The 70,817-nt window shown below is 50.8% G+C and overlaps 2 protein-coding genes and 1 pseudogene across 3 annotated transcripts in view; 1 reads left to right on the top strand and 2 right to left on the bottom strand.

Annotated features, from left to right (window-relative positions):
- LOC120388831 (zinc finger protein 768-like) overlaps nt 1-460 on the top strand; it is a 10,636-nt gene extending 10,176 nt beyond the window's left edge. The window contains exon 2 of the mRNA XM_039510925.1: nt 1-460. This exon is cut by the window's left edge and continues 1,437 nt beyond it. Within this exon, the coding sequence (XP_039366859.1) occupies nt 1-460 (460 nt within the window).
- Nucleotides 461-37,016: 36,556 nt separating this feature from the next.
- On the bottom strand, nt 37,017-44,412 carry LOC120388128 (DELTA-actitoxin-Aeq1c-like). 2 transcript variants are annotated; one of them, XM_039509748.1, is made up of 3 exons: nt 43,717-44,412; nt 41,744-41,914; nt 37,017-39,234 (listed from the first exon to the last, which is right to left on the bottom strand). In XM_039509748.1, the coding sequence occupies exons 2-3, from the start codon at nt 41,842-41,844 to the stop codon at nt 38,787-38,789; spliced, it is 549 nt and encodes a 182-aa protein (XP_039365682.1). In that variant the 5' UTR covers nt 41,845-41,914; nt 43,717-44,412; the 3' UTR covers nt 37,017-38,786. The 2 variants fall into 2 exon arrangements, with proteins under 2 accessions (XP_039365682.1, XP_039365683.1); XM_039509749.1 differs by having other exon boundaries at nt 43,984-44,412.
- A 12,227-nt stretch (nt 44,413-56,639) lies between these two features.
- On the bottom strand, nt 56,640-66,907 carry LOC120388829 (annotated as a pseudogene).
- Between the last annotated feature and the right edge of the window lie 3,910 nt (nt 66,908-70,817).

Below are 70,817 nucleotides of genomic sequence, written 5' to 3'. Positions count from 1 at the left end.
CAGCCTCAAGGTGCACGAGCGGGTTCACACCGGTGACCGGCCCTTTGTCTGCCCCATCTGCGGCAAGGGCTTCAAGCAGTCCAACGCCCTCTCCTCGCATGAGCGGGTGCACACTGGTGAGCGCCCCTTCGTCTGCAAGACCTGCGGCAAGGCCTTCAAGCAGTCGTCCTACTTGGTGATCCACGAGCGCTCGCACACGGGCGAGCGGCCCTACAAGTGCGAGGTGTGCCAGAAGGCCTTCGCCCGGCCCTCGCTGCTGCTGCAGCACCACCGGGTGCACAGTGAGGAGCGCCCCTACAAGTGCAGCTTCTGTGACAAGTTCTTCAAGGACCTGGCTTACCTGACAGTGCATGAGAAGGTGCACACGGGCGAGACCCCCTACAAGTGCAGTGTCTGCGACAAGGGCTTTGCCCACCCCTCCAACCTGCTGCAGCACCAGCGTGTGCACCGCGATGGCTGACCCAGTTCCTGCTCCAGCATGCCCCGCCGGGGAGTGCGGCCCATGCTGCATGCAGTTCCCAGTGGGTGCCACTCTGGCTGGGCCCTCATGAGAGAGAGCTGCCAGCAGGCACTGAGCCGGCCAGGGGGCCCATGGAGGCTACGTCTCCCAACGTGCACTGCAGTCCCTCATGCATCAGGGTGAAGCAGTGCATGCTGGGAGGAGCAATCCAGCCAGGCCACACCCCCTCACTACAAGGGGTGATGAAAGCTCCTATGTGCACATTGGGTATGGGCTATAGGTCTGCGGAGGGCTTGGTTGCCCTGGCCTGAGTCGCTGCTTGGCTCCAGGACCCCGTGGCCCTTCTCTGGGCACTCCTGGAGCTCAGGGAAAGAGAGGAAGGGTTGGCTCCTCAGCGAGGGGTTTGCTCTGTGCCTGTCATGGGGGCTGGGCTGCGGGGAGAGAAATCAGGTCCGGAGAGCAGGGAAACCCCCCTGAGCACTACCCATCTGCTCAGCAGGGCAGTGCTAGATCCAGCTGGGGGGAGCTCCCCCTCCCCACAAGGAGCTGCAGTTTGGTGAACGCTGAGCAGGGGGCTCCTCTGTGCTTCCTGGCTAGAAAGGGGTTTGTGAGCCCCACCTTTGTGCCATCGCCCCATGGCAGCCTCCTGACAGGGTCAACACACAGACTGTGCACAGCCAGGGTGGCCCCTTGGGGATGCTCCATCAGCATTCCTGTGACCCAGGGTTCCTCTCCTGGGATAGCATAGTCCCTGCCAGGGGGTCGTGAGCTGGCAATTCCCCGTGTAGCTGGAAGGGGCTCTCTGGTCTCCTGGGTGAGCCCCAGGGGGGATGGGAAAGCAGGTTCCTTCTTGACCAGCAACAGGGCACCCAGCTGCCTCCAGCTGAGCTGAGCTTGTGTTCGCTCCCCCACTGCAATGGGGGCTGGGGAGTCAAGCCTCCATCCACCCAGTTGCGGGAACTGAACCCACAGAACGAGGGCTGGGCCGCAGCCCCTATATCTGGCACCCCCAGCCCGTGGGCACTGGGATGTGCACGTGACCGAGTCGCCCTCGTCACTCCACAGACAGAAGGGGAGGTAACGGGATCAGCTCAAACCTTTTTGCCCCCTCTTGGTGTCGCAATAAGAAAACAACTTACACTAGATCCAGATCGGGTTCTCTGAGCCTGCGCTGTGTGCGCATGTGCCAGAATGGCGTACAATGTGAATTACAGCCCAGAGCCACTTCGCTGCTAGCTGGTGCCAGGCGCACCCCCATGTGCTGTCTGCTCTGCTGGGCTGGGGGGATCCCTTGGGGATTGGAGAATCGGCGCAGGGGAGTTCTCAGCTCTGAGTGGGGGTCGGGTCTGACACTTCTCCATGCTTGGGTTAAATAGGTGTCAACAGAAAGTCTGGATAACACCCCCCCCCCCCCCCACTGCCAGGAACAGTGGGACAGGCAGCCTGCGTTTCCCTATCTCAGTAAAAAAGGGAAGCAGGGTGGGGGGTGCAGGGCAGCAGGGGCTCCTGTAAACATCATCCAGAAGCACCAGCACACAAAGCGAGGGGTGCACCCCAATTTCCTGTTTGAGACACAAGAAGCTACAAGGGGGATTGAATGAGGCCCCCATTGCCGGGCTGTTTCCTGGCCCCTCTGCCCTGGGAAGGCAGGGGTTAAAGATGCCTGCTGTGCCAGACTGCAGAGATGTGCAGCCAGTGGGAGGTTAGGGGGCCCTGCTAGCCGAGCTGAGAGAGTGGCACCTGGGTGACCCACACGAGAGCTGAAAGGTGGCTGGCGCGATGCCGTACGTGCCCAGCACTGCACTGCCTTTTATTATGGAGTGCTCGGGCCGCCCATGGACAGTACCTTGCCCCAGGGAGGGCTTGCCTGCCGTAGCACCAGGCCCTGGAAGTGTCACCCTGCTGGAGCTCCGGTAATAGGTGTTCCCGTCTGCACTGAGTTACACCAGGTATCGTGTCAGTCACCTTGGCCCCTCCAGGTCCTGTCCTGGCAGGACCCAATTTGCTAGTGAGGAAGAGGTTCAGTTGCAGCCATTGGGTGCTGCTGGCCCTTGAGTGTGGACCCAGAGCCAGCGGGCCTGGCTGTGTGTGGAGTAGGTGGCAGGAGGTGTCCCCACCACCGCCGTTGCTTGTGCAGGTGTGCTTGCTGCACTCACACGTTCATGTGCCGGTTTACCCACTGTGTGGGATGCTGCCAGGAGCCATGTGGGGCGTGAGAGGATAAATGCCTACTACTGCTACAGCTAAGGGACTGCCTCCTTCAGTTCCAGCTGTAGATGTCTGGGGGTTGGTAGAGCAGGGCCTGGCTTCAAATCCTGCTAGTGCTGAGGGAATGTAGATGGGGCTGTGGGATCCTTGCCCTGTTCTCAGGGATGAAATAGAAATATGGAGATATACCTATCTCATAGAGCTGGAAGGGACCCCGAAAGGTCATTGAGTCCAGCCCTTGCCTTCACTAGTAGGACCAAGTGCTGATTTTGCCCCAGATCCCTAAGTGGCCCCCTCAAGGATTGAATTCACAACCCTGAGTTTAGCAGGCCAATGCTCAAACCACTGAGCTTAGGAGATGTGGAGCCAGTTCCTCAAATGGCCAGTCCTCCTGCAGGGACAGCATGGACCGGCCCCCTTTCCTGCACCCATTTAACTGATGCCTACAGGGTGCTGGGAGGGGAGTCCCCTGGTTAATGCCCTAGCAGCCTTGTCCCATGTGGGGCTGTGAGAGCTGATAAATCTGCCTCTCCAGGCCTGAGGAGACCCTCAGGGAACCCAACTCAGGCCCTTTCCTGTCCTTAGCTCCCCCAGAGCACACAGTGTCCCCCCCACTCCGCATGCAGCTGAGGAGGCAGGTGCCCTTTATCTGCTCCCTCCCCCCCCCGCCGCAGTACCCCTTTCTCTGCTCAGGTGGGGTGTGTTCCTGTAGCGAAGGCTGCTCAGAGAGACCCCCCAGTGGAGAAAGTGCAAGGATGTGTGAGATGGGACCAGCGGAGCCATGTGTGCAGTAGCGGAAGGGTTTACAGCCTCCCACCCCAGGGGAGCAGGGTGTGGGGTGAGCCAGGTTCTCCTGGGGCTGCTGATTGCACCCCTCAGCCAGCAGTTCTCTCCATGGCTGTGTTTTGGGGCTCAGTGGGGGGAGGGTTACTGCTAGCGTGGGAAGAGCCTGGAGGGCAGTCCAGAGCAGTCACCTCCCTAATTCAAAGGGCTGTAGCTGAGGTGAAGGCGCTCTGACATGCAGCTCCTGCATGGCGGGGGGGGGGGGGGGAGTCCTGCTTCCGGTGCTGTGCCTGTGAGGAGATGGCTGCTTGCTCTGCCTGCCCCCCCACAGCAGCAGGGAACCTCGCCGCCCATGAGTCATGCCATGCAGCAGGGAGCTCGGCAGAGCAGACACAGTATCACGTTCGTTACAGTGGTACCTAGGGCTCTGTCGTGCTGGGCACTATGGACTAAGAGGGAGGCCGGGTGTGCCCTGCCAGCCTGCTGCAAGGTACCCTGCGAGAGCCAGTTGCTGGGCTGAGGGGCAGCGAGCAGAGGCAGGTGCAGCGGCCTGGTGGGGTTCCCCACCAAGGGGCACTGTCCCCATGGGGTTGGTGCCACTTAATGGGCAGCCGAGGGGTGGATGAATGCTAGGAAGTACAGGTCAGTGAGCTGGGCCCACCTAGAACCTGCTGCTGGGAGGAATAACTTACCCTGTTGCTGGCGACGGGATGTTCTGTTGCACGCACACCCCTCCAGCCTCTGTGGGGTGCATAGGGGACGTGACCTGGCAGGGGAAGTGGCAGCACTGGGCTCTGCCCCTGGGAGCGGCAGGTAGAGCAGTTCACCCACACGGTGCCCAGGGGGTTCACCTGACAGCTGCAGCCTGTCGCTGGGTGCTGCGTCCATGTGCTGTGGTGGTCGTGCCCTGCACTGTTTTAGGCAGTGAGGTATGGCCCGGTGGGGTGGCAGGGTGTGGCCCATGGTCTGAGGGCACTGTGTTCGCTCTGTAGCGGGCATGTTTGGTTCAGCCTGCGCCACACCCAGTGCCTATAGATTCCAAACGCTAACCCTCCCCTGCAGGGGCCTGGCCTGGCTGCTGGGTGCCCAGGCCTTGGGGCTGCCCATCCACAGCTGACATCTGCAGGGCCTGGCTGGGGACACTATCCCAGCATGCCGGGGGGGCACACCCTCCCTCAGGAAGGTGGGGGCAGGGCGGCCTCTGGGCACAGATAATTATTTAAGTGGTCAAGGGACATTTCAAGCTCCTGGGCAGGTCCTGCATCGCCTGCAGCCAGGAAGGAGCGTGGGGTGGAGGGGATGGGCTCAGCCAGCCTTGGGGAGATCCAGGTGTCTCCTCACTACACCGCGGGGCCTGCCTGCTTCTCGGGGCCCGGGGCAACTGCCGGGCAGCATCTCTGGGCTCCGGCTGCTGCTAAGCTCCGTTCTGGTTCCTGTGGACTGACGGCTCTGCCTGCCCATCAGTGGGGGGAGGCTGGGGAAGAACCTTTCCCAGAAAAGGTCACACTGGGGGCCAGCAACCCCCTGTACCCAGACTCACCCTGCGCCTGTGCTGGCCTGGAGGTGCCTGGCTCCACACTAAACTCCCCAGCACCGAAGCCATGGGACTCTGCGCGGACTCGCTGCCTCCCCCTTTTGTATTGCTACTGTAGGGAAGGGTGGGGGACCCCCACTCAGCTCCTCAACACTAATTACAGGACAGTTATTTAACTGTGTCTCTGTCTCATCTCTGCTCTGTGGGCTGGGCCTGATCACAACTTGCCAGTCGCTCCTGTTATCCCAGGGGGATCTACTGCCACCTGCCCCAGAGCCACCGCTTTGTAAATGTGGGCCCAGTTTGGTGCTTGTGGAGGACGGGGTAGGGCAGGGAAAGGGGGAGAACAGACGGGTGTTACCTAATCCACCTCCCGGAGCAATGCTGGTGTCCCAACTGACAACCCCTGCCTCCCTAGCCCTGAGGTGCCCATAACCTCCCAGCCCTGGGTCCATCCCTCCCAGGACCAGCTCCAGGCACCAGCCGAGCAAGCTCATGCTTGGGACAGCAGATTCTAAGGGGCGGCATTCTGTCCAATCCTAGGGTGGCACGGCCGCCCTTTTTTTCCCCCAGTTCACCGCTCCAGCCGCCCTGTAGGAGGCAGCGGCACGGAGGAGCGCCCTGCTGGGAGCTGGCTACACGCTCCGTCTGCCCCAGCTGGTGCCAGGTCTGCACCAAGCCTGGCAGCCTGTGTCCTTTCCTCCCCGCTGACCTTCAATTCACTTGCAGGCGAGAGTGGCGTGGAGCCCTCTTGCAGGCGGCACGGTGGGAGGGGCCGAGTGGCAAGCGCCCCGTAAGAAGGAAGCCCTGGCCGCCCCCCCTTCTCTCTCTCTCTCCTGCCCCACTAGCTGGGGCGCACACTCCACTGCTTAGGGCATGTCTGCCACGCAGGGAGTCTTGCTAGCCAGCATGGCCGGGGGAAGCAGCCACGAGCCACCAAGTAAATGGCACTGAAAGTTTGCACCCTGGCTCTGACCGCCCTGAACGTTTTGTTGTTGTTTGTTGCTTCTCTGCTCTGGCCGCCTCACACGTTTTGTTTGTTTGTTTGGGTTTTTTTTTTTTGCTTGGGGCGGCAAAAAAGCCAGAGTTGGCCCTGGTTCCTCCCCAGCGCTGCCAGTGACCCACAATCCTGACCCAGAGCCCTCCTCTCCCTCCTGCAGTGCTAGGCCACTCCTGAACAGCGGGGTGCTGTACAGTGGCTTTGTGACATGCACAAGTAGGCTCCAGCATAAAATGACAGAGGCAGTGCATCCGTTCGGTCATTGTGCCTGTCGGTGGCTGACCTTCCTTGTGTCACAGGTTTCCATGGGGTCAGCCACAGGCAGGGCCCCTTCTGGCCTGGCTGCTGCTTGGAATGGCAGCAGTTCTAACCCAAAAGATACTAATTGTTCCCAACCATGCATCTTCGCCGCCAATGGAGCTGCAGCTAACCACCATAGGCATGGGGGGGGGGGGGCACGGTGAGCCTAGGAGTCAGGTTGGAGCTCACCCTGGAACAGCCCTAACAGATAAACGTGGCCTACATCAGAATATTAGTGTTGGAAGGGACCTCAGGAGGTATCTAGTCCAACCCCCTGCTCAAAGCAAGACCAACCCCAACTAAATCATTCCAGCCAGGGCTTTGTCAAGCCTGACCTTAAAAACCTCTAAGGAAGGAGATTCCACCACCTCCCTAGGTAACCCATTCTAGTGCTTCACCACCCTTATAATGAAAAAGTTTTTCCTAATATCCAACCTAAACCTCCCCCACTGCAACTTGAGACCATTGCTCCTTGTTCTGTCATCTGCCACCACAGTCTAGATCCATCCTCTTTGGAACCCCCTTTCAGGTAGTTGAAAGCAGCTATCAAATCCCCCCTCATTCTTCTCTTCTGCAGACAGAATAATCCCAGTTCCCTCAGCCTCTCCTCGTAAGTCATGTGCTCCAGCCCCCTGATCAGTTTTGTTGCCCTCCACTGGACTCCTGGAATCATGCTGCCCCGGAGGCTTGTACCTGCTGTTTTGTGCCTCAAGTCAGAGCCCGTTTCTGCAGCTGGCTGCCCTTGGCCCCAGCACATTCACCGGGGTCCTGTGAGCTGGGGAATTGCTGCCATTATGTGGAGCAGGTCTCTGGCCTGGGCCAAACAGGAACTCAAACTAGATGATCACAGTGGCCCCTTCTGGCCTCGAACTGTACGAATTTCACTTCTCCCCTCCTAAATAATGCCATGGGGACCCTCAGCTGGTGACTCTCCTTAGCTCCATTGAGGGCAGGCAGCCCGATTCCTCACAGCCTTTGGGGTGTGCTGGGCGATCCTTCCCCATCTGTGAAATGCCAGCAAACCAGCATCCTGTGCTGACAGCAGGGGGCGCTCTGGGTTCAAATAACCAACATGCTACCGCAGCTCAGTCTGGCTCAGGGCCCTAGAAGCTGCTTTTCTCCCTGGCTCTCAGCGCAGACCCCAGACTGGCTGGTGCTGAGCTGCTTGGGGTAACTCACTTGGAGGGGTTTAGCACTGACTGAACAGCTCCTAGCTCTGGACCATTCTGGACCATTCCTAGGTATGGTCCCAGACCCTGTGCTGTGCCCCAGAGCTGCCCGTCCACTCGGGGTGATGCTCATTTCACTCCTTCTCTCTAAGACAGTATTTTTGCCACCAACTCAGACCCTCATCGGGGTTTCACACCAGCCCCTCTCCTGCTTACCCATGTACCATAGAAATAGCACGGGCTGCACCCTGCTCTGGCATGTTGCAGGCATGCTGGGTATTGCCGTTACCTCTCACACCTGAGCAGCCTTGCATGCCTGTGGGACTGTTTTGAATTTGGCCCTCTCCGGCGCTGGAGAAAGGCACAGACACCTGTGCCAGGGCTCATCTCCTGAAACCACAGGATGACAATTGGATGGCATTTTCCAGGCCTGTTTGGTTGGGGAGAAAGGCGTGGAAATGGGACCCGCCTGAGTGTGCAGAGAGTCTGTAACAATAGCTCCCAGAGGTGTTGCTCTATGACACTTGAAGTTCTGGTTGGGCCCCAGCAACACCACCCCAGCAGAGGGCCCTTTGTTTGCTGCTGCCTTGCTGTCCTGGCTTTGCTGGGCTGGCTCACAAAGCCCCCCACCCCTCCAGCCCCCAGAGCTCTCTGCTTAGGCAAGCAGGGGCTGAGTCATCCAGACAGGAGGTGTGGCAATTCCCTGATGAACCCAGGAGACAGTGGGGGGCCCCCAGCAATTGCCAAGCAATGAGTGGCAGGGCCATGTCCTAGGGGCAGGGCTGTGGGGTGTGCCTAGGGCTCCGCCGCCTCTGCTGGTGTCCTGTGACCTGGTGCGGATTTGTAGGTTTCATCCCTCCCGCCAATTCAGCCAAGAAGCCTGGAGGTTTGGAACCAGGCTGGGGGCTCTTGTGCACCAACAACCGCTGGGGAAGCTGGTCCCAGGATATTAGAGGCTTCACTCCCCCCTGCCCCGCACATGCCCTTATGGTGCCTCCTGCTGTTTGTGTCCCCCCAGCCAGAGCACCTGGCCTGCAGCTCCAAGTCTCCCGCACCCTCCCCTGCAGCAGCATAGCCAAGGACCCAGCCTGCTGAGCTGCATCCCCAGTAGGCGGCTGTGCATGTCAGGATCTCTTTCCTATCTGGATTGTTTCACTGCTCAAAAAGAGCAGGTCCAGGACTATCTCTCAGTGCCGGAGGATAGCCCCTGGAGGCTGGAACCTGCCCTGCTCCCTTCACTGCACAGCACAAACACAGTCTGACTAATGCCCACCACCCCTGTTCCATGCCTAACCCCACACCAACCTCTCACTCAGTGCTAGAAATGTACTGAGGGACTGAGCCGTTTAACCCAGGGCCGGCAGTTTGAGTTGTCTTCATTTAAAAAAAATAAAACCTGACTTTCTTTGTCAAAGAAAAGCACAGAAGTTAAGGGAAACAGACTGCAAAACATTTTAACGAGCACAATCATCATCATCAAAGGAATGCAGATGTGCAATCTCCCTTGATTTAGGCTTTTCACTTTTATTTCAACTTATTTTATTGACGTGGGAAAAACCCAGCCTAGGATCATAAGATTTTTTTTTTTGCAACATACAGACAAAATAGCCACTACTAAATACACACACCCTAGCAAATCTCTCTTCTTTTCCATTAATTTTTTGATTAATACTGAGCCTTATAACCTAACAAGCCCCTGCTCTAATTTGAGGAGTCTGTCAAACCACTGCACTACCATGAATTAAAACTTTTTTATCAGAATCATTTTCCCACCAAAAAAATTGAATTTGGTCAAAAATATTTCTGTAGGAAAATGTTCTTTTCAGACTATTATTTGGGATAAAAGCAGACTATATTTTGGACAGCTAAGGAGTGAGCATAACTGGTAGCAACTGGAAATTAAAAAAAATAGATTAAAATGCAACATAAGCAGATAAACAAACAGTGGGGGGAGGAGGATCTTCATTAAAAGTTGTAGGTGAAAAATGACCAAACTCAAACAGTTTGAAAATCTCAGAGTTTGTTCATGAGAAGTTCCCAAGCAGACAAAAAGCAGGGAACTTCTTAGGGGAAAAGCAGCCTGAATTCTGCAGCATGTCGAAAGGGATTCAAAAGGAGGGGGACATTTACTGCTCATTTGAAATGCATCATGGGGCAGTTCAATCATTTGTGGGGATTTTATTGCTTGGGTTTCTGAAATAAGCATTGTGGCTGGTTAGATGCTGGAGAGTAGGTGGGAGGGGAATCAATTTCTTCAATCAGTATCTTAAAGACAGCTTTGCTGTGGTTGGACATGGTGCCAGAAATTTTAAACTGCCCTAGCTTAACGACAAGAGCTGTTGTATTTCTGCCAAGTTTCTCGCTTACGTATGTTTCCGTTCGAGACCTGCAGTTGCGCATTTCTTTGTACTTTAACTTCAGGTCGTTTTCCCTGAAGTTCTTTTTGCCTTCAAAGATTTCCAGTCCGTACTCAAGTTCGTGCAGGTTGTTGTCCCAGGGGTTGGAGAACATGGCGATAAATGAGAACCTGTCTGACTCATAGGTGAAGACTCCTGCAACCCCCCAACTGCTGAAGTTCCTTTTCACAAACACACAGGTCCCCCTGCTCTGGGGGCCGATGGATGGTGGGACAGGACTGAAGGTGTGGCCGCTGTAACAGAAAACACTGTGGAGAGATGGGAAATTGACTTGTCGTGTTGCATCCTCAAAAGTGGGATTACTGTAATCACTAGCTGTTAGCAAAGCAGACATGACATTTGATTCCCCAGAATTAACAGAATAATTGTACTCCATGCATGGAGCAGGAAATTCCATCCCCGTGGGTTAACCCACCTTCGGACTGCGGCTGTGCATTTCCGCAGCTGTCTTTCCCTGAACAACAAGTCAGCTTCTAGTGTCTGTGTTTAGCCAGGAATGTCTCACCAGGTCTGGCTTATATTTTTAGATTCAAAGATCTTTTCCCTTAAACAGCCATTCCCTGTGGACTTTCACTTGAAGACCTTTGCCCTGACACTATCTGGCATTTGCTATGGCAGCACCTGCCCAATATCTTTATTGTAAGTAGAAAACGTCAAAGTGGCACAATGCACCCTTAACTCTGCCCCTGGTGGATATGCACAATGCCCTTGCCTCGTCTTTAGCCTTCCTTTTTTGTTCAATCATCTGTTTTCAGGCCTGTGCTGGACAAAGGCCTTCCCTATTTAAGCACCACTTTCTTCAGTCTTGCACCCTTCCCATCCAAGCAGCTCCCAATCCCACCTACTTTAGAGAGACAAGGTGGGTGAGGTGATAGAGACATGCTTGTGAGCTACACAAAATAAAGAGGCTTTGTAAAAAGAAATTAGATGGCTGCTGACAGATGGAGAAGCTACCAAGAGAAATATACACTGCTCTAGATGTCAAGAGAGAGCATCTGGAAATAAGCATTCTGGATAAAACAATCCCACGTACCCTGGGGATGCGAAGGACACGGTCGTTTTGTTGGTTATCTCGACTCCCACACATCTTGAATGATCCACACCTTTAAGAATCTCTTCGATGGCTTCGCTCTTGTCCATCTCTGTGGCTCACCAGTGCACACAAGGATTTTCAGCAAGTCTCAGCTGAGCTCCTCCTCACACAGGATTCTCGCTGCTTCTGCCGAGCATCCAGCACATATGAGGAAGCTGGACTTCAGCAATGAGCAATAAATGTTCCCACACACTATCAAGGCAAAGGGTGTCTCCAGGGGAGATCTGGCTGCTGCCTGGAGGACTCCACCTCCCATCCTCCAGAACCCTGTGGTGTTTGTCTGGAACATCAAGGCAAAGCTTATGCAAAACCTCTTCCTTTCTAAAAGGCCAAGGAAACAGATGTTATCTAGAGTTGGCCAAAGGGGGAAACCAGCAGCAACTCCAAAACTGAAGGACATTTGGAATATTTGATTAAATGCCTTTTGGAAACACTTTGAAATGTCCTTGTTGTTTTCCCTGCCTGCCCCAGGATGCAGGAGAACGAAGGATACCCTGGTTTGGGGGAGGGTGTCACTTTTTCATTTTTCTCTCTTTTCAGTTTTCCTCTGCTGATCAAAGCTGGAGTCTTGGTGTAAAGACTCCAGTGCTGGAGAACCCCCCCACATCCCTTGGGCCTGCGACCCAATGCTTAACTGCCCTCCCTGCTGTGCATTTGTGCCTGTTTCCAGTCAGAATTTGTCTCGCTGCAACGTCCGTGTGGAAATGGTGGGAGCTGAGATCTGGGGCATGGTGAGAGGGGTGACAGGTCTGACCCCTACCTCACAGCTCCTCTGGGCTGCAGACGAGATCTCACAACAATTACTGAGAATGCTCTGTGGCTGGAAGTAATGCACGGGGTTCAGTGATAAGTACCATTCTGCACCACACCTGGACACACAACTTGCACTCTGGTGTCTCTTGCACTGCTGAATTGGCCTAAAGGGTTCCCCTACGCAGCTCCACATGCAACGTGGACACAGAGAATTTGCTTGGAGGTACTAGGGCCTATCTGGAGCCATGGAAACCTTGTGGATACATTTCCCATCTTGTCCCCCATTCTCCTCCCCTTGCTCTATCCTGTCACTACAAGGTACACCTCTACCCCAATATAACACGACCCGATATAATACGAATTCGGATATTACACGGTAAAGCAGCATTGAGAAGTGAGCAGCCTGAGCGAATGCCCGGGTGGGGGGAGAGGAAAGAAGGGGAATAATTAAGTGGAAAAGTCTGAGGAGGACTGAGCAAGGAGTGATTCAGTCCCTGAGGTGACATGAGGACAAGGGAAGAATGCTCTCTTGCTGAGGCACCAATGTGGGTGATGGGACACAGATGCCCTAACGCAGGGGTGGGCAAACTTTTTGGCCTGAGGGCCACATCAGGGTGTGAAATGGTATGGAGGGCCAGGTAAGGAAGGCTGTGCCCTCCAAACAGCCTGGCCACCGCCCCCTATCCACCCCCTCCCACTTCCTGCCCCCTGACTGCCTCCTTCAGAGCCCCGACCCGTCCAACCCACCCTGCTTCTTGTCCCCTGACCACCCCCTCCCAGGACCCCACCCCTAACTACCCCCGGGACCCCACCTCCTATCCAGCCCCCTGCTGTCTGTCCCCTGACTGACCCCGGCCCCTATCCAGCCCCCGACAGGACACCCGGGACTCCACGCCCTATCCAACCCCGTGTTCCCTGACCTCAGACCGCCCCAGAACCTCAACCCCATCCAACCGCTCCCTGTCCCCTGACTGCCCGCTGGGACCCCTTACCAAACCCCTTCACCTCCCCACGCGCGCACTGCTGCAGCCCCCTTACCACGCCACTCAAAGCTGCTGCTGGGAATATTTATCTTTATTGCAAACCCTGACAAACCTGGGTAGGAAATGGCCAGGAGCTTTGCATGTTGGGTGTGGATACTAATTGAAGTGACTTGAGCAAAGGGCAGTTCAGGCAGGGAGGTCTGTCAGGCATTACGATTTAGGTCTGTTTCCTCATCAAGCCGTTTGCACCCCAAATGCAGACAGTAACCTAGTGTCAGTGAAAAAAAAATTGGAGGAGCTCTCACAGGCTCTGTCTTCACTGCACAGTTGATCCTGGCTCTTACCCAGGTTTTAGCGCCAACCTCCACCATCTACACAGAGACCCTCTGACGGGTGCTGGAACTAGGGGTGCTGGGGCTGTGGCAGCACCCCTTGGCATCATATACAGGGTTTACAGTTTGGTTCAATGGCTCACAGCATCCCCACTACACAACCAGGAGGAGAACAGAGAGACCAGGGGACCAGGACATGGGTTTTTGTACCTACTGGTTAGAGCAGGAGTCAGTAGCCAGTGTAAGCGGAGGAATGGTCTTGTTATTGTGGGGAACTTTCCTGGCTTCTGCAGTACCCCACTGGAATTGGATAGTGAAAGGATCTGAGTCCTTGCTCCCACTCTCTTCCCCCAGAGGCCTGCCTGACTCTTTCAATCAGTCAGGGGACGTAGCCAGACAGGCAACCTGCTACGGGCCAGCTGCGCTCGTTACATTGCCCAGAGACTGGCTTTGATGCAGGCTCGGCTTCGTGACACAGAGCTTCTTGGGCACAGAGCTCGCTGGAGGGGTAGACATGGGGATTGCATGGTGAGGAAGCTGCCTGCTGCTGTTAGACTCTGAGGGGCTCAAGGAACATGCCCGTGTGTGAATGACGAGGATGACACTGAGAATCTCCCTGACTCGTCTCACAGATTTTCATCCTAACAGAAATGCCCTGCAACACCCTGAATATCAGCAAACAGCAACACATCCTGCAATACCATCCAACTCGCTCTCTGGGGCAAACCTGTCACAGGGGCCCCTGAGCAGTGTTAAGGCAGAGTAGCTTCCCCACCACCCGGAGCGGCTGACAGCCAGGTGGGCAGATCTTTGTGTCCGATCTTCTGTGGGCCCCATTAAGGGTTTTTGCCAGAGAGCGAGTGGGATACAATTGGGGGACGTGTGGGTATTTTTGCAGGGTAGAGGCCATGACCCACAGCATTGTGGGTAATCCGCAAATACACAAGTCTGTCTTTTTAACTCATCTCCCTCCTTTTAAGGCTTGGGTGGGTGGGTACATCCCGATGCCATCACTAAACTAAGGAGTTGCCTGTGTTAACGTACTTCGCCTTTCCTGACCTTGTCCTGAAGCCACATTCCAAAGAGGCTCCTCTCAGCCACTCAGGCCTTGTTCCCTTTCAGTCCTTCTGTTGCTTCCCAGGTGCCCCTGTAACCCAGTGGGGAGTGTGTGTCACAGGTGCCCCTCCATGCCAATCCACAGAGGAGGTGAGTTCCCTGCTCCTCTCAGTGCCACCTGGCAAAATTCTGTACATCCCGGTTCACCAAAGAGCGTTGTGTCAGGTATGAAAGGAAGGCTGATGTCCTTACTCACCGGCTCTTCAATCCTGATCACAATACACTTATGATTGTTTTCACTCTCTGTAGATCTCAGGGCTGGGCTGTAGTACAAGGGGCTGATCCTGAGTCATATTATTCGAGTGGATGTGTGCCCCGGTCCCTTGGGGACAGCAGCCCTGGTGTTACTGCGAGTGCTCCGTGGAGAAGGGACTGGATGCTGACGGGACCCAGAGGGCTGAGGTGTGGGTGGTGAGGCAGAGGGGCAATAAGGTGGTGCATACGCTTGGGCACTCTAAGAACTGTCACATTGCCACCAGCCCTCAGCCATTGCCACCAGCCCTTAGCCTTTGGCTCAAGCTTTTAGAGCCCTCATGGCTAATACACCAGAGACTGAACTAGGGGCTTCTAAAGCAGAAGCTGCTACAGGATAAGCTAAGGAGCCAGTTCTCTGTGGGTGGGGCTGTCACAGCAACTCGCCCCTGTGGGTTGGCATGGGGCGGAGCAGCGGCTGGGACACACACTCCCCAGTGAGTTACACAATAACCCTAAATAGTGAAGAGGAGCCTTCCTGCTTCCTGCACGGCCAGGTCTTCGGTCAGACCAGTGGTGGGTTAGCCTCTGGGCCAACAGGGCCCGTGCTTAGGGCCGCGGAAAAAAATCTGCCACTGGGCAGCCAAAGCCCAGTACCCTGGCTGCCAGACGGGCAGGGCGGGGGGAGTCCCTGCGCCCCGATGCCGCTCCCCTGCAGCAGCCCCAGGCAGGCGGGCAGGGCGGGGGAAGTCTCAGTGCACCCCAAGATCATCCCTGGCAGAAGCCACTTGGCAGGGGAAGTCTCCCCCCTACCCCAAGGCCCATGACCCCATCCCCAGATGAAGCGCGGGGAGAGGTGGGGAAGCCCCAGCACCCAGACCCTGGCTGCGGCACTGGGACTGGAAGAGCTCTCACTCCCTGCTGCGCCCCGGGCTGTGGTGCAGGGACAGAGCTTCTCCAGTCTTAGGGCCACAGTTTGAGGGAGGAAAATGGGTTGCGGGGCTGCACTGGGGGGTGAAATGGGGGGACCCTGTGTGGAATAGGGGCAGGCCCAGGGAAGGGGCAGAAAGGGGTGAGGCTGTGGGCAGGGATGCAGGTGGAAGGGGTGGAATGGGAGCGGGACTGCAGGCAGAAGGAGTAGGGAAGGGCCCCTCACTTACTCAGGCCCAGAGCCCCAGGAAACCTTAATCCGCCTTTGCGTCAGATGAGTGCCTCCCAGCCCTTCTGGACACTAGCCACCTCCAAGGGAAACCTGAAGCTCGCAATTCAAACACAGTCCTCAATACACCTCACTGTCCAGTGAGGAGTTGAGCATTATCCATCGTAGTGAGGGCCAAGCAGGAGTCACTTTGCATTGGATGTGCAATACCACGTGTGTAAAAATGTATCCGCTGTCATTTCTCAGAACGCTAATGTTGTTTGATGGCTGACTGCACGAGGCCCCACATAACAACACAATTTTTCTTTCCCCACATTACAGACAAGTGCTTACAGAGCAACTCATCCTATTGCCATGTAGATTCGGTGTCTGTAATAGGCCTTCCCGGCCTCTGTGAGCTAAGTTAGTGAGTTTGCTTTGAACCCTACTAAGCGCCACTGGACCGTGCTCCTCCCCCGAATGTAACAAGCACTGTAGCTGTAGGGCAGTGTCCTTTTCAGGGTCACGCCCCCCTTTACCTCGGTCCGCACACCCCTAGAGCCGGGGCTGGGAGCAGGGCCCTGGCTCTCGGGGGGCGAGGGAAGGGACACAGACAGGGCCCTGGTTAAGGGGGCCAAGGCTGTGGGGTGGGAGTGAGGCCGGGACTGGAGCCAGGAATGAAGCCCCGGCCAAACCTGAGGCTGGGGGCCGGGGCCAGGACTGCGAACCAGGCTGTTGCTGGGGTTGGGACCAGAGCACGGCTGGGTGTTATTCCCTCCCCGCCAAGTGGGCTGTCCCGAGCCCTGCCACACACCCCCACCCACATGGTCCTCCATGCCCACCCCAGGGAGGCACGGCCCACAGTTTGGGGACCTCTGCTATAGGGGAAATTTTGCACTGTTGCCCTTCCACAGGCATGGAAGCGTGAAGCCGTTTGGGATTACCCCCTCTTGCCCTCTGGAGGGTTATTGGCCAGTCACCTCACTCCACTCAATAGTCATCAGCTAAGAGGCACCACAGAATTGTCGCCATTCCCCAAACACAGCTCCCGTGCGAAGATCTGTCACTGAAGGAGGTTTTCCCCATCACCTCAGAGATGACTAGATGAGAAGAGGCAGCACCGTCACGCTTGGCTTCGGGTCATTACAGTGAACATTGTGACTGGCTGGTAACCAATATTTATTCCCTACCTTTGTTTCATTTTCTGCTGTCAGTGCGGATCCTGGCCGCAATACACTGACATAGGCTCTGGCAGTGTTGCAGCCAGACTGGGGTCGGCTGCCCCCGGGCTACTTCCACACTCCCCCTCGTTGGGTACCTGAGTCACGGTAGCGTCGCTGGCGGTCTCAAACACCATCGGTTCCTCCAGGTAAGTAGCGGACGGTAGGCTCAGCTGCTCCTCGGGGTAGCTGGCAACTGGCAGGCCCGGCTCCTCCTCAGGGTAGCTGGCAAGAGGCAGGCTCGGCTCCTCCTCAGGGTACCTGGAGCGGGGTAGGCTTGGCTCCTCCTCGGGGTAGCTGGAGCGGGGTAGGCTTGGCTCCTCCTCGGGGTAGCTGGAGCGGGGCAGGCTCGGCCAGTCCTCTTCGGGGTAACGAGCGAGGGATAGTCTCGGCCGGCCCAGTGCTACCTCAGGCCGGCCGCGGCCTTCTGCTGTCTCCCCCGAGGGAGCTCGGCCGCAGACGTCTGGTCTCTGCGGTGGCTGGTTCTCAACTGAGCTCTGCAGCTCTGAGCTTTTATACTTCCAGGTCTGTGCCGTGACCTCTGAGGGGCGGGCACAGGACCCAGTGGCTCAGCCCATGTTGGTGTCAGGGGAGGTCTGTCCCTCAGCGGGGCTGTGGGGTATCCCACCGCCTCGCTACAGCCAGACACAGGCAGGTGACCATTAAAAGAAATATGGAGCCTAGTACATTCATGTTCGCTGGGGCTCCAAGCCTTTCCATCTAACTTTATTTACACAGAGGTTTTGGGTGGCCCTGATCTCGCAGCCCCAATACAGTTCTCCATTTCCTCCCTTCTTGTCAGCCCTGGCAAACAGCAAGAACATTTCTTTAAACAAAAACAAACACGGGAGAAGAAACTGGATATAATCGGATGTAACCCTTCTGCCAGGCAACGTTCAGGGTTCCTCTTAACAATACAAAGCAGAACTGGCTTGAGCCCCTACCCAGTAATCTGGGAAAAGTACACAGCACCCTTAGGTGCCTCCAAGAGGCAATGCTTCCCCTCTTGCAAGCACTGAGTGGGGAAAGGAATCCAGCATTAATCTGGAAAACACCACAACCATCATTCAAAGGCATGTGACCATGAACAAACACCCCCCTGCCCAGAGTACATTGGGCAGTGTCTTTTGCCTCAGTTTCTCAACTTGTAGTGTGAAAGTCTGACAAACAAATGTTCCTTTAACACATCAGTTCTCTCTCCCTCCGCTGCACCCACCTCACGGTTCCTGCCCTTGCTCAGTGAGGACCCAGGTTCAGAGGCAAATTCACATGAGTTCACCTCCAACCCCAGAGGCATCAAGCAACATCTCAGATACTGTGGCCACTGCTGCAACTGGCTCACAGTTGCTGCCATTAATCCAGCCTTGCTGCCAGCTCCTGTCATCATAGCCACGGCTCCACCATTTGCTCTGCTGCCATTAGCCAATGGGCCATTGCTGCTCTGTTGCACCCTCTGCAAGGCTATGTCTTGAGGTCCCACCACTTAACCGAGCTCTCAGTGATTTCAGTAGTTAACGCAGAACCTCACTACTAGCACAGGCTAGACAATCTCAGGGTCACTACGAAATTAGGTCGAATTTATAGAAGTTGTTTTTTTAGAAATCATTTTATTACAGTCGATTGTGTATGTCTCCACAAAAAAATGCTCTAAGGACGTTAACTCGGCAGACTGCGTCCACAGTACTGAGGCTAGCGTCGACTTCCAGAGCATTGCACTGTGAGTAGCTGTGGGTAGCTATCCCACAGATCCCACAGTCTCTGCTGCCCACTGGAATTCTGGGTTGAGATCCCAATGCCTGATGGGGCAAAACTAGCATCACAGGTGGTTCTGGATACATGTTGTCAGGCCCCCTTCTCCCTCCCTCCATGAAAGCAACGTCAGACAATTGTTTCACGCCTTTTTTCCTGGATTACCTGAGCAGACGCCATACCATGGCAAACATGGAGCCGCTCAGCTGACTGTCACCATACATCTCCTGGGTGCTGGCAGACATGGGACTGCATTGCTACAGAGCAATGCAGCAGATGGTGCATTACGACTGGTAGCCATTGTCATGGTATTCCTGGGTGCTCTTTTAGCCACCCTCAGTGAGGTCAGTCGGGGCACCTGGGCAGACATGGGAGTGACTCAGCCAGGTCATTCCCCAGTCATACTGCACCATCTTCTGGTGAGCACCCAGGAGATGACGATGGCTAGCAGTCGTACTGCATCGTCTGCTGCCTGCCTAAGATGTAAAAGATAGATGGAGTGGATCAAAACAAGACATAGACCAGATTTGTTTTGTATTCATTTGCTCCCACCTCCCTCTGTGAAATCAATGGCCTGCTAAACCCAGGGTTTTGAGTTCAATCCTTGAGGGGGCCATTCTGTGTGACAGTTGTTTGTGTTTCTCCCTAATGCAAAGCCACCCCCTTTGTCGATTTTAATTCCCTGTAAGGCATGTCGTCAGTCGCCCTTCCCTCTGTCAGAGCAATGTCACACAGTCGTCTTGCGCCTTTTTTCAGTGCAGATGCCACATGGAGCCCGCTCAGATCACTGTGGCAATTATGAGCACTGTAAACACCATGCACATTATCCTGGAGTATATGCAGAACCAGAATCTGCAAAAGCGAAACCAGGCAAGGAGGCGACAGCAGCGCGGTGACGAGAGCGACGAGGACATAGACATGGACATAGACTTCTCACAAAGTATGGCCCCTGGCAATGTGCACATTATGGTGTTAATGGGGCAGGCTTATGCCGTGGAATGCTGATTCTGGACCGCGGAAACAAGTACAGACTGGTGGGATCGCATAGTTTTGCAGGTCTGGGCCAATTCCCAGTGGCTGCGAAACTTTCGCATGCGTAAGGGCACTTTCATGGAACTTTGTGACTTACTTTCCCCTGCCCTGAAGCACCAGAAAACCAAGATGAGAGCAGCCCTCACAGTTGAGAAGCAAGCGGCGATAGCCCTGTGGAAGTTTGCAACACCAAACAGCTACCGGTCAGTCGGGCATCAATTTGGAGTCGACAAATCTACTGTGTGGGCTGCTGTGATCCAAGAAGCCAATGCAATCAAAAAGCTGCTGATATCAAGGGTAATGACTCTGGGAAATGTGCACGTCATAGTGGATGGCTTTGCTGCAATGGGATTCCAATAGATGGAATCCCATATCCCTATCTTGGCACTGGAGCATCAAGCCAGTGAGTACATAAACTGAAAGGAATACTTTTCAATGGTGTTGCAAGCACTGGTGTATCACAAGGGACGTTTCATCAACATCAGCATGGGATAGCTGGGAAAGGTACATGATGCTCATGTCTTCAGGAACTCTGGTCTGTTTCAAAAGCTGCAGGAAGGGAATTACTTCCCAGACCAGAAAATAACCCTTAGGGATGTTAAAATCGTTGGGGACCTAGCCTACCCCTTAATGCCATGAAACCGTACACAGGCAGCCTGGATAGTAATCAGGAATTGTTTAACTATAGGCTGAGCAAGTGCAGAATGGTGGTAGAATGTGCATTTGGATGTTTAAAGGCACGCTGGTGCAGTTTATTGACTCGGATAGACCTCAGCGAAACCAATATTCCCATTGTTATTATTGCTTGCTGTGCACTCCACAATATCTGTGAGAGTAAGGGGGGACGTTTATGGCAGGGTGGGAGGTTCAGGCAAATTGCCTGGCTGCTAATTATGCACAGCCAGACACCAGGGCAGTTAGAAGAGTACAAGAGGGCACGGTGCACATCAGAGAAGCTTTGAAAACCAGTTTCATGACTGGCCGGGCTATGGTGTGAAAGTTCTGTTTGTTTCTGCTTGATGAAACACCCCCCACCCCCTTGGTTCACTCTACTTCCCTGTAAGCTAACCACCCTCCCATCCCCCTTCGATCACCGCTTGCAGAGGCAATAAAGTCATTGTTGCTTCACATTTATGCATTTTTATTAATTCATCACACAAATAGAGAGATAACTGCCAAGGTAGCCCGGAGGGGTGGGGGACAGGGAAGCACAGGGTGAGGTGGGGGAGGAGGGAAGCACAAGGCCACACTGCACTTTAAAACTTAAAATCTTTAAAACTTATTGAATACCAGCCTTCTGTTGCTTGGGCAATACTCTGGGGTGGAGTGGCTGGGTGGCCGGAGCCCCCCCACCCCACCGTGTTCTTGGGTGTCTGGGTGAGGAGGCTATGGAACTTGGGAGGAGGATGGTTAGTTACACAGGGGCTGTAGCGGCGGTCTCCGCTCCTGCAGCCTTTCCTGCAACTCATCCATACTCTGGAGCATATGGGTTTGATGCTCCAGCAGCCTGAGCATTGACTCCTGCCTTCTGTCAGCAAGCAGACACCACCTATCATCTTCAGCCCGCTACTTACTCTCTTCAGCCCGCCACCTTTCCTCGCGTTCATATTGTGCTTTCCTGCACTCTGACATTGTCTGCCTCCACACATTCTGCTGTGCTCTGTCAGTGTGGGAGTACAGCATGAGCTCAGAGAACATTTCATCCGAGTAAGTTTTTTTTGCTTTCTAATCTTTGCTAGCCTCTGGGAAGGAGAAACATTTGCAGCTGGTGGAGGGAAAAAAAGGGAGAGTGGTAGTTAAAAAGACACATTTTATAGAACAATGGATACACTCTTTCACGATAAACCTTGCTGTTAACATTACATAGCACATGTGCTTTCATTACAAGGTAGCATTTTGATGTCTTCACCCCTCCCCACACCATGTGGCTAACAGCGGGGAACATTTCTGTTCAGCCATAGGCAAACAACCCAGCAGGAACGGGCACCTCTGAATGTCTGATTAATAAACCACCCTATTTCAACCAGGTGACCAGGAATGATATCACTCTCCTGAGGATAACACAGAGAGATAAAGAACCGATGCTGTTTGAATGTCAGCAAACACCGGGACCATACACTCCCATGCTTTGTTATGCAATGATTCCAGACTACATGCTACTGGCCTGGCATGGTAAAGTGTCCTACCGTGGAGGACGGAATAAGGCTGCCCTCCCCAGAAACCTTTTGCAAAGGCTTTGGGAGTACATCCAGGAGAACTTTATGGAGATGTCCCTGGAGGATTTCTGCTCCATCCCCAGACACGTTAACAGACTTTTCCAGTAGCTGTACTGGCCGTGAATGCATCCCAAGTCCTTAGGGCAAATTAATCATTAAACATGCTTGCTTTTAAACCATGTATAATATTTACAAAGGTACACTCACCAGAGGTCCCTTCTCTCCTTCAGGGTCCAGGAGCCCACCTTGGGTGGTTTCGGAGGTTACTGGCTCCAGGTCCAGGGTGAGAAACAGATCCTGGCTGTTGGGGAAACCGGTTTCTCCGCTTCCTTGCTGTGAGCTGTCTTCAACCTCCTCTTCATCATCTTCATCGTCCCCAAAACCCAATTCCGTGTTGTGTCCTACTCCATTGACAGAGTCAAAGCACAGGGTTGGGGCACTGGTGGCTGCACCCCCTAGAATGGCATGCAGCTCATCATAGAAGCGGCATGTTTGGGGCTGTGACCTGGAGCGGCTGTTTGCCTCTGTGGTTTTTTGGTATGCTTGCCTGAGCTCCTTAATTTTCATGTGGCACTGCTGTGAGTCCCTGTTATAGCCTCTGTCCTTCATGCCCTTGGAGACTTTTTCAAATGTTTTGGCATTTTGTTTACTGGAACAGAGTTCAGCTAGTACGGATTCATCTTCCCATGCAGCGATCAGATCCCGTACCTCCCGTTCAGTCCATGCTTGAGCTCGTTTGCGATTCTGGGACTCGATGGTCACTTCTGCTGACGCACGGTCACCTGTCCTGATCAGCTCGCCACGCTGGCCAAACAGGAAATGAAATTCAAAAGTTCACAGGACTTTTCCTGTCTACCTGGCCAGTGCATCTGAGTTGAGAGCACTCTCCAGAGCGGTCACAATGGAGCACTTTGGGATAGCTCCCGGAGGCCAATACCGTTGAATTGCATCCAAACTACCCCAAAATTTGACCCGGCAAGGCCAATTTTAGCACTAATCCCTTCATCAGAGGTGGAGTAAAAAAAATCAATTTTAAGAGCCCTTTAAGTTGAAAAAAAGGGCTTCGTCGTGTGGACGGGTGCAGGGTTAAATCGAGGTAACGCTGCTAAATTTGACCTAAAATCATAGTGTAGACCAGACCTCATTCACTGAAATGCTGCCCCCAGGGACATCTAAGGCTCAGCACTTAATAATGCAGTTATCAGTGATCTCAGCTCTAGCAATCATCAAACCAAATGTAAAGGCAGAATTCAGTAGTCCTAAACTTTGGTCAAGAGAAATGCATGTTTGTTCAAAGGGCAGAAGGGTGAGTGAGGAAAATTACAAAGCAGAACGATTACAACAGCCAGTCTTATGAAATATAATTGCAACAGCTAGTGTTAGGAAAGTCATTAACCACAAAAGAACAACCTGTGGCTATCAGGAAAGCTTGTTTTTTTTACTATATTCCTAATAAGGCCTATTTTTGCTGTGTTACTAATAAGGAAGTTTGCTTAACTGAGTGTTGCCTTTGATCTATATAAGTTTCTGTTGTTGAGCAGAGAAGTTAGGCTGGCTGACTCTTCCTGCATACTTGGAATAAAGGAGCCTCAGGCCGTTCTGATCCAAACACAACACATGGTTAATTTTCCACAACACAGACAAAGACTCTCAATTGAACTTAATCACGTGTGGTTTTAAACAGCAGGAAACAAGAGAACCATGACAAAGACCAGATCACTGGACAAAAACACTTATCAACATCATCTTTTTCTGTTACTATCATGTAGCATCCCTACCTCCTGCTTAGCTAGTGCAGTTCAGTTGAGGGTGACAGCCTGATTCAGAGCCTAATGTGGTTCTGCTGCCCTTTACTCATGCAGTAAGAATAACAACATGTCATTAGCCCTGCACTAGAGTGACTGGTAACCCAACACCAGTCAAAATAGGTCACCAGGGCAAAGCAGCCCTATTTGCTGAGCAGCTGGGCAGAATGGGCGTGTCTATGCAAAGCCGGTCTGCTCCCGAAGGATTCCCCCCGCTCATCACTAGATGGCAGGGGAGAGCTAACTCAGACCCCGCTGACACACATTGTAGTGTAGTGATAGATTTTCAAGAATGACAAAATATTTTTCCAGCAGCGTAACTGGATTCCCGTAACTGTGACAAATCTCTTTCACTTTCAGTTTATTCTCTCTTGGACACAGAGGCTGCTCTGCTCAGATCAGGGGTGCCCCTATAAATGTTTCACAGGGTAGGCACCTGTATGGTGTGAGCCAGGGAGATCCCAGGTATCACCCCCCCCCCCCGTGGAGCCATCCCTGCTTCAGCCACTGGGCCCCACACATCACCCTGCCCAGTACTCTGTACACAGGACTCTTAGCCCCCACTGGGTAGCAGAGCAAGCTGGATGGGTCCATCCTGAGTGGCACCACAAGCTCCACAATGCCACTTGGTTTGGGGGCCCCTCAAACAAGGATGTAGGGCAAACTGCCCTTGTTGTTACCTTTTGTCCCCCAGTGGCCCTGCTGCCAATGATATGCACCATGCTTAACGTGCATACAGCTGCAAGCACTGCAGCTCACATGTGCAATGCACCATGTAGGCTGAAACCAGAAGACTGAATACGGCAGAGTATGCTGGGTGTTGCTGTGAGAAAGCAGCTGTTGGACATTCTGCCTGTCAGAGCCCAGGGCTGGGTTCACCTGCAGCTCAGCACCATGGGGGCTGCACTGCATGGGGGATATCCCCGAGCTCAGCAGCTGCAGCACCCACCATGACCTGGTCCAATGTAGCAGGGAGGGGAAGGTCCCCCAGAAGGCAGGAGAGCTGGCCTGGGTGGTGCTGGAGGGACTTGGGATCAGGGGCACTGGAACAGAGGTGACCAGGGGGCCAGGGCCCTCACACTTTTTACTGGCCATAAGGAGGCCGGCGGGGGAGGAGTGGCTGGAGAGGAATGAATGGGGGGGGGCTCATGGTAAGGAGCAGTGCAAGGATGAGGGATCAGAGGTAAGGGGCAGCATGGAGGTGGGGCCTCTGGGAGAAGGGGTGGAATGAGGGCAGGGCCTGAGGGGTCGGGGCGGTGTAGGGGCGGGAGCTCAGGGAGAAGGGGCGACACAGGGGTTCATGTGATGCCTTTAGTGACCTTCTGCCTTTCCTGCTCGGGGTCACCACAAATCCCCCATCATCGCGCAGTCTCATCTTGGCCATGCTTTGGTCTGTTGCTATCACAACTCTGTCCCCTCCCCAGGCAGTGTGGGAGCTCTCGGTTCAGATACACTCAGCTCCGCCTCCTGCCCTTCCTTTGGCTCCATGTTTCACTTCCTCTCAACAGTGGCTCTGTGGATCCTGTCTATAGGGGTCCAGACACCTCCCGCTGCCTCTCCCCCACCAGGCACACTGTGAGATATCAGCCCAGGGCTCAGTTCAACCTGGCTGTGGTAAGCAGAGGGGTGAGGTTACATATAAGGTCCTTTCCTCAGGCAAAACTAAACACACTGACCCTGTAAACTTTGTAATACCATGGCAGAGTAACCCCAAGAACCCCTTTATGCCAATTGGCAAAGGGCACAGTCAACACATCAATGTCAGAATATGTAGCCAAACTGTGTCTTGTAAAAACAACGAGGAGTCCTGGTAGCACCTTAGAGACTAATAAATTTATTTGGGCATAAGCTTTCATGGGCTAAAACCCACTTCATCAGATGCATGGAGTGGAAAATACAGTAGGCAGGTAAAAATACACGGCACATGAAAAGATGGGAGTTGCCCCAAGGCTGAGCACCTAGGCAGGGTGGGTGTGCCCGTGCAAAGGAGATCAGCTCCCGAAGTGCTTTTCCACAGCTCACCACTAAACGTCAGGGGAGAGCTCGTTCAGACTCTGCTTCCACTAGAAAAACAGGAGAAGAACAGCAGAGTCCGCACATCTGTACTAACCAATCCACAGGGCTGCGGGTTTGCCTTAAGGTGAGAGGGATTAAGGTTGTCATCGTCCTGCCATTGTAAGGTTGCCCCAGAAGCTGAGGTTTGTTTCCTTTTTATGCCCCTATTCCTTACACCCACCTATTTCTGAGACCACATTCAATTAAGTCTCTGGAGTCTTGACCTTGACTCAGGGGGGGCCTGCATTGGCCTGCTAAACCCAGGGTGGTGAGTTCAATCCTTGAGGGGGCCACTTACAGATCTGGGGCAAAATCAGTACTTGGTCCTGCTAGTGAACGCAGGGGTCTGGGCTCAATGACCTCTCAAGGTACCTTCCAGTTCTATGAGATAGGCATATCTCCATATATTTTTATACCTTGACCAAGAAATGTGGACCTTGACCAAAAAATAATTGATGACCCCTGATCTAGACAGTCAATCACAAGTTATATATTGTTAAATCTGCTAAGCATAATGTGGCCTTGTGCTAGCTGTTACTACTGCTAGCTAAATACTAGCCACCAGGCCCACTGCAAAGCCTATTTTAAAACAATCGTTGCGCTTCTTCGCTGACTCCTGTTGCGTTTATTGCTTTAATTTCATTTATGCTAATTGAATAAGCATCTTAACACTTTCTAATATATAAATGACCACCTGAGCTCAGGTCAGGGGACAAACGTTAACACAACACAATAGGTTTCCTTGGGAAAGTTGTGTTCAACACCGAATACAAAATAGAGCTTGTCATTTGATACAGATACAGCCCACCCCACCACAGGCGGCATTTGGGGATGTGTCATCTTCCCAATGGAACATCTTGCTGCTGGGGATATAAGATTTCTGTGAGCTTATTACCTTAAGCCTCTGCCATAAAGAGGAGATGGTAGAAAAGTCAGCAGCTTTCCCAGCATGCATTGCTCCTATTGAAGGGCTGAAGTGAGAGTCCAGCTGCAGGTGAGAAACTCAGACAGCCCATGGAGTCCGCGGCAATAGGTTTGGGCTGATCTCTGGGCCAGACCTTCAGCTGACTCCAATGGAGCAGGACCAGTTTACTGCAGCTGGGATCCAGCCCTTTGACTACAATGGAGCTATGGCCAATTGATATCAGTGGTGACCTGGACCCTCTGTATTTATGTGAACAAAATAATTAATTCTGTTCTTTATTTAGAAGTGACTCTCCTCAGGACAGTTTTTAGTATTATGAAGGTTTATTAGATTTCACAGCACCCAGAATGTATGTGCTTTTGTCTGGGACAGACACAAGGGTCCAGTCCATGCACCCAGGGACTTAGCGTCTTCCTGTAGACATGACAGGTAATGTGGGAAGAAAGGGCAGGGGCCAACCAACATTGCTACAGACAGCAGAAATAGCAACCTTTGTCCCTCCTTAACTTCATCCCTGCTGCCATTTCCAATGTGGTTCTGCCCCTATAGCTGGTGCATGTCTCAGGCTGTGGGGATGGTGCATTGTGGGGGTTTAGCTGGTGCATGTCTCAGGGTGTCTGGATGGTGCCTTGCAGGTTTAAAACAAACAGAAGGAAGGTTTTTTTCCACACAACGCACAGTGGATGGATCAGGTGATGATTGCCTGTTCTGTTCTTTCCCTCTGGGGCATCTGGCATTAGCCACTGTCAGAAGACAGGGTACTGGGCTAGATGGACCTTTGGTCTGATCCAGTATGGCCAGTGTTATGTTCTTATGTTTCCCATCAGCTCCAGAACAGGGCTGCGTAGTCCCAGATACAGGTCTGGCAACTGGGGCTGCAAAACCCTCCCACAGGCCTTCCTGACCCCTCTCATATCAACATATGCAAATGCCTGGCTCCAGCTCCTGGGAATGGGACACTTGGAGCAGCTGTGGGGTATAGGAATTTTCCTGCATGTGTCTATGACCAGACTGCTGACAATGGGGCTCGGCTCTGGCACCTTGACTCAACCTCAGCAGCACCTTGCTCTGCAAGGCCCACATTGGGACTAACTGGCAGAGCGTGGCCACAGTCAGGGCCAGTTTGTGAGAACAGCTGAGAGCATGTTGGGTACTGAACCCATTTGGTCATCTAGCTCCATCTGTGGGTGCTGGGCCCCTGGAATTGTGATGCTGAGGATCTAGTCACTCAGGAGGTGAAGCACCCTCCTCAGAGGCCAAAATACCACGTAGGTTATATTTCATAGAATCATAGAGGACTAGGGTTGAAAGGGACCTCAGGAGGTATCTAGTCCAACCCCCTGCTCAAAGTAGGACCAATCCCCAACTAAATCAAATTTTGGGCGCTTCGGTGGGGTTCTTGGGACTCCTACTGACTCTGTGCACAAGGGGAATTTCATCCAATGAGGCTGAGAATGGTCAGATCAGCCCAAATGCAGAATCAGGCCCTCTGGTCTTCCCATTAGTCATCTTTACTGCTTTACAACTGGCTTTGGAATGGTTCTGCTGCTGAGCTTTGTTCGTACTCAGGTTCTTGGCACAGCCCAGGGACTGAGCAGTGACTGATTCCCATGGGTTCTCTGGTGACCTTCTTTCTGTGTCCCTGAGCCCATTATTTGCTTTGTTCAGGAACAGCTATACAGGTTGATTTTTTCCTCCTGGACAAAACAAAATAGTACTCTGAACAGAAAAGATGGGGGGAAATCCACTGAAAATTTGCCCTCTGTGGGTCCTGGATTCTGCATGAAGAGCATTCCAAGGCAGGGTGGTGTCTCCCTCTCATTTGGGATTTCTGAGACAGGAACACCATTTTCAGGAGTGTTACTGGGTCAGCTTGTGAGAGAAGCGGTGGGGAGGAGAAGATGGCTGCTGGGAGCAAGGTGGCTATAGAGTGTAGCCGGGAGGAGAACCTCTCTCTTCATATCATAGAATCATAGAACTTAAGATCAGAAGGGACCATTATGATCATCTAGTCTGACCTCCCGCAAAATGCAGGCCACAAAAGCTGACCCACCCACTCCTGAAATAATTCTCTCCCTTGACTCAGCTGTTGAAGTCTCCAAATCCTGATTTAAAGACTTCAAGTAGCAGATAATCCTTCAGCAAGCAACCCCTGCCCCGTACTGCGGAGAAAGGCAAAAAACCTCCAGGGCCACTGCCAATCTACCCTGGAGGAAAATTCCTTCCCGACCCCAAATATGGCGATCAGCTGAACCCCGAGCATGCGGGCAAGACTCTCCAGCCAGACACTCAGGAAAAAGACTTTCAATATCCCAACATTGACCCTCGGTACTAATTACCAGTGGTGGCACGTTATTGACCTATTGACTAAATCACGTTATCCTATCAAACCATTCCCTTCATAAACTTATCAAGCTTAATCTTAAAGCCAGAGAGGTCCTTCGCCCCCACTGTTTCCCTCGGTAGGCTGTTCCAGAATTTCACTCCCCTGATTGTTAGAAACCTTCGTCTAATTTCAAGCCTAAACTTCCCGACTGCCAATTTATACCCATTTGTTCTCATGTCCACATTAGTACTGAGTTGAAATAATTTAATTAATAATCTAAGGGCAGCTTTGCTGTGATTGGACATAGTGGCAGAAATCTGAAGCTATGTAAGGTAACAACAAGGGCAGTTGTGTTTCTCCCAAGTTGGTCCTTTGGACAGAGGCCTTTTGCCACACATCGTGTGGTAGAGACTCTCCAATTCCCTGCAGCTCATTCTGCCGTCACGGATTTCCAGTGCATATTGGAGGCGGTGCACGTTGCTGTCAAGGGGGTTGGAGAACATGAAGATAAATGAGAACCCGGGCCACTCATACGCGAGAGGCCCTGCAACTCCCCTGAGGTTCCTTTTCACAAACACACATGTCTCCTTGCAGCCAGGGCTGATGGCTGGTGCAGGGGGGATGAAGGTGTGACTGCTGTAACAGAAAAAGCTGTGGGGAGACAAGAATTCTGTTTGTGACTGTGTATCCTCAGCAGGGGGTTATTAGAATCAACCATGAGTTAACAAAGCAGAGACGGCATTTAGTCACCTGATTACACCATTGATAGTCTTGACAACTCTCACAGTTTTATCATCAGTTTTATGAATCTGGGTGTTTCTCTTAAATCTCAGATGCTGGAGTCTCAGCTTTCATTTGTTTACAAAAAAAGTCTAATTGTAGTGGGATTGGGTGGTATCTCTTTAAATAGTATGTGAGCCCTCTCATGGTGCTCACTGTGTTTGGTGTTTTAGAAGTCATCCCAAACTAGTCAGAGCTGTAGTGGCTGGGTAGCTGGGCCTGTAAAGCTGGCAAACTGAGTCGCTAAACAGAGTTATCAGGGACTCAGCTGCTCTGTGGTTTCTTTGTATTTTTACTATTGGGCAAGGCACATGGACACAGCACTAGCCTCTGGGATGGGGACAAAAGCTGGGAGACATGACCAGAAAACCAAAGAAAAAGCCCCCAACATTCATTCTTTCAGTGTTTCCACATCTGGCAGTTCCCTGGCATTGAGGTAGGTTTGGCTCCTGCGGGCACCCATCTGACGATGATGTGACACGCTCATGCTATTCTATTCCATTCTGTTCTAAATAGGTTCTTATATATAGGTTCCCCTGAGTGTCTGGCTCAGGGGACACTGCCTCTGATTGGCTCCCTTCCATACTGCCCGCCTCCTGGAGAAGGGCAGCCAATCAGGATTGCTGCCAGTGTCCCTCCACCCCTCAGGAATCGAGAGGTATTTTTGTGTGGGGGATGGGCAGATGGACACATTGCTCACAGGAGGGGAGGAGGGAATGGAAGGAGCTCAGCAGCTCATGGCAACTCTGCTCCCCCTCCCCTGCTATGAGCAATGGACCAGTCTGTTCAACCCTTCTCCTCTCCCTCCCGGCAGCATCCAGCCTGGTAAAGGGACAGGAGGGTTAAGACCCCCTGGAACTCCCAGAAATCAAAACTGATGTGGGGCTGGGTGGAGGGGGGCATGATGAACTGCTGGCTTGGGAGAAAGGGCCGCTGTGGGGCTGGGAGCACAGGATTCCTTTATTACTGGGTTTGGGGGATTAAATGGATGTTGTCATGTGTTGTGTATTTCATTGTCATGGTGGTTGTTCCTATGGCAACTGAGTTAGAGTACTAGGGGATAGCCCAGCCAGTATTGGCTGGTTTGGATAGTTCAGTGTGTGAAAACAAATGGTTGCTTTTTAAGAATTACAGTCTCTGGGCTCATGTGATTTCTTCCTAAACCTGCTGCCCCCAAGGATACAACAACACCCACTACAAGCTGGCACCACCTTGTTCCCACTTCCCTCACAACTCCTCCCCCACTCACTTCTCCTATCGCCTCCCACTGCGGAGGCGATGCAGGCCTGTGTGGGTTTCGGAGTCAGACATCTACTGCCGAGCTGCGGGCAAGGAAGAGATGGGAGTCAGTGGGCTTCCCGCACCCTGTCTGATGGAGCTGTGGTGCCAGCCCCATCTCTCGTCCCTGCTCCGGGTGCCTTCTAAGGGCTTGGCAGGAGTGCAAAGTGCCAGTGCCTTTCCCAGGCACGTACCCCTCAGCCACACTCAGCCTGACTCCCACCCTGCCCAGCCTCTTCTGCCCGAGGCCACACCACTGCTGGCTAGTCTCTGCCCCCACCCATGGATCCGACTGGGGCGGGAGGCGATGAGAGTTTGGTCGGGGCCATGGGGTGGGGGGCTGAGAGCTTGGCCCTGGCTGGAGCCCCTCCCCTGTTCTGCCCCATCACCTACAGCCCCTCTCATGGTCCAATCCCATTCTGTCCCTTCCCTCACGCCCCGCTCCGCGCTCCATCTCCTTTCACCCCCGCAGGGTTGCCAACTTTCTAGTTACTGAAAACCGAACACCCTTGCCTCACCCCCTACCCTGCCTCTTCCCCCAAGGCTCTGCCCCCACTCACTGCTCTCCCCCCTCCCTATGTTGCTCTCCTCTCCTCCCGCCGCTCACTCCCACCTCTCCCTGGACTCACCTGCTGAACGGACGCTGCCAGGTTCCCTTTTCCACTGGACGTTCCAGTAAAAAACTGGGCACCCGGCAACCCTCCCCCATTTCCCCCACACCTGAAGACTAGAAAAGCTCTGTGCCCCTGATGCAGCCCTGGGGCCACGGCCAGGAGCGAGAGCTCTTCCAGCCCTGGGGCCATGGTGGTGGGGGAGATTTTTCCGGAGACCCTAAATCCGCCAGCCCCCAGCAGCACAAGGTTTGGGGAAGCTTAGCCTCCACCAGCCTCTGTTATGCGCTGCCCATGGTTTGTAGCCACATTTACCTGCTGGAGCAAATTGAAGCATCTAGGGATGCTGGGTGCAATCAGGGAGGCTGAGCAGGAGCCTGTGTTAGAAAGGCTGGGGCTAGCCATGGCAGTTCCCTCTGCATTTCAGTGGGCGTGACACTGCTGTTGTGACTATTAGAGAGACAGGGGCACAGATGTTTGGGGATCATACTTAGGAGACCACGGGGAGGAGAGGGCAGCAAAGGAGGAGATGGAGAGAAGGGAGTCTGTAGAGACTGGGTGTCTGGGGACAGGGCTGGAGGTCTCATGCCCCTGGCTGTGTGGGTGGCACAAGCTGGTCGGGCTTTTCTTATGAATGACAGGGACTTTCACTGGTTATGAGGAACCAGAAAATAAGTAACAATAAGAATGAATGGAGCTAACGGGGAAGGGGGGGTGAGGAGTTTACAATTGCTGGAGTGCTAGCAACAGCTGTGCTAACGTCTCCATACTGCACTACACAGACCTGCTGCCTCGGGTCTGCGGCTTGACCTGCATCCACACTGCAACATGACAGGGCTTGGATGGGACTCAGACTCTGACCCATTCCCCAGCAGGGCCCAAGGACACAGATCCTGAGTCCACGCTGATGTGATTTGTGTGTGGACAGAAGCGGGGCTTGGGATCAAACCCAAGTCTGAATCAGGGCTTAGGGCCCAGTGTAGACATACCCTGAGAGACTCTCAGCACACGAGGGCTCACCCAAATTGCGGGCCAACCTGCTCCATGGTGGGCGCTGAGGTGCACTTCTCCTCCCGCTCATGCCAAGCCTGAACCAGCCAGGTGACACAATGGGAGATCAGTGTTTGGGGAGGGCGCGTGGCCAGTGTTTTCCCCAAAAATTGATACTGGGGGGTATTCAAATTTATAAGGGGGGGAATGAGGGCCAATGAAGGGTGAGGCCGTGAGGCCAAAGGTGGGCTGTATGGCACCATAGTAAAAACTGAAAACTGTTCCATGACCATTTTATTAGATTTAACTCATGTTTTAAAATCATCACACAAATTAAAGTTGGCTATTCAAGCCTTCTGTGAAGCACTATATCTACATCCTTCTTGGTTTCTTGTTGTAATTTTGCACAGCTCTGTTAAAGTATATATATTTCCCCCAAAAGCACCTGCTGACAGATGTGCTGGGTGTGTTGCAAGATCCACGTATGTCTGTGAGCAGCCTCTGCTTTGCCACTGCTTTATTTGTGTTTTGTGATTTCACATTATCAGCCCAACCTGCTCTGCCTTTTTATAGTTTTCCCCCTTTTTGCAATGTTTTTATAATGTCATTGTACATGTAGGTACAAGTAATGAAGGGAAAAGTAGGAGAGAAGTCCTGAAAGCCAAATTTAGGCTGCTAGGTGAGAGATTAAAGTCCAGGATCTCCGTGGTTGCAGGTAAGAGACGTACAAGGTTCAGACAGAGACATCCCTTCGGGGGTGGGGGGGAATTTATTAAATTGCACCCAAAATGCAAAAAACCCCTTGGAATCCAGAAAGACGCACTTGGGAATTCCTCCCTGTGGGGTACCCTCAAGCCCTTTCTCCCTCCTCTGGGGAAGAGCTGAGAAAGAAAACAAAGGAAATTAGCGGTTGCTAAAAGCTAATCAAACAACATGCACAAACCTCTTAGGACACCAAAAATCCAATCCTGTTCTTAAAAAAGGTAAATTTTATGAAAAACAAAAAGAAAGAAAATACATCTGAAACTTAGGCTTTTGCTAGATTTTAAAAGAGCAATCCCAAAAATTAAGCACCCAAAATAGCTTTCTTGGGGGTCCAGCTTAAAGGTTACAAGCAAATAAAAGCATCTGGGGTTAACACAGAGGAGTTTACAAGCCTTAAAAAATAAACAAAAATAAACCTAATCACGTCTTTCTAAACATTCCTTATTTACTTACATATTTGAGGGTTTTAAATAAGTAATTCTAGGTATGAGCTGATAATTTCTCATACCTGGCTTAAAGCTGCTTATAGCATTGCTGCTCCATGTCTCCTTCCTTCCCGGAGAACCACAACAGACACAAAGGGAAAGCTTCTTTCCCCATTTTAAAAAGTTCTAGCCTCCCATTGACACTTTTGGTTTGGTGCCCACTCTCTTTTCTTTACCTGGAGGACTTGTTAACCCTTTACAGGTAAAGCAAGCAGAGAACAGCCACCAAGAGGGATTTTACAGATAACTGACTAGCTGGGTGTCGATAAAAGGGAGCTACCACTCCCTCTTCATTTATCACAGGATCCCATACCAGTAGCATTTAACTTCAAAAAGAGAAACTACACAAAAAAACGAGGAAAGTAGCTAATGGAAATTAAAAGAAACAGTCACAAGGGATAAATGCCTGCAAGCTGCACGTAGACTATTTTAAAATGCCATAATAGAGGCTCAACAAAGCCAGGGCCGGCTCCAGACCCCAGCGCATCAAACGCGCGCTTAGGGCAGCGTCCCGCGGGAGTGTGGCACGTGGCTCCTGTGGACCTCCCGCAGACGTGCCTGCGGAGGGTCTGCTGGTCCCACGGCTCCAGTGGAGGCATGTCAGCAGGAGGTCCACCGGAGCCCAACCGCCAGAGTGCCTCCCGCGGCGTGCCTCAAATCCTAGAGCCGCCCCTGAACAAAGCGTATACTCCAAATAAAATAATACAATAAAAGGACCAAAAAATTACCCCAGGAGTAAACAACAATGTACAAGAAATGGTTAGAGGCATAAAGGCAGCCTTCAAAAATTGGAAGTCAAATCCTACTGAGAAAAACAGACAGGAGCATAAACTCCGGCAAGTCAAGTGTAAAAGTATAATTAGGCAGGTCAAAAAGAGAACGTGTAGGGCAACCAGCTAAAGACACGAAAACTAAGAGCAAATTTCAAACAATCAGTGGGGCCACTGGATGGTGGAGGTGCTAAAGGAGCACTCAAGGAAGAAAAAGTCAGTTGCAGTGAAGCTAAATGATTTTTTTTTTTTTTGCATTCGTCTTCACTGCAGAGAATGTGAGGGAGATTCCAACACTTCAGCCATTCTTTTTAGGTGACAGATCTCAGGAACTGTCCCAGAATGCTGAAGGAACTCAGATATGAAATTCCAGAACTACTGACTATGGTATGAAACCTACCCCTTAAATCAGCCTCTGTCCAGATGTCTAGAGGGTAGCTAATGTAACATCTATCTTTTAAAATGGCTCCAGAGGTGATCCTGGCAATTACAGGCCAGTAAGCCTAACTTGAGTACCAGACAATGTGATTGGAAACTATAGTAGAGAACAAAACTGTCACACACATAGATAAACACAATATGTTGGGGAAGAGTCAACAAAACTTTTAAAAGAGCAATCATGTCTTACTAATCGATTAGAATTTTTTGAGGGGGCCAACAAACATGTAGACAAGGGTGATCCAATGGGTGTAGTGTACTTGGACTGTTAGAAAGCCTTTGACAAGGTCCCTCAACAAAAGCTCTTAAACAAAGTAATGGAAATGTCCTCTCATGCATTGGTAACTGGTTAAAAGATAGGAAACAAAGGGTAGGAATAAATGGTCAGTTTTCACATAGAAGAGAGGTAAATACCAGGGTCGCACAAGGATCTGTACTTAGACCACTGCTATTCAACATATTCATAAATTATCTAGACCAGTGGTTCACAAACTGTGGGTCAGAACCAGACATGCCAAACCCGTGGGGAAAAAAATGCAGAAATTGGGCTTGTTTTTGGCTTAATTGGCTTGTGAGTTGCTTGTTGGCGAGTTTTGGCTAGTAGCTTCTTTTTTTTTATCGTCTTCTGGCAAACGGGGCGGGGGAGGGGAAAGCAGAGGGAAGTGGGGGAGAGAGTCGGGGTGAGCAGCAGGCCCACCACAGTTCCAGACTGCACGCCGGGGGGATCCTTTCACATTAAGTGTTGGGGTTCTTAGGGACTGGCTTGTTTTTGCCTTGTTTTGAAATGGGATTAGCTTGATTATTGGCTTATTGTGAAAGTCGGGTTGCCTATTTACCGTGTGAAAGTTGGCAAGAGTGGTCAGGACCCTAAAGTGGGTCCCGTCCCTGTTCTAATGGGGTCGCCAGAGCTGGTGTTAGACTTGCTGGGGCCTGGGGCCAAAGCAGAAGCCCGAGCCCCACTGCCCAGGAGCTTCAACCCTGACTGGCGGGGCTCAGGTTATAGCCAACCCCGCCCCGTCTGTGGCTGAATCCCTTGGACTTTGGCCTCCCCACATGGGGCAGTGAGCTCAGGCTTTGGCTTTGGGCCCCCATCCGCCCTGGGCAGTGGGGCTTGGGCTTTGGCCCCCCCCAGGTGTGGCAGGGCTCAGGTGCATTCAGGCTTTGGGCCCCCTGTGACGAGGCGGTTCTGGCGGGACCCAACTGAGAGTGCCAATTCAGGACCAATTGGACTGCTCAAACAGGGCAGTCACAGCCCTAGGCTGGGGTTTTTCCACCTCTAAGGCAAACCAAACCAGCCAGACAAAAAGGACTTCGGTCTCACCCCACCGGCTAACCACAAGTCACACGAGCAATTTCCTTAGACACTCCAGTCTCCCTAAAAGATGGGCCCTAAATTAGCTGTTACCACTCAAAAAAGAGATCTTGGAGTCCTCCTGGATAATTCTCTGAAAGCATCCGCTCAGTGTGCAGCTGCAGTCAAAAAAGGTAACAGAATCTTGGGAATCATTAACAAATGGATAGATAATAAGACAGAAAATATCATATTGCCTCTCTATAAATCCATGGTACACACACATCTTGAATACAGTGTGCAGATGTGGTTGTCCCATCTCAAAAAAAATATGTTGGAAATAGAAAAGGGCAACAAAATTGTTTAGTGGTATGGAACAGCTTCAGTGCAAGGAAAGATTAAAAAGAAAAGAGATAACAGAGGGGGGATTGTGACATACCCAGGATACAATCTGGACTGATGAACTGCTGTGTCCCCTCAGCTCTCTAAGTTGCGGTGCCTTTTACACTGCTATTGTGTGAGTGCTGCAGCCAGCCACTCAGGAGTTACACTGCAGAGGGACACCAGGAAACTCCCAGTCCCAAACTTTCCCCAGGTATGTACTTCTTGTACTGCCGCGCACCCTCCTGGACAATATAAGCTCACAGAAAGTCCGGCTTTTATTAATAGAAAATGATATGCACAAATCCTGTTACCCCAAATGGAGTTTTCCCAAACACTTCAATGCAAACACACTGGTTTAGATTAAACAATAAAACAAGTTTATTAACTACCAAAGGATAGACAAAGTGAACACAGGTAACGAGACACAAGTCAGAACCGGTTACAAGAAAAATAAAAGCAAAATGCAACTAATGCCTAACTTAACAAACTGGAATGAATTCAAAGCAAGCTCTCACACCACATGTTCCAGCAGTTCTACTGACTGAACTTTCAGTCAAGATCCCTCCCCTGGTCCAATGCTCCTTCCTTTGTTCTCCAGGTGCCATGGGTGCCATGGGCACAGAGAAAGGGAGGAATGATTTGCGGCATCCGCCCTTCCTTCTTTGAGAAGAATCTCCAGCTGAGGTTCAGGAGACAAAAAGTCTGTGTGGATGGAAATGCCAAGCGCTTTCTTTGTAAGATGAAGTTTTTTGAGGGGCCACTCCCCAGTCTTCGAATATGTCTTACTAACACCATGCAATGGAATTGTATAACTTTACATACAATGTTGCTACTCTCATTTTATCAGGACAATCACGGGCAGCAGGTATCATAGGCAGGGGAAGGTTGTGCCTCCCAAAAACAAACCTGGCGTGGCCCCACCCACGCTCCACCCTCAATCCCGCTCCTGCCTTCTGTGGCTGAGGCTGGGGTAGGCAGGCTGAGGGTCGTGGTGCGCACAAGACCCCTGGGCTGGGGCCACGTCACACCATGCCACCCGTACTACCGGTGCTGGGACCATGCTGCCTGCCCAGCGCTCCAGGATTGGGGGAGCTCCAGTTGCACTGCCCACCCGACCAGCACTGGGGGCATACAACATACATGCAACATACACGCAAACTGTGAAACTCGTTGCCAGGCGAGGGGGGAACCTATCACAGTTACTAGTCAAGATGGTACCCCATGCTCCAGGTATCCCTAAACCTCTGACTGCCAGAAGCTGGGACTGGACAACAGGGGATGGATCACTCAAAATTGCCCTGTTCTGTTCATTCCCTCTGAAGCATCTGGCACTGGGCTAGATGGACCATTGGGCAGATGCAGTATGACCATTCTTACGTTATGATCTTATCTACTTATCCCTTTCTTTTGGTTTCCATTAGAATGTGTAACTTTTATTTAAGTAGCTTAGCCAATTATATTTTACCTGGCAAGCACACATGCAATTAAAAACAACCTTATACAGCTCTACCCAAAGGCCAGGATCTGAAACATATTTCCATGTACAAGAATTGTAGCTCTTATTTGCTAATAATTCTATATTCTCTTTTTTAGCATTACTTTTTGCAAAGCTTTCTGGGAGTTTTATCACCATGATAAATGCTTAAACTTCAGGTCTTCATATGACAACACCTGTTATTTTGGAGGTTAAAAAATAAGCAAGAAACAAAACGTTTTAATAAAATGATGATAAAACTCTGGAGACCTTGATATTGCCCAGCCTGGGTAGACAGACATGGAATATTAGGGTTGCAAGAGACCTCAGAAGAACATCTAGTCCAACCCCCTGCTCAAAGTAGGACCACTCCCCAGCTATTTTTTTTGCCCCAGATCCCAAAATGGCCCCCTCAAGCATCGAACTCACAACCCTGTGGTTAGCACATTAATGCTCAAACAACTAAGCTATCCCTCCTCCCATGTGCTAGTGCACTAAAAACAGCACTGTGGACACTGTGGCATGGGCAGCAGCTCAGGCTAGACACCCAAGTACATCACCAGGAAGTCAGGTGAGAGTGCACTTGGGTGACTAGCTCTTCCCAACACCCACACCGCTCTGGCCATTCTTAGTGCACTAACATGAGCAAAGCTAGCACATCGCTGTCTACTCAAGCTGAGAGAAAGAAAGTCACTATTTCCCACCAGCAGCCCCCTACTTTGTCATATTGGGGCAGGGATTTTTTTCCTCGATCTGCACTTTAATGATGGACTTATATTGGTTGGACATGGTGGCCTTCACCTGGATCTTCTCATTGGTCACCTCCAGCTCACCATCCTTGCCATCAGTGAGCATCATTTTCTGGAAGGACTCGCATATATAGGGAGGGTCATAGCTGTACATGTACTGGTAGAGGCGCTCCATGCTGTCGAAGTGCTTTCTGCCAGGGAAGACCTCGAGGGCAAACTCATTGCGGTATTGCACGTGGTCATAGGGGCTGGAGAACATGATGGCCAGGGTGAAAGTATCGGACTCGTAGCTCAGCACCCCGACACTCCCGCAGGCCGTGCCACTTGTTTTCACAAACACGCAGCTCTCTGAAGAACCGGGGGAGATCTGGGGCACAGGCTCATTCTTGACCCAGCCACTGAAACAGTAAGTCCTGGAGGAAAACACCATGGGGTTCCTTCATTACACAACATCCCGAACAATAATTAATAACTGTGTCCCAGCAGCAGGGGAATCCTGAGCCTAGGGGCTGGGGTGGGTCACAGTCCAGCCACTACATCTGCAGAGGGGACACACAGGTCGCTGGACAAGAGAGCACAGCCCCACCTCAGCCAGCCCCCAGGGCAGGGGGATCTTTCCTGCATGACCAAGGCACAAGGTAGTGGAGATAAGGGCTGGCCCCCACCCTCCAACCTCACCTGGGCTGGGCTCTGCCTCCCCCACTGCCCTGCTCCCCGCTCACACAGCTGCAGCCTGCCGGGTGGGAGTGCCTGCTGCAGAGCCTGGGCTGAGGTGCTGGAGCCCAGCAGCTTCCTGCAAGCTCTGGGATTGGGCAAGGAGGAGCCCTCCAGCCTCCGAGATAGCAGCAGCCAGGCTGGATCTAAGGCAGCAGGAGGAGCCAGAGCTGCCCCTCTGGGGCTGCACATGAGAGGGCTGGGTGAGGGGGGGCTCTAGGTGGCAGGGTGTCTCTTGGGGGGCTCTGGGTTTTTACTGGGTGGCAGGAAGCTCTGGGCATCAGGGTGTTGACTTGGAGGGAAAGAAGGGGGAGTCTGGGTGACAGAGTTTATATTGAAGTTCTGGGTTTTCCTAGGGTGTTGGGGACTCTGGGTGGAAGGATTTTTAGTAGGGGTCACTGGCTTTCACAGTTTTTGTAGGGGGTCTTATCTGGGCTGGGTGTGTAGCGATCTAACTGTAAAGGGGAATTTAATATGGTTGAGGTGGGGGCCAGTTGGTGGAGTGACCTTCCTGTCAAAATTCCCCTTGGGGGTTTGATTTTGAATTTGATTGTTTTCTCACAGATTTGTTGCTAATGTGGATGAACGCCAGCCGGGGCTTGTAGGTTTTTTATTTTTTTTAAATCAAATCTGTACTGGATAGCTAACGAAAGTTTTCCTTTGTTATTTGATATACAGACCAATGGCTTAATAAAAAACCACCTTTGTTTCAATAAATATATTGGGCTACTTTGGGGCTAGTATTTAAATGACTTTGGGCTATTAATGCAGTAGAAATCTGGCAACGCTGAAAGCGTTACATGGTTCTGCACATTATGTTATTAACTAAAGTGTTCAGAACCATACACAGCCGTATGATGTGTGTGTGAGTACACGTGTGTACATGTTTGTATGACTATGTGTGGGCATATACGTGTGAGTGTACATGACAGACATACATGTATGTGGAGGTGGTATCCATGTGAAATAAATACACTGAACACCTTTACATTACAACACAGGCTTATCACAACATCACCTGCCCCCAGTCCATCTCCCAAGAGGCTTCCAGCAGCTGTTTCCTTTCAAATCATCAGGCCAGGGAAACATTTCCTTCTTCTCCCTCCCCCCAACGAAAGTGTGATTTCCCTCTGAACACCCTCAACCCTAGTCCTGGACACATACAGGGGTGGCAGGTTTGTATAATTTTTGGTGGTGCCCAGAACAGATCCAAGTCCTGACCCCCCACCTTGTAAGCCAATATATATATATATATAAAAATAATATAAAAATGTGAGGCCTCTAGGATGGGGCTGGGGATGAAGGGTTTGGGATTGTGGGAAGGGCTCGGGCAGAGGGTTGGGTGCGGGGGTGAGGAATGTGGGGGGCGGGGATGAGCGGTTCTTGGTGCCGGGGGAGGCTCAGGGCTGTGGCAGAGGGTTGAGGTGCGGGGAGGTGAGGGCTCTGGCTAGGGGTGTGGTCTCTGGGGTGGGGCGGGGCCAGGGATGAGGTGTTTGGGGTCCAGGCAGGCTGCCTCCGGCTGGGGCCAGAGAGGACAACTCCCGCCAGCCCTCTCCTCGCTGGCGGCAGCGAGTTCCGGGGGAGGGGCTCCCCTCATCCCCCTGGCAGCACACTCACCTCACACCACTGTCACTGCACGTGCTCCTAGGGCCCCTCTCAGGTCCAGTAAGCCCCGTCGTCTCCCCTGTGTTGGGGGTGGGGCTGCCCTCACATGTGCGCCTGCTCCCCTGCTGCTGCCCCTCACTCTAGCCTCACTGGGGGTGGGGGATGGGGCTGCCCCTTGCCCAGCGTGGGGCAGGAGCGGTGAATGCGGGTGGGGGTTCCCCCTGTGCTGGTGGAGGGTCCCGCTGGAAAAGGGAAGGATTCATCCATCTCAGGTGGAAGGGCAGGGTCAGGGTCAGCCTGCCCTGGCATTAGTGGTGGGGGGCGCTAGGACCCTGTGGTGGCAGTTGATGCTGGATTTGGCAGAACAGAGCACAGTGGGGAGCTGCAAGGGGCAGCAGCCCGCTGCCCAGGACGCAGTCAGGGACACTAAGGGGAGACATGTGGGGGCATCAGGTGGGGTCAGGGGAGAGATAGATGGGTTGTATGGGGACTGATAGATATTCAGCAGCAGACACATACCCCACACCCTGGCACATCTGTATAGACACCAGCCGCAAACTGACTTGCGAAGCCACGTGGAGGGGGCTATGGGAGCCTGCTTACCGGGGGTTCTCGAGGGTATCGCCTCTGGTGTTGTTGGTTATCTGGATGCCCACACACCGGTAGACATCCACTTTATCAACCAAGTCTTCAATGCTAGTCATCTCACAGCAATGAGGGATTGTTCAGCAGCAGCTCCTGCAGAGCACTGTTAGACCAGCAATAGAAGTCTCCCTATGGGATGGGGAGCAAGCAGATTCCAGACACAGTGTTGGTATATAATACTCTAAATGCTCTTTATTGATTACAAAACAAACCTTACTCACGCCACATTCACACCCCAAACATACTACAGTAACTCCTCACTTTAAGTTGTCCCGGTTAACATTGTTTCCTTGTTATGTGGCTGATCAATTAGAGAACATGCTCATTTAAAGTTGCACAAGGCTCCCTTAAAACGTTGTTTAGCAGCCATCTGCTTTGTCCACTGCTTGCAGGAAGAGCAGCCCATTGAAGCTAGCTGGTGGGGGCTTGGAACCAGGGTGGACCGGCAGCCCCCTTGTCAGCTCCCTCCTCCCCTAAGTTCCCTGTGCGGCAGCAGCCCAGCAGGCTATAGATTGCTGGGCAGTTCAGCTGTCCCTTCCCACACTGACATGTCCTGCTCCTGCCCTCTGCCTTGGAGCTGTCCCCGGGAGCCTCCTGCTTGCTCTGTGGGGGTGGGAGGGAGGGAGCAGAGGGGGTGCTAATGTCAGGGTGTCCCACTCCCTCCTTCCGCCCCTCGCCCCCACTCCTGTACCTTCTCAATGGAGCAGGGTGGGGACACCAAAAGGCTCAGGAAGGAGGGAGCTTAATGGCAGAAGCTGCTGTCTCAACTTGCTGATCTACTTAAAAAGCAGTGTACTTTGTACATGCGCAATGTACTTAAAGTGACAATGTGTGTTTCTTTCTCTCCTACACACGGTGTGTGTCTCTGTCTCTCTCTGCCATGCCCTTGTTGGGATATGCAAGGGTTAAAGCAAAAAGTTGGGAAACTGCTGGTGAACAGAGATGGCATTAGGGAGTAAAGGCACAGGCAAGCACCACTTCTGTGCCTGACAGATAAAATGTAGGTATTTCTCTGTGTTTAATAGATTTAGGGCTACCCCTCTCCCGTCCATAAGAACATACCTAAGAACGGTCGTACTGGGTCAGACCAAAGGTCCATCCAGCCCAGGATCCTGTTTAACGCCAGTGGCCAACGCCAGGTGCCCCAGAGGGAGTGAACCTAACAGGCAATGATCAAGTGATCTCTCTCCTGCGGTCCATCTCCATCCTCTGACAAACAGAGGCTAGGGACACCATTCCTTACCCAGCCTGGCTAATAGCCATTAATGGACTTAAATTCACGGAGGTTATCCAGTTCTCTTTTAAACACTGTTATAGTCCTAGCTTTCACAACCTCCTCAGGTAAGGAGTTCCACAAGTTGACCGTGTGCTGCCTGAAGAAGAACTTCCTTTTATTTGTTTTAAACCTGCTGCCTATTAATTTCATTTGGTGACCCCCAGTTCTTGTATTATGAGATGAGGAGACCACATCTGTACACAGTATTCAAGATGTGGGCGTACCATTGATTTATATAAGGGCTCCCGCTCGCCTCCTCAGGCCCCCTTCTCCCACTGCCAGCTCCACTGTCCGCCACTGCCCGCCAGCTCAGCTCGTCATCCCCCCACACCCCTGCTCGCCTACTCACCCTTCGCTCGCCTCCTCAGCCCCCCACCCCCGCCACCGGCTCACCTGCCCCCCCCCCACTGCCCAGCCGCTCGGCTCGTCATCCCCCACGGCTTGCCTCCTCACCCCCTGCTGCCCACTCGCCTCCTCAGTCACCCCTCCCCCGCCACCAGCTCACCCTGACCCCTGCCACTGGCCTCTTCACCACCCCACCCGCTAGCCAGCTGTTGGCTTGCCCCACCCTGCCACTTGCCTACTCACCCCACGGAGGCCGCACTGAGCATGCCCAGTAACCTTCCCTGTTGACACTACCCTCACTTCTACTTACGATTTGCGGTCTCCTCTTAGGAGGCGTTTAAAAGGATTAAGCCAGGTGGTAAATCGCAGCGGGGAGGGGTCTCAGGGTCTGAGCAGGGGGCAGAAATTTCCTGCCAGGGGGGATCAAGCTATGTAGGTAGCGGCAGAAGAGGGGCTGAAGGGAAAAAATCGCGGGTGGGAGGTGGTAGCCGGGGTTAAGTCCAGAGGGGAGATGCTGCCAGACCCTGTGCGGGGACAAAACCCCCGTTTAGGGAGGAGGAAAGGGGGGAACAATTACCCCGTGGGATGAGCCACCTGCTGTGCTAGTAAATATAGCAGGGTGTGGGGTGCAGAGCAGTTTTTCATTCTTATAAGATGCTGCATGTCAGCCTTGGCACAGAGGGCGGGTTCCTGGGGCTGGGTTCTTAAAGGTACAGGCCTCCCAATTCCTAGACTGTCAATGCTTAGACACTGCAGTTCCTCTCTAGCTTATACAAGTGCTGCAGGGCTACGCCAGGAGACTGAACACTATGAAATATTGAACAGACACTCCCTCCCTCAAACTCTGCCTCTCACATTTGGAGCATTTAAGAGTCTTCTATCAGTTTCTATGTCTATATGAAGTCACTGCAGCTCCTTTCTCTTCTATTATGTGCTGAGGTGCTAAACTCCCTCCCAGAGCCCATAAATCCGCATCCCCTCCTGTATCCCAATCCCCTGACCCAGGTGTTGTGTATTTGGTTGTCGTGGTAATAGAATCCTGTGTTGCTATGGCAACTGATTAGATTATTAGGGGATAGCCCAGCCAGTTTTGGCTGGCTGATGGTTAGTTCTGTGTGTAGCAATAAATGGCTGCTCCAAGGTTTACAGCTCTCTGTGTCTCCAGTGATTTCTTCCTAAAACTGTTGCCCCCAAGGATATAACAACGTGGCAATGAGGATGGGATCTCTGTGCTGCCCCAGCAACAGAAGGAAGTAGAAGTTAAGCTACCAAAACAAACCTTGTTTGCTGCTGGAAGGGAGTGAGAACTGGCTTGTTTGCACTGACTGTGCAAACTGAAACTAAAATCATGGCTACACTTACAGGGCCACTGGAACCTTTTGAGGAGACTATAGAGCAATGACATGTGTATACTGAGCATTTTGAGCTTTTTGTTATTGCAAATGACATTACAGAAGAGAAGAAAGTGCCAATATTCTTCAGTATTGTAGGGGCTAAGACTTACTCCCGGATACACAGCTTACTGCACCGTGTTGAGCCAGAGACTAAATCTTACAGTGACATAGTGGAAATCCTGGGGTCCCAAACCACTAGTGGTTTTCTCCCAAACCACTAGTAATTGCTGAAAGATATTGGTTCCACAAAAGAGACCAGAAAGAAGATGAAATAGTTGTACAATTTGTAGTAACTTTGAGAAAGCTAGCAGAACACTGTGAATTTAAGGAGATGTTAAATGATGCCCTGCATGACAGGTTAGTGTGTGGCCTGCACAGTGAAGCTATACGGAAGCGCCTATTGAGAGAGGCTCAGCTTACCTTACATAAGGTCATTGATATTGCTGTCTCCATGGAACTGGCTACAAAGGAGGCACAATCCAACGGTACATCCCCTAGGGTGCATATGGTGTCACAAGAACCTACCCACAAAACTGTGAGGTGTCAGGAATGTTACTGCTATGGTAAGTCGGGTCACCAGGCATCAGAATGCTGGTGTAAGGACCTGGTGTGTCAACACTGTGGCAAAAAGGGACACACTGCGTGTGCCTGTAAACAACAGAAAAAGAGGCCTGTGGTCTGGCCGACCAAAAAGGGAAATCTGCATACCCTAGAGCATACCCAGGCTGGCCAAGGAGATACCTCCTCACAAGAAGAGCCCCTCCATGTTTTGTCCTTGGCAGTGGGTTCACATGAATACTGGGTAACCCTGTTGTTGGACAGCCAACCTATACGCATGGGACTGTACACCGGTGCAGCCGTTTTGCTGGTCTCAGAGACTGTATAAAGAAAAGGGTGCCTGATTCAGGGCTGGCTAAGCGTGGTTCTGCTGCCCTTTACTCATGCAGTAAGAATAACAACTTGTCATTAGCCCTGTTACTAGAGTGACCAATAACCCAACACCAGCCAAAATAGTCACCAGGGAAAGCAGCCCCACCTGCTGGACAGCGTGGGCGTGTCTATGCAAAGCCAGTCTGCTCCCAAAGGATTCCCCCGGCTCATCACTAGAGGGCAGGGGAGAGCTCACTCAGACCCCGCTGACACACATTGCAGTGAAGTGACAGATTTTCAAGGATGACAAAATATTTTCCCAGCAGCGCAACTGGATTCCCGTAACTGTGACAAACCTCTTTCACTTTCAGTTTATCCTCTCTTGGACACAGAGGCTGCTCTGCTCAGATCAGGGGTGCTCCTATAAATGTTTTCCCATGGCATGCACATGTATGGTGTGAGCCAGGGAGATCCCAGGTGTCACCACCCACCCCTATGGAGCCATCCCTGCTTCAGCCGCTGGGCCCCACACATCACCCTGCCCAGTACTCTGTACACAGGACTCTTAGCCCCCACTGGGTAGCAGAGCAAACTGGATGGGTCCATCCTGAGTGGCACCGCAACCTCCACAATGCCACTTGGTTTGGGGGCCCTCTCAAACAAGGATGTGGGGCAAACTGCCCTTGTTGTTACCTTTTGCCCCCCAGTGGTCCTGCTGCCAATTATATGCACCGTGTGTAACATGCATACAGCTGCAAGCACTGCGGCTCACATGTGCAATGCACAGAGTAGGCTGAAATAGGAGGCCTGAATACGGCAGGGCATGCTGGGTGTTGCTGTGAGGAAGCAGCTGTTGGACATTCTGCCTGTCAGAGCCCAGGGCTGGGTTCACCTGCACTTCTGCACCATGGGGGCTGCACTGCACGGGGGATATCCCAGTGCTCAGCAGCTGCAGCACCCACCCTGCCCTGGTCCAGTGTAGCAGGGAGGGGAAATTCCCCGAGAAGGCGGGAGATCTGGCCTGGGTGGTGCTGGAGGGACTCAGGGTCCGGGGCATGTGAACAGGAGTGGCCAGGGGGCCAGGGCCCTCTCACTTTTTACTGGCCATAAGGGGACTGGAGTGGGGAGGGGACATTGAGGAATGAGTGGAGGGGGGGCCTCATGGTAAGAGACAGTGAGGGACCAGGGGGAAGGGGTAGCATGGAGGCAGGGCCTCTGGGAGAAGAGGTGGCACAAGGGCAGGGCCTCCGGGGACGGGGCAGTCTAGGGGCGGGAGCTCAGGGAGAAGGGGCGACACAGGGGTTCAGTCGCTGCCTTTAGGGACCTTCTGCCGTTCCTGCTTGGGGTCACCACAAATCCCAGATCACCGCGCAGTCTCATCTTAGCCATGCTTTGGGCTGTTGCTAGCACCACCAGGCAGCCCGGAGGGGGAGGGGTGTGTGCAAGTGGGGCAATTTGCCCCAGGCCCTGGGGCACACTTCTGAAACTCCAAACCATGTTCAGGTTTTGGCAGACTTATTTCAGCTTTTCAATTAAAAATAAACGCAACAAATTTTGAAGGAAAGCAGACATTGTCCGTGATTTTTTTCTGCTTTTTAAAAACCCCTAGTTTAGATCCAGAAACAGTTTTGATGGCACATATTTGTCCAACCCTTTTAATGAGCTTTAGTGCCTTTTAGCACTAGCTGATGCTGAGAACCAGTGATACCTTGTCAAGAAGTTTTCTCAAAACTGGATTTGTGCCGAGATGCGGAAGGTTTATTTTTCCCATGGCCACCCATGGGGAGGGAGCAAGTGGGGCAGTTTGTGCTGGGCCCCGCAGGGGCCCCCACAAGAATATAGTATTGTAAAAAAAATTTATGGAAGGGGCCCCTGAAATTGCTTTGCCCCAGGCCTCCTGAATCCTTCTGCTTTCTGACTTTTTCCCATGGGAAAGTGTGAAAATACTTTTTTTTTAATTTTACTTTTCTCTCACCTCTTTATATTTTTCTTCCTTTTTTTTCCTCTTCACTGGAAAAGGCAGGAAAATTAAAATTAAAAAAAAATGAGAGAAAGAGGAAGAACCCTCTCTCCCAAAAAAGAAATTAAACAAATTTAAAATGAAAGAAAACTTTATTGTACTGTTATTTTCCTCACCTCCTGAGCACTGCTGTACACATAGAAAGAAGGCAGGAGTTTAGGCTTAGAAACAAAGTTAACATTTTGTTGCTTAGAAATTATATTACAAGATTGACGTTTGGATTTTGCAAGGTTAAAATAATTAGTTTTACTGAACTTGTTTACAGTAAAGTTTCTTTACCTTAAGTTTAGCATATTCCTTTGGTGCTTTTTTAAAAAAAAAGTTTCTTCCTTGTTGAGATTGATTTGATTTATAAGAATTTAAAAGTGAGTCTTGTAGCAGGATTTTTTTTCTTTCTGCACCTGCTTTTTATGTATTGTGTTTTTTACCACTCTGATTTGCTAGTACTGCAGACTGTTTACACTTAAATGGTAGTTTCTGTCACCATCCTCCCTCTTTTGCACATTTGGTTTTGCAAAAGAATTGACTTTTTTTTTAAGACCAAAAGAAGGGGTAGAGAAAAACATTTAGATACAGATTGTTATGAATAAGACACATTTATACTTGAAATATAGCTAGCCAAATTAATAGTTTTTTTAGTCTTTGAAGTGACAATCAAATTATTGAACATAGTATAATGTTACATTAAAAAAGTCTCTTTTTCATGTCAGGTGGTGATTTTCACTCAGACAATTCAACTACAGGAACTGTGTGTGTAACACGCACAGAGTAGATTTAACATAATTGTTAGTTTTAAGAAGCATGTACATTTAAACAACAGAACAAGGTTAACCATTACATAATAAATTTTCACAGAGATTTAACAGCACACAATACAATTCCACATTTTGAAAAATACACTACAAGATCATTATAACCCTAAGGCCAGTACCTTTTAGAAAACAGCCGAATAGTTTTAGTAGCTGGTAATTACTAAATTAGTCTTAATACACAAAAATCCAAAATTACAGTGGTCTCTAAGTAAAAATAAATGACTGAATTTAGACACAGATACATAATAATGAGGTGTTAGACTGAAATCCTATTACTTAGTCCAATTATAAATTTTAGGGAAAAAAGTTTGTGCTTATGTCTGCTTTGCACATGCAGAATTAAAGAAAAGAAAGAAAAGAAGCAAATACCCATTAAGGAACTGTCAAAAAAGAAGGAATTAATAAAAATAGAAAGAGAAAAAGCAACACATTTTAATACACTGCATACAGCAGCACGATATTTCAGTTGCTTTCATAAGAGGTTACCTGTCCACATTTTGCATAATTTGTGGAAGCTTCCTGCTTTACCACAGCTAACTGTTTCATAACTGTCTCAACTTCTCTTTGACCTTGTAACATCCTACTGGGTTTTCGGAGTATGTTGTAGCTGAAATTTGTACTGATTTTATCTCTTGCTTTTCCTGTTTACTTTTGCCCTCTGCCTCTGAGTTATACAGAGAACAAGCAGAACCCCAGAAGCATTTCTCAGAATTTGTGTCCCATGCAAATAAAATGCTCCTATGGTCAATTACATACTTACTACAGAGGATCCATCATCCCATTCTCAGTGGCCAACTTTATTTCTATGTCTTTATAATCAGGTGTTCCGGTACTTCCCATTTCTTAGCATTCCATTATCAGTACGGTTTTGAATCTCATCTATTTCTTATGTATATATATTTCCCCCAAAAGCACCCGCTTACAGATATGCTGAGTGTGTTGCAAGATCCACTTATATCTATAAGCAGCTCGAATAAACCTCTGCTTTGCCACTGCTTTACTTGTGTTTTGTGATTTCACATTATCAGCCCAGCCTGCTCGGCCTTTTTATTGTTTTCCTCCTTTTTGCAATGTTTTTATAATATGATGGTACATAGTAGGTATCAGTAACATAGGGAAAAGTAGGAGAGAGGTCCTGGGGGCCAAATTTAGGCTGCTAGGTGAGAGAAAATGCTTCCAGTTCCACACGCAGGGCCTGTTAGATGGGCAGATCTCCAGGGTATCAAAGCGTGAATGAGACGATGGCATAGGGAGGAGGGACTGAGGTTTATTAGGATCTAGGGAACCTTTTGGAAAAGGAGGAGCCTGTACAGGAAGGATGGGCTCCACCTAAACCAAAGTGGAACAAAACTCTCAGTATGAAAAATTAAAAAGGTCGTAGAGGAGCTTTTACACTAAGGGCTGGGGGAAAGCAGACGGGTGCAGAGATGCACATGGTTTGGACAGAGACATCCCTTAGGGGAGGATTTATTAAGGGGGACTTTCTTTATCCCAGTAAAGAAGAGAGGATAGAAGTTGACAAAGTACCGGCAGTAACTGAAGAAAAACAAGCCAAATGAAGAAGAGTCCCATCCAGTTACATCACGGGAAGGCAGACAACTAAATATTGACAAATTTTATAAGTGCTTGGTTACAAATGCTAGAAGTTTAAATACTAGGATGGGTGAACTTGAGTGCCTGGTATGAAATGAGAATACTGGTACAATAGGCATCACAAAAATTTGGTGGAATGATGATAGTGAATGGGACATGGTAATGTCAGTGTACAAAATACGTAGGAATGACAGAGTAGGTCGCCCTGGTGGGAGAATGGCACTATACATGAAAGTAAGCATAGAGTCAAATATAGTAAAAATCTTAAATGAATCAAACAGTACCATAGACTCTCTATGGAGAGAAATTCCATGCTCAATAAGAGAATAGCGATTGGCATCTACTACAAACCACCTGACCAGGATGGTTACTGTGAAAAGCTCATGGAGATTAGTCTACAAAAACAGAAAACCCAATAATAATGGGGAATATCAACTATCCCTATACTGACAGGGGGGAGGGATAGCTCAGTGGTTTGAGCATTGGCCTGCTAAACCCAGGATTGTGAGGTCAATGCTTGAGGGGCCACTTAGGGGATAGGAGTAAAAACCTGTTAGGGGATTGGACTAGATGATCTCCTCAGGTCCCTTCCAACCTCAGTAGTCTATGACTGGGTATATGTTACCTCAGGACAGGATGCAGGCATAAAATTTCTTGGCATCATTAATGACTGCTGCTTGGAACAATTAGTTCTGGATCTCACAAGGAGAGAGGCAATTCTTGATTTACTGCTAAGTAGAGCACAGGATCTGGTCCAAAAGGTCACTATATCACTCAGTAATAGCAACCATAATATAATTACATTTAATATCCCTGTAGGGGGGGAATATAAAAGGATCCCATACCAGTAGCATTTAACTTCAAAGAGGAGAACCACACAAAAATGAGGAAATTAGTTAAATGGAAATTAAAAGGGACAATCACAAGGGACAAATGCCTGCAAACCACATGTAGACTGTTTTAAAATGCCATAATAGAGGCTCAACAATGTGTATACTCCAAATAAAAAAATACAAAAAGAGGACCAAAAAAAAATGCCCCCAGGAGTAAACAACAATGTACAAGAAATGGTTAGAGGCAAAAAGGCATCCTTCAAAAGTTGGAAGTTAAATCCTACTGAGAAAAACAGAAAGCAGCATAAACTCTGGCAAGTCAAGTGTAAAAGTATAATTAGGCAGGCCAAAAAGAGAACGTGTAGGGAAATCAGCTAAAGACACAAAAACTAAGAACAAATTTTTTGTTAAGTACATCAGAAGCGGGAAGCCTGCCAAACAATCAGTGGGGCCACTGGATGGTAGAGGTGCTAAAGGAGCACTCAAGGAAGAAAAAGTCAGTTGCAGTGAAGCTAAATGATTTTTTCTTTTGCATTCGTCTTCACTGCAGAGAATGTGAGGGAGATTCCAACACTTCAGCCATTCTTTTTAGGTGACAGATCTCAGGAACTGTCCCAGAATGCTGAAGGAACTCAGATATGAAATTCCAGAACTACTGACTATGGTATGTAACCTACCCCTTAAATCAGCCTCTGTCCAGATGGCTAGAGGGGTAGCAACACCTACCTTTTAAAATGGCTCCAGAGGTGATCCTGGCAATTACAGGCCAGTAAGCCTAACTTGAGTACCAAGCAATGTGATTGGAAGCTATAGTAGAGAACAAAATTGTCACACACTTAGATAAACTAAACTTTTTGAAGGGCAATCACACCTCACCAATCTATTAGAATTCTTTGAGGGGCCCAACAAACGTAGACAAGGGTGATCCAATGGGTGTAGTGTATTTGGACTGTTAGAAAGCCTTTGACAAAGTCCCCCAACAAAAGCTCTTAAACAAAGTAATGGAAATGTCCTCTCATAGGCTAGTAACTATTTAAAAGATACGAAACAAAGGGTAGGAACTTCAGCCCTAAGTGGCGGGGCTAAAGGCCTTGGACTGCGGCCTCCCCACATGGGGCAGTGAGCTCAGGCTTTGGCTTTGGGCCCCCCTCCGCCCTGGGCAGTGGGGCTTGGGCTTTGGCCCCCCACCAGGGGTGGCAGGGCTCAGGTGGGTTCAGGTTTTGGGCCCCCCCTCCTGGAGTCATGTGGTAAATTTTGCTGTCAGAAGGGGGTCACGGTGCAATGAAGTTTGAGAATCCCTGATCTAGACAAAGGTGTGGAAGTGAGTTGGGAAAGTTTGCAGTTGATACTAAATTATTTAAGATAGTTAAACCTTGGGAGGAATAGCTCAGTGGTTTGAGCATTAGCCTGCTAAATCCAGCGTTCTGAGTTCAATCCTTGAGGGGGCTAAAATCTGTCTGGGGTTTGGTCCTGCTTTGAGCAGGGGGTTGGACTAGATGACTAGAAGGAAAGCATAATCCCACAAATACAAAAAAAAAAAAAAGGTGGTCTAAATTATCTGTTACCACTCAAAAAAGAGATCTTGGAGTCCTCCTGGATAGTTCTCTGAAAGCATCCGCTCAACGTGCAGCTGCAGTCAAAAAAGGTAACAGAATGTTGGGAATCATTAACAAAGGGATAGATACTAAGACAGAAAATATCACATTGCCTCTCTATAAATCCCTGGTACGCCCCCACCTTGAATACTGTGTGCAGATGTGGTCATCCCATCACAGCAAACATATGTTGGAAATGGGAAAGGTTCAGAAAAGGACAACAAAAATTATTAGGGGCATGGAACAGCTTCAGTGAAAGGAAAAGAGACAACGGAGGGTATACCCAGGATAAAAAGAAAAGAGATGACTAATGGGAAATTGTGACATACCCAGGATACACTATGGACTGATGAACTGCTGTATCCTCTCTAACGGACATTGCCTTTTACACTGCTATTGTGTGAGTGCTGCAGCCAGCCACTCACGAATTACACTGCAGAGGGACAGAAGGAAACTCCCAGTCCCAGACTTTTCCCAGGTATGTGTTTCTTGTACTGCCGCGCAGCCTCCTGGACAATACAAGCTCACAGAAAGTCTGGCATTTATTAATAGAAAATGATATGCACAAATCCTGGTATCCCAAATGGAGTTTCCCCCAACCCTTCCATGCAAACACACTGGTTTAGATAAAACAATAAAACAAGTTTATTAGCTGCGAAAGGATAGACTTTAAGTGAAAAAAAGTAATGAGACACAAGTCAGAATTGGTTACAAGAAAAATAAAAGTACAATGCAACTAATGCCTAACTTAACAAACTGGAACAAATTCAAAGCAAGCTCTCTCATCACATGTTCCAGCAGTTCTACTGACTGAACTTTCAGTCAAGATCCCGCCCCTGGTCCAATGCTGCTCCCTTGTCCTGCAGGTGTCCTGGGTGCCATGGGCAGAGAGAAAGGGAGGAATTATTTGGGGCATCTGCCCTTCCTTCTTATTGTCCTTTCTCTTCTCTGAAGCATCTCCAGCTGAGGTTCAGGAGACAAAAAGACTGTGTAGATGGACACACCAAGCTATTTCTTTTCAATATGTAGAATTTTTTGGCTGCTCCCCAGACTTGGAATATTTCTTATTAACACCATGTAATGGAATCTTATAACTTTACATACAATGTTGCTACTCACAATTTATCAGGACAGTCATGGGTGGCAGATATCATAGGCTGGGGAAGGCTGTGCCTCCCTAAACAGCCTGACATGACCCCACCCATGCTCCATTCCCAGGCTCCCGCCTGCCTGCTGTTCCCTTCTGTGGCAGGCTGGGGGCTGCAGTGCACACAAGATCCCCGGGCTGAGGCCATGCCACACTATGCCGCCCATCCTCCCGGTGCTGGGACCACGGTGTCCTCCCAGGGCTCCAGGGCAGGGAGTGCTCTGGTCGCATCGCCTGCCCTGCACTGGGGCTGGGGATGCTCCAGCCGGGCCACCTGCCTGAGACTGGGGGTGCATGGGAAGGCTGGGGGTGTGTGCTCCAGGCTCCAGAGAAGGAGGGGGGCAGAAGGTTGGGGCTGGGGCTAGCCTCCCGCAACAGCATGTTCACCCATGAGGACAATATTAACCAGCGAGTTATGACTTTTCAAATTTTGTACAAAGAATATTACAACAGTGTGAAAGGGGTGAATACAGGGTACAGACCGCCACTGGAGTCTATAAAACCATGAATGGTGCAGAAAAAGCAAATAGGGACGTGTTATTTATCAAATAAGGAAGGGTTTATCTTTTTCCTAACACAAGAACTAGGGGTCACCCAATGAAATTAATAGGCAGCAGGTTTAAAATAAACAAAAGGAAATATTTCTTCACACAACATACACACAACCGGTGAAACTCATTGCCAGGGGATGTTGTGAAGGCCAAAATTATAATGGGGTTCAAGAAAGAATTAGATAAGTTCATGGAGGATAAATGGCTACTGTGGCATTACACCCCCTATTCTTAATAGCAATATTGTTATGATATGATTATGGTATAACTATAATGTATTTTATGTAAGATAGGTCATGTAAGATATCATTGAAAATATTATAATTCACTGAATATGATTATCCTATTTGTATGCATGTAGCATTGTGGTATCTAAAGTTAGGAATATTTTCTATGCTTCTTTTACAAATGTGTTTACACCTGGGGAATGCTCACTAGACAGAATGAAATCAATCTAGATAGCTGGCTGGAAACAGCCATTAGCAAGAATAGGTCTTAGAAGAAGCTAATCTCTGACCGGGAGCCTTCCTGAGGATGCTGCAAACAGCCTCTGACTCATGGCTGCTTTGACATGACCAGGTCACCTGGTACAGGGCTCCATCCATACCAATGTTTTTCCACTCACTGGCATGGGAACAAAACTGGGAGACAAAGGGTTCCCACTATATGCAAAAGCTATTTAAGCAGAGGAGTGACATCAGCGTGGTTCTTCACTGACTCCCTGCCCAAAGGAGATGCTTGGAAACACCTGAGAAACAAGGACTGAACTGGGGGAGAAGTGTTGGACCCAGGCTAGAGGCATTTCTGGCCTGTGAGAGAAATACCTGCGGTTTTAAGCTGCAAGCGTGTGAAGATTGCCCTCAAGAATCTCTACAAACTGCCTAAATCAACAATTAGGGTGAGAATCTGCTACTTATATCCCATCTCTTTAGTTTATTAAGCTTAGACTGTGTTTTTGTGTATTTGCCAGGTAATCTGCTTTGATCTGCTTGCTATCCCTTATAATCACTTCAAATCTATCTTTTCCAGTTAATAAACTTATTTTGTTTTGTCTAAAACCAGCGTGTGGAAATCATAACCTGGGGCAGAAAGCTGTGTACATTCCTCTGCACATTGAAGCAGGGGATGAATTTCATGAGCTTACTCTGTACAGTTCCCTGTGCAGCGCAAGTCGGTATAATTTTGGGCTTATCCCCCAGAGGGGGGTGTTCACTTGAGAGTTTGGGCAGTTCCTTAGCTTAAGTCTTCCCATGCAGAGCTGATCTCAGTGTCTGTGTGTTGCTGCAGCTGGGTGTGTCCCTACCTGTGTGTGTGCTGGAGGGGACATGGGGGCCTGTCTCAGCAGGACAGTGTAAGGAGCCCAGGCTGGTGGGTCAGGCGGGCTCAGTGGTACCCCAGTTCCAGGTTGCACCCTGTGGGGAACCCATCACAGCTACTAGTCAAGATGGTCAGGGACACACCCCCATGCTCTGGGTATCCCTAAGCTTCTGACTGCCAGAAGCTGGGAGTGGACAACAGGGGATGGATCACTGAAATTGCCCTGTTCTGTTCATTCCCTCTGAAGCATCTGGCACTGGGCTAGATGGACCACTGGGCAGATCCAGTATGGCCATTCTTCTGTTATGATCTTATCTACTTATCCCTTTCTTTTAGTTTCCATTACATTTTATAACTTTTATTTAAGTTTCTTAGCCAATTATATTTTATCTAGCATGCAATTAAAAACAACCTTATACAGCTCTACCCAAAGGCCAGGCTCTTAAACATATTTCCACCTACAAGAAGTTTAGGTCTTATTTACTAATAATTCTATGGTTTTTTTTTAGCATTACTTTTTGCAAAACTTTCTGGGAGTTTTAATCACCATGATAAATGCTTAAGATTCAGGTCTTCATATGCCAACAGCTATAATATAATGTATGGAGATATACCTATCTCCTAAAACTGGAAAAGACCCCAAAGGATCATTGAATCCAGCCCCCTGCCTTCACTAGCAGGACCAAGCACTGATTTTGCCTCAGATCCCTTAGCTGCCCCCTTAAGGATTGAACTCACCACCCTAGATTTAGCAAGCCAATGCCCAAACCACTGAGCTATCCCTCCCTCTCTCCCTCCCTTGCCTGTTATTTCTTAGGTTAAAAAATAAGCAAGAAACAAAACTTTTATATTCTAAAATGACAAAACACTGGAGGTCTGGATACCGCCCAGCCTGGGTAGAGAGACGTGAACTAGTGGACTAAAAATAGCAGTGTGGACACTGTGGCATGGGCAGCAGCTCAGGTTAGCCACCTGAATACATACACAGGAGGTCAGGTGAGAGTGCACTTGGGTGGCTAGCTCTTCCCACCACCCACAGCGCTCTGGCCATTCTTAGTGCTAGCACATCGCTGTCTACTCAAGCTGGGAGAAAGAGAGTCACTATTTCCCACCAGCAGCCCCCTTGTCTGTCACATTGGGGCATTTCCCTGGGCTGCCTGAGTTGGCTGAGTGGGCATCGTAGGGATCTTTCTGCTCAATCTGCACTTTAATGATGGACTTATCCTTGGTGGATATGGTGGCCTTCACCTGGATCTTCTCATTGGTCACCTCCAGCTGGTCATCCGGGATCTCAAGCTTCACTTTCCTGTAGGACTCGCACTTATAGAGTGGGCCATGGTTGTATATGTAGTAGTACAGGTTCTCCATGCTGTCAAAGTGCTTCCTGCCAGCAAAGAGCTCGATGGCAAACTCAGAGCTGTAGAGCAAGCGGTCAAAGGGGTTGGAGAACATGATGGCCAGGGTGAAAACTTCGGACATGTAGCTCAGTACCCTGATGCTTCCACGGGCCATGTAGCTTGTTTTCACAAACACGCTGCTCCCCGAAGAGCCCAGGGCGGGATGCAGGACACAGGGTCTATCACAGAACGGACTCTGAAACAGTAAGTCCTGGAGGAAAACAACACAAAGTTCCTTCATGACACAACATCCCGAACAACAATTAATAACTCCATTCCAGCAGCAGGGGAATCCTGACCCTAGGGGATGGGATGGGTCACAGCCCAGCCGCTCTTCTGCAGAGGGGACACATAGTTCGCTGGACAAGAGAGCACAGCCCCACCTAGGCCAGACCCCAGGACAGCAGGGTCTTTCCTGCATGATCAAGGCACTAGGTAGTGGAGATAAGGTAAGGGAGGCAGGGCTGGCCCCCACCCTTCTACCTCACCTGGGCTGGGCTCTGCCTCCCCCACTGCCCTGCTCCCCACTCACACAGCTGCAGCCTGCCTGGTGGGAGTGCCTGCTGCAGAGCCTGGGCTGAGGTGCTGGAGCCCAACAGCTTCCTGCAGGCTCCAGGACTGGGCAAGGAGGAGCCCTCCAGCCTTGGAGAAAGCAGCAGCCAGGCTGGATCTAAGGCAGGGGGAGGAGCTAGAGCTGCCCCTCTGGGGCTGCACATGACAGGGCTGGGCATCTCATGGGGATTTCTGGGTTTTTACTGGGTGGCAGGAAGCTGTGGGTATCAGAGTGTTTACTTGGGGGGGAAGAAGGGGGAGTCTGGGTGACAGAGCTTATATTGCAGTTCTGGGTTTTCCTAGGGTGTAGGGGACTCTGGGTGGAAGGATTTTTAGTGGGGGTCACTGGCTGTCACAGTTTTTGTAGGGGGTCTCATCTGGGCTGGGTGTGTAATGATCTAACTGTCAAGGGGAGTTTAATATGGTTGAGGTGGTGGCCAGCTGGTGGAGTGACCTTCCTGTCAAAGTTCCCCTTGGTTGTTTGGCTAGCTCAGTGGTTTCAGCATTGACTTGCTAAGTTTAGGGTTATGAGTTCAATCCTTGGGGAGGCCACTTAGTGATCTGGAGCATAAAATTGGTCCTGCTAGGAAAGGCAGAGGGCTGGATTCAATGACCTGTCAAGGTCCCTTTCAGTTCATGGAGATTGGTATATCTCCAATTATTACCTTTGTTGCTAATGTGGACAATCACCAGCTGGGGCTTGTAGCTTTTTGTTTTTAAATCAAATCTGTACTGGGTATCTAAGAGAAGCTTTCCTTTGTTATTTGATGTACAGACCAATGGGTTAATAAAAAACACCTTTGTTTCAATAAATATATTGGGCTCCTTTGGGGCTAGTATTTAAGTGACATTGGACTACTAATTCAGTAGAAATCTGGCAATCCTGAAAGCGTTAGATGGTCCTGCACATTATGTTATTAACTAAAGCGTTCAGAGCAGGGCTGGCGCAACCCATTAGGCGACCTAGGTGGTCCCCTAGGGTGCTAACTTTTGGGGGGCAGCGACCGCAGCAGCTGGATCTTTGGCTGTCCCGGCCATCATCAGCATTTCAGGGGCAGGACCTTCTGCCGCCTCTCTCGGGGGCGGCATTTCGGGGGTGGGACCGTCCGCTGCCTAGGGTGGTAAAAAAGCCGACAGCGCTCCTGGTTCAGAGCCATAAACATACACACACACACATCATACGGCTGTGTATGAGTGTGTGAGTACACGTGTCATAGGTTTATTCCCCACTTTGAACTTTAGCGTTCACAAGATGGGGACCTGCATGGACTCCTCTAAACTAAAATCCTAGTTTAGATCTGGTTCTCGCTGCCACCAGTCAAGTTTTAAGTGTCTGACACATTCCCTGTTCCCCCAAAAACTTCCCCTGGGGAACACAGATTTAAACCTGAATCTCAACACAAAGGGAAACAAACCATTTCCCTCCTCCTCTCTCCTAGTACTTAGGAGAGATAGAGGGATTCACTTTTCCCCCTCTCCTTCTTCCCCCTCCCCTTGTCCTTGGGAGAGATACCTCGATTCAAACTCCTTGAATCAAACAAAGAGGGATTCACTTTTCCCCCTCCCCTTCCCTTAGTCCTTGATCTAAACTAGGATTTTAGTTTAGAGGAGTCCATGCAGGTCCCCATCTTTTGAACTCTAAAGTTCAAAGTGGGGAATAAACCTATGACAACACATGTACATGTGTGTACATGTTTGTGTGACTATGTGTGGGTGTAAACCTGTGAGTGTACATGACAGACATATACATACATGTATGTGGAGGTGGTATCACTGTAAAATAAATACACTGAACACCTTTACATTATATCACAGGCCTATCACCATGTAACCTGCCCCCAGTCCATCTCCCTGGGACTTTCCAACCTCCCAAGAAGCTTCCAGCAGCTGTTTTCTCTCAAATCAGGAACCTGCTAGAACCAGTTAAGGCAGACAGGCTGATTAGAACAACTGCAGCCAATCAAGGCACCTGGGTTTAAAAAGGAGCTCACTCCAGTCAGACTGGAGGGGGCCAGAGGAGAGGAAGTGTGTGTGAGGAGCTGGGAGCAAGAGGCACCAGGAGCTGAGAGTGAGAGGCTGTGCTGCTGGAGGACTAAGGAATACAAGTGTTATCAGACACCAGGAGGAAGGTCCTGGGGTGAGAATAAATAAGGTGTTGGGAGGAGGCCATGGGGAAGTAGCCCAGGGAGTTGTAGCTGTCATGCAGCTGTTACAGGAGGCACTATAGACAGCTGCAATCCACAGGGCCCTGGGCTGGGACCCGGAGTAGAGGGCGGGCCCAGGTTCCCCCCAAACCTCCCAACTCCTGATCAGACACAATAGGAGTTGACCTCAGATCACTGAGGTGAGCAAATCTGCCAATAAGCGCAGGACCCACCAGAGTAGGGGAGGAACTTTGTCACAATGGTCAGACAGACATGTAAGAACTGGAGCAAGTCTGGAGGAGAGTAACACAACTCATCAAAGATTTAGCAAACCTGACCTGTGAGGAAAGGTTGAAAGGATAGGGGTTGTTTTGTCTAGTGAAGAGAAGGATGAGCAGGTCCTGATAGCAATCTGCAAATATGTTAAGGTCTGTTATAAAGGAGACACTGAACAATTGCTCTCCATGTCCATAGAAGATAGCTCAAGAAAGAATGGGCTTAATCTGCAGCCAGGGAGATTCAGGTTAGGTAAGAGAAAAAACTCTCTAACTCTAAGAGTAGCTAAACTCTGGAACAGGTGACCTAGGGAGGCCATGGGATCCCCATCACTGGAGGTTTTTAAGGACAGGTTGGACAACCCCCTGCCAGGGATGGTCTAGGTTTATAGGGTCCTGCCTCAGCATGGAGGATGGGCTAGATGATCTCACGAGATCCCTTCCAGCCCTACATTTCTCTGATGTCTGTTACTTGTCTTCACCACCGATTGCTCCGAATAGTTCAGCCAGAAATCTCTCTGGATGCCAAGGAAAGGTAAGGCCCCCTTTGGTATAGTAGTAAGCAGCATCAGCATTTAGAAGTGAGCACCTGGGGCGAATGCCTGGGGTGGGTGGGGAGGAAAGAAGGGGAATAACAAAGTGGAAAAGTCTGAGGAGGACTGAGCAAGAAGTGATTCCGTCCCTGAGGTGACATGAGGGCAAGGGAGAAATGCTCTCTTGCTGAGGCACCAATGTGGGTGATGGGACACAGATGCCCTAACGATTCCTGGTCAAAGGCAATATTGATTGAGGCGTTAGTAGTATTCACAGCCTGTAAATGTGAAACTGAAATGTGTCACTACCAGTTACAGGAATTCAGTAACTGCTGCTGAGAATATTTATCTTTATTGCAAACCCTGAAAAAATGGGGTAGGAAATGGCCAGGAGCTTTGAATGCTGGGTGTGGATATTAATTGAAGTGACTTGAGCAAAGGGCAGCTCAGGCAGGGAGGTCTGTCAGGCATTACGATTTAGGTCTGTTTGCTTCCTCATCAAGCCGTTTGCACCCCAAATGCAGACAGTAACCTAGTGTCAATGAAAAAAAAATTGGAGGAGCTCTCACAGGTTCTGTCTTCACTGCACAGTTGATCCTGGCTCTTACCCAGGTTTTAGCACAAACCTCCACCATCTACATAGAGACCCTCTGACGGGTGCTGGAACTAGGGGTGCTGGGGCTGTGACAGCATCCCTAGGCATCATATACAGGGTTTACAGTTTGGTTCAATGGCTCACAGCACCCCCACTACCCAGCCAGGAGGAGAACAGAGAGACCAAGTGACCAGGACATGGGTGGTTGTGCCTACTGGTTAGAGCAGGAGTCAGTAGCCAGTGTAAGTGGGGCAATAGTCTTGTTATTGTGGGGATCTTTCCTGGCATCTGCAATACCCTAGTGGAATTGGATAGTGAAAGGTTCTGAGTCCTCACTCCCACTCTCTTCCCCCAGAGGCCTGCCTGACTCTTCCAATCAGTCAGGGGACGTAGCCAGACAGGCAACCTGCTATGGGCCAGCTGTGCTCATTACATTGCCCAGAGACTGGCTTTGATGCAGGCTCGGCTTCCTGACACAGAGCTTCTTAGGCACAGAGCTCGCTGGAGGGGTAGACATGGGGATTGCATGGTGAGGAAGCTGCCTGCTGCTGTTAGACTCTGAGGTGCTCAAGGAACACGCCCGTGTGTGAATGACCAGGATGACACTGAGAATCTCCCTGACTCGTCTCACAGATTTTCATCCTAACAGAAATGCCCTGCAACACCCTGAATACCAGCTGAACATCTCAGGCCCAAAGGGGCTGCCCTCTGGCTCTCACTGCCCTCTCTAACAGACACCAAACAGCAACACATCCTGCAATACCATCCAACTTGATCTCTGGTGCAAGCCTGTCACAGGGGCAGAGTAGCTTCCCCACCACCCGGAGCGTCTGACAGCCAGGTGGGCAGATTTGTGTGTCCGAGCTTCTGTGGGCCCCATTAAGGGTTTTTGCCAGAGAGCGAGTGGGATACAATTGGGGGATGTGTGGGTTTTTTTGCAGGGTAGAGGCCATGACCCACAGCATTGTGGGTAATCTGCAAATACACAAGTCTGTCTTTTTAACTCATCTCCCTCCTTTTAAGGCTTGGGTACATCCCGATGCCATCAGTAAACTAAGGAGTTGCCTGTGTTAATGTACTTCGCCTTTCCTGACCTTATCCTGAAGCCACATTCCAAAGAGGCTCCTCTCAGCCACTCAGGCCTTGTTCCCTTTCAGTCCTCCTGTTGCTTCCCAGGTGCCCCTGTAACCCAGTGGGGAGTGTGTGTCACAGGTGCCCCTCCGTGCCAATCCACAGAGGAGGTGAGTTCCCTGCTCCTCTCAGTGCCACCTGGCAAAATTCTGTACATCCTGGTTCACCAAAGAGCATTGTGTCAGGTATGAAAGGAAGGCTGATGTCCTTACTCACCGGCTCTTCAATCCAGATCGCAATACACTTACGATTGTTTTCACTCTCTGTAGCTCTCAGGGCTGGGCTGTAGTACAAGGGGCTGATCCTGAGTCATATTATTCGAGTGGATGTGTACCCCGGTCCCTTGGGGACAGCAGCCCTGGTGTGACTGCGAGTGCGCCGTGGAGAAGGGACTGGATGCTGATGGGACCCAGAGGGCTGTGGTATGGGTGGTGAGGCAGAGAGGTAATAATGTGGTGCATACGCCTGGGCACTCTAAGAACTGTCACATTGCCACCAGCCCTCAGCCATTGCCACCAGCCCTCAGCCTTTGGCTCAAACTTTTAGCCCTCATGGCTAATACACCAGAGACTGAACCAGGGGCTTCTAAAGCACAAGCTGCTACAGGATAAGCTAAGGAGCCAGTTCTCTGTGGGTGGGGCTGTCACAGCTCCTCGCCCCTGTGGGTCAGCATGGGACGGAGCAGCGGCTGGGATACATACTCCCCAGTGAGTTACACAATAACCCTAAATAGTGAAGAGGAGCCTTCCTGCTTCCTGCACGGCCAGGTCTTCGGTCAGACCAGTGGTGGGTTAGCCTCTGGGCCAACAGGGCCCGTGCTTAGGGGCCCAGAAAAAAATCTGCCACTGGGCGGCTGAAGCTCAGAGCCCTGGCTCCCAGATGGGCAGGGCTAGGGAAGCCCCCACACCCTGTCCCTGCTCCCCGGCAGCAGCTCCAGGTAGGTGGGCAGGGCGGGGGAAGTCTCAGTGCACCCCAAGATCATCCCTGGCAGAAGCCACTTGGCAGGGGAAGTCTCCCCCCTACCCCAAGGCCCATGACCCCATCCCCAGCTGAAGCGCGGGGGGAGGTGGGGAAGCCCCAGCACCCAGACCCTGGCTGCAGCCCTGGGACTGGAGGAGCTCTCACTCCCTGCTGTGCCCCAGGCTGTGGTGCAGGGACAGAGCTTCTCCAGTCTTAGGGCCACAGTTTGAGGGAGGAAAATGGGTTGCAGGGCTGCATTGGGGGAGGGGGGTGAAATGAAGGGACCCTGTGTGGAATAGGGGCAGGCCCAGGGAAGGGGCAGAAAGGGGTGAGGCTGTGGGCAGGGATGCAGGTGGAAGGGGTGGAATGGGAGCGGGACTGCAGGCAGAAGGAGTAGGGAAGGGCCCCTCACTTACTCAGGCCCAGAGCCCCAGGAAACCTTAATCCGCCTTTGCGTCAGATGAGTGCCTCCCAGCCCTTCTGGACACTAGCCACCTCCAAGGGAAACCTGAAGCTCGCAATTCAAACACAGTCCTCAATACACCTCACTGTCCAGTGAGGAGTTGAGCATTATCCATCGTAGTGAGGGCCAAGCAGGAGTCACTTTGCGTTGGATGTGCAATACCACGTGTGTAAAAATGTATCCGCTGTCATTTCTCAGAACACTAATGCTGTTTGATGGCTGACTGCACGAGGCCCCACATAACAACACAATTTTTCTTTCCCCACATTACAGACAAGTGCTTACAGAGCAACTCATCCTATTGTCTAGGTCGATTCGGTGTCTGTAATAGGCCTTCCCGGCCTTTGTGAGCGAACTTAGTGAGTTTGTTTTGAACCCTACTAAGCTCCGCTGGGCCGTGCTCCTCCCCCGAATGTAACAAGCACTGTAGCTATAGGGCAGTGTCCTTTTCAGGATCCTGCCCCCCTTTACCTCGGTCAGCACATCCCTAGAGCCGGGGCTGGGAGCAGGGCCCTGGCTCTCGGGGGGTGAGGGAAGGTACACAGACAGGGCCCTGGTTAAGGGGGCCAAGGCTGTGGGGTGGGAGTGAGGCCGGGCTTGGAGCCAGGAATGAAGCCAGGCTGTTGCTGGGGTTGGGACCAGAGCACGGCTGGGTGTTATTCCCTCCCCGCCAAGTGGGCTGTCCCGAGCCCTGCCACACACCCCCACCCACATGGTCCTCCATGCCCACCCCATGGAGGCACGGCCCACAGTTTGGGGACCTCTGCTATAGGGGAAATTTTGCACTGTTGCCCTTCCACAGGCATGGAAGCGTGAAGCCGTTTGGGATTACCCCCTCTTGCACTCTGGAGGGTTATTGGCCAGTCACCTCACTCCACTCAATAGTCATCAGCTAAGAGGCACCACAGAATTGTCGCCATTCCCCAAACACAGCTCCCGTGCGAAGATCTCTCACTGAAGGAGGTTTTCCCCATTTCCCCATCACCTCAGAGATGACTAGATGAGAAGAGGCACCACCGTCACGTTTGGCTTCGGGTCATTACAGTGAACATTGTGACTGGCTGGTAACCAATATTTATTCCCTACCTTTGTTTCATTTTCTGCTGTCAGTGGGGATCCTGGCCGCAACACACTGACATAGGCCCTGGCAGTGTTGCAGCCAGACGGGGGTCGGCTGCCCCCGGGCTACTTCCACACCCCCCCTCGTTGTGTACCTGAGTCACGGTAGCGTCACCGGTGGTCTCAAACACCATCGGTTTCTCCAGGTAAGTAGCAGACGGTAGGCTCAGCTGCTCCTCAGGGTAGCTGGAGCGGGGTAGGCCTGGCTCCTCCTCAGGGTAGCTGGCAAGAGGCAGGCTCGGCTCCTCCTCGGGGTAGCTGGAGCGGGGCAGGCTCGGCTCCTCCTCGGGGTAGCTGGATCGGGGTAGGCTCGGCCAGTCCTCTTCGGGGTAGCTGGAGCGGGGTAGGCTCGGCCAGTCCTCTTCGGGGTAATGAGCGAGGGGTAGGCTCGGCCGGCCCAGTGCGACCTCAGGCCGGCTGCGGCCTTCCCCCGAGGAAGCTCGGCCGCAGACGTCTGGTCTCTGCGGTGGCTGGTTCTCAACTGAGCTCTGCAGGTGAGCTTTTATACTTCCAGGTCTGTGCCGTGACCTCTGAGGGGCGGGCACAGGACCCAGTGGCTCCGCCCATGTTGGTGTCAGGGGAGGTCTGTCCCTCAGCGGGGCTGTGGGGTATCCCACCGCCTCGCTACAGCCAGACACAGGCAGGTGACCATTAAAAGAAATATGGAGCCTAGTACATTCATGTTCGCTGGGGCCCCAAGCCTTTCCATCTAACTTTATTTACACAGAGGTTTTGGGTGGCCCTGATCTCACAGCCCCAATACACTTCTCCATTTCCTCCCTTCTTGTCAGCCCTGGCAAACAGCAAGAACATTTCTTTAAACAAAAACAAACACAGGAGAAGAAACTGGATATAACCGGATGTAACCCTTCTGCCAGGCAATGTTCAGGGTTCCTCTTAACAATACAAAGCAGAACTGGCTTGAGCCCCTACCCAGTAATCTGGGAAAAGTACATAGCACCCTTAGGTGCCTCCAAGAGGCAATGCTTCCCCTCTTGCAAGCACTGAGTGGGGAAAGGAATCCAGCATTAATCTGGAAAACACCACAACCATCATTCAAAGGCATGTGACCATGAACAAACACCCTCCTGCCCAGAGTACATTGGGCAGTGTCTTTTGCCTCAGTTTCTCAACTTGTAGTGTGAAAGTCTGACAAACAAATGTTCCTTTAACACATCAGTTCTCTCTCCCTCCGCTGCACCCACCTCACGGTTCCTGCCCTTGCTCAGTGAGGACCCAGGTTCAGAGGCAAATTCACATGAGTTCACCTCCAACCCCAGAGGCATCAAGCAACATCTCAGATACTGTGGCCACTGCTGCAACTGGCTCACAGTTGCTGCCATTAATCCAGCCTTGCTGCCAGCTCCTGTCATCATAGCCACGGCTCCACCATTTGCTCTGCTGCCATTAGCCAATGGGCCATTGCTGCTCTGTTGCACCCTCTGCAAGGCTATGTCTTGAGGTCCCACCACTTAACCGAGCTCTCAGTGATTTCAGTAGTTAGCGCAGAATCTCACTACTAGCACAGGCTAGACAATCTCAGGGTCACTACGAAATTAGGTCGAATTTATAGAAGTTGTTTTTTTAGAAATCGTTTTATTACAGTCGATTGTGTATGTCTCCACAAAAAATGCTCTAAGGATGTTAACTCGGCAGACTGCGTCCACAGTACTGAGGCTAGCGTCGACTTCCAGAGCATTGCACTGTGAGTAGCTGTGGGTAGCTATCCCACAGATCCCACAGTCTCTGCTGCCCACTGGAATTCTGGGTTGAGATCCCAATGCCTGATGGGGCAAAACTAGCATCACAGGTGGTTCTGGATACATGTTGTCAGGCCCCCCTCTCCCTCCCTCCATGAAAGCAACGTCAGACAATTGTTTCACGCCTTTTTTCCTGGATTACCTGAGCAGACACCATACCATGGCAAACATGGAGCCCGCTCAGCTGACTGTCACCATACATCTCCTGGGTGCTGGCAGACATGGGACTGCATTGCTACAGAGCAATGCAGCAGATGGTGCATTACGACTGGTAGCCATTGTCATGGTATTCCTGGGTGCTCTTTTAGCCACCCTCAGTGAGGTCAGTCGGGGCGCCTGGGCAGACATGGGAGTGACTCAGCCAGGTCATTCCCCAGTCATACTGCACCATCTTCTGGTGAGCACCCAGGAGATGACGATGGCTAGCAGTCGTACTGCATCGTCTGCTGCCTGCCTAAGATGTAAAAGATAGATGGAGTGGATCAAAACAAGACATAGACCAGATTTGTTTTGTATTCATTTGCTCCCACCTCCCTCTGTGAAATCAATGGCCTGCTAAACCCAGGGTTTTGAGTTCAATCCTTGAGGGGGCCATTCTGTGTGACAGTTGTTTGTGTTTCTCCCTAATGCAAAGCCACCCCCTTTGTCGATTTTAATTCCCTGTAAGGCATGTCGTCAGTCGCCCTTCCCTCTGTCAGAGCAATGTCACACAGTCGTCTTGCGCCTTTTTTCAGTGCAGATGCCACATGGAGCCCGCTCAGATCACTGTGGCAATTATGAGCACTGTAAACACCATGCACATTATCCTGGAGTATATGCAGAACCAGAATCTGCAAAAGCGAAACCAGGCAAGGAGGCGACAGCAGCGCAGTGACTAGAGCGACGAGGACATAGACATGGACATAGACTTCTCACAAAGTATGGCCCCTGGCAATGTGCACATTATGGTGTTAATGGGGCAGGCTTATGCCGTGGAATGCTGATTCTGGACCGGAAACAAGTACAGACTGGTGGGATCGCATAGTGTTGCAGGTCTGGGCCAATTCCCAGTGGCTGCGAAACTTTCGCATGCGTAAGGGCACTTTCATGGAACTTTGTGACTTACTTTCCCCTGCCCTGAAGCACCAGAAAACCAAGATGAGAGCAGCCCTCACAGTTGAGAAGCGAGCGGCGATAGCCCTGTGGAAGTTTGCAACACCAAACAGCTACCGGTCAGTCGGGCATCAATTTGGAGTCGACAAATCTACTGTGTGGGCTGCTGTGATCCAAGAAGCCAATGCAATCAAAAAGCTGCTGATATCAAGGGTAATGACTCTGGGAAATGTGCACGTCATAGTGGATGGCTTTGCTGCAATGGGATTCCAATAGATGGAATCCCATATCCCTATCTTGGCACTGGAGCATCAAGCCAGTGAGTACATAAACCGAAAGGAATACTTTTCAATGGTGTTGCAAGCACTGGTGTATCACAAGGGACGTTTCACCAACATCAGCATGGGATAGCTGGGAAAGGTACATGATGCTCATGTCTTCAGGAACTCTGGTCTGTTTCAAAAGCTGCAGGAAGGGAATTACTTCCCAGACCAGAAAATAACCCTTGGGGATGTTAAAATCGTTGGGGACCCAGCCTACCCCTTAATGCCATGAAACCGTACACAGGCAGCCTGGATAGTAATCAGGAATTGTTTAACTATAGGCTGAGCAAGTGCAGAATGGTGGTAGAATGTCCATTTGGATGTTTAAAAGCACGCTGGTGCAGTTTCTTGACTCGGATAGACCTCAGTGAAACCAATATTCCCATTGTTATTACTGATTGCTGTGCACTCCACAATATCTGTGAGAGTAAGGGGGGTTTATGGCAGGGTGGGAGGTTCAGGCAAATTGCCTGGCTGCTAATTATGCGCAGCCAGACACCAGGGCAGTTAGAAGAGTACAAGAGGGCACGGTGCACATCAGAGAAGCTTTGAAAACCAGTTTCATGACTGGCCGGGCTATGGTGTGAAAGTTCTGTTTGTTTCTGCTTGATGAAACACCCCCCACCCCCTTGGTTCACTCTACTTCCCTGTAAGCTAACCACCCTCCCCTCCCCCTTCGATCACCACTTGCAGAGGCAATAAAGTCATTGTTGCTTCACATTTATGCATTTTTATTAATTCATCACTCAAATAGAGAGATAACTGCCAAGGTAGCCCGAGAGGGGTGGGGGAGAGGGAAGCACGGGGTGAGGTGGGGGAGGAGGGAAGCACAAGGCCACACTGCACTTTAAAACTTAAAATCTTTAAAACTTATTGAATACCAGCCTTCTGTTGCTTGGGCAATACTCTGGGGTGGAGTAGCTGGGTGGCCGGAGGCCCCCCACCACCACCGTGTTCTTGGGTGTCTGGGTGAGGAGGCTATGGAACTTGGGAGGAGGATGGTTAGTTACACAGGGGCTGTAGCGGCGGTCTCCGCTCCTGCGGCCTTTCCTGCAACTCATCCATACTCTGGAGCATATGGGTTTGATGCTCCAGCAGCCTGAGCATTGACTCCTGCCTTCTGTCAGCAAGCTGACACCACCTATCATCTTCAGCCTGCTACTTACTCTCTTCAGCCCGCCACCTTTCCTCGCGTTCATATTGTGCTTTCCTGCACTCTGACATTGTCTGCCTCCACACATTCTGCTGTGCTCTGTCAGTGTGGGAGTACAGCATGAGCTCAGAGAACATTTCATCCGAGTAAGTTTTTTTTGCCTTCTAATCTTTGCTAGCCTCTGGGAAGGAGAAACATTTGCAGCTGGTGGAGGGAAAAAAAGGGAGAGTGGTAGTTAAAAAGACACATTTTATAGAACAATGGATACACTCTTTCACGATAAACCTTGCTGTTAACATTACATAGCACATGTGCTTTCATTACAAGGTAGCATTTTGATGTCTTCACCCCTCCCCACACCGTGTGGCTAACAGCGGGGAACATTTCTGTTCAGCCATAGGCAAACAACCCAGCAGGAACGGCACCTCTGAATGTCTGATTAATAAACCACCCTATTTCAACCAGGTGACCAGGAATGATATCACTCTCCTGAGGATAACACAGAGAGATAAAGAACCGATGCTGTTTGAATGTCAGCAAACACCTGGACCATACACTCCCATGCTTTGTTATGCAATGATTCCAGACTACATGCTACTGGCCTGGCATGGTAAAGTGTCCTACCGTGGAGGACGGAATAAGGCTGCCCTCCCCAGAAACCTTTTGCAAAGGCTTTGGGAGTACATCCAGGAGAACTTTATGGAGATGTCCCTGGAGGATTTCTGCTCCATCCCCAGACACGTTAACAGACTTTTCCAGTAGCTGTACTGGCCGTGAATGCATCCCAAGTCCTTAGGGCAAATTAATCATTAAACATGCTTGCTTTTAAACCATGTATAATATTTACAAAGGTACACTCACCAGAGGTCCCTTCTCTCCTTCAGGGTCCAGGAGCCCACCTTGGGTGGTTTCGGAGGTTACTGGCTCCAGGTCCAGGGTGAGAAACAGATCCTGGCTGTTGGGGAAACCGGTTTCTCCGCTTCCTTGCTGTGAGCTGTCTTCAACCTCCTCTTCATCATCTTCATCGTCCCCAAAACCCGCTTCCGTGTTGTGTCCTACTCCATTGACAGAGTCAAAGCACAGGGTTGGGGCACTGGTGGCTGCACCCCCTAGAATGGCATGCAGCTCATCATAGAAGCGGCATGTTTGGGGCTGTGACCTGGAGCGGCTGTTTGCCTCTGTGGTTTTTTGGTATGCTTGCCTGAGCTCCTTAATTTTCATGTGGCACTGCTGTGAGTCCCTGTTATAGCCTCTGTCCTTCATGCCCTTGGAGACTTTTTCAAATGTTTTGGCATTTTGTTTACTGGAACAGAGTTCAGCTAGTACGGACGCATCTTCCCATGCAGCGATCAGATCCCGTACCTCCCGTTCAGTCCATGCTTGAGCTCGTTTGCGATTCTGGGACTCGATGGTCACTTCTGCTGACGCACGGTCACCTGTCCTGATCAGCTCACCACGCTGTCCAAACAGGAAATGAAATTCAAAAGTTCACGGGACTTTTCCTGTCTACCTGGCCAGTGCATCTGAGTTGAGAGCACTCTCCAGAGCGGTCACAATGGAGCACTTTGGGATAGCTCCCGGAGGCCAATACCGTTGAATTGCATCCAAACTACCCCAAAATTTGACCCGGCAAGGCCAATTTTAGCACTAATCCCTTCATCAGAGGTGGAGTAAAAAAATCAATTTTAAGAGCCCTTTAAGTTGAAAAAAAAGGGCTTCGTCGTGTGGACGGGTGCAGGGTTAAATCGAGGTAACGCTGCTAAATTTGACCTAAAATCATAG

The sequence above is a fragment of the Mauremys reevesii genome, linkage group 22 (genome assembly GCF_016161935.1).
Source record: "Mauremys reevesii isolate NIE-2019 linkage group 22, ASM1616193v1, whole genome shotgun sequence".
NCBI lineage: Eukaryota > Metazoa > Chordata > Testudines > Geoemydidae > Mauremys > Mauremys reevesii.
Note: the sequence above shows the minus strand (reverse complement) of the source record. Positions and strands in the feature narration are given on the sequence as shown.

Bases quoted from the DNA above. Each gene is read 5' to 3' on its own strand.
- LOC120388128 (XM_039509748.1), bottom strand. From the start codon at position 41,844: ATGACTAGCATTGAAGACTTGGTTGATAAAGTGGATGTCTACCGGTGT. The intron at 39,235-41,743 runs GTAAGCAGGCTC...GTTTTCCTCCAG, and splicing joins GATACCCTCGAGAACCCCCG to GACTTACTGTTTCAGTGGCT.